General features: G+C 42.7%; 2 protein-coding genes across 6 annotated transcripts in view; one reads left to right on the forward strand and one right to left on the reverse strand.

The window, feature by feature from the left end:
- Positions 1–11,387: 11,387 nt before the first annotated feature.
- On the reverse strand, positions 11,388–57,493 carry eIF2Balpha (eukaryotic translation initiation factor 2B subunit alpha). Of its 3 annotated transcripts, none has more exons than XM_068380456.1 (7): positions 56,714–56,798; positions 51,044–51,169; positions 50,530–50,654; positions 50,037–50,266; positions 20,386–20,530; positions 12,067–12,192; positions 11,388–11,901 (listed from the first exon to the last, which is right to left on the reverse strand). In XM_068380456.1, exons 1-7 carry the CDS (start codon positions 56,781–56,783, stop codon positions 11,746–11,748), a joined length of 978 nt encoding a protein of 325 aa, XP_068236557.1. In that variant the 5' UTR covers positions 56,784–56,798; the 3' UTR covers positions 11,388–11,745. The 3 variants fall into 3 exon arrangements, with proteins under 3 accessions (XP_068236557.1, XP_068236576.1, XP_068236566.1); XM_068380475.1 differs by lacking the exon at positions 56,714–56,798 and adding an exon at positions 57,298–57,351 and having other exon boundaries at positions 11,389–11,901; XM_068380465.1 differs by lacking the exon at positions 56,714–56,798 and adding an exon at positions 57,360–57,493 and having other exon boundaries at positions 11,390–11,901.
- A 5,457-nt stretch (positions 57,494–62,950) lies between these two features.
- Positions 62,951–72,089, forward strand: part of Rab30 (RAS oncogene family member Rab30) — a 58,016-nt gene continuing 48,877 nt past the window's right edge. For 2 of the 3 annotated variants that reach the window (XM_068380491.1, XM_068380511.1), the window contains exon 1: positions 62,951–63,066. The gene's annotated coding sequence lies outside the window, so the exon portion shown is untranslated. The remainder of the gene's footprint in view (positions 63,067–72,089) is intronic. The other variant, XM_068380502.1, reaches the window with a different exon arrangement.

Raw genomic sequence — 72,089 nt, forward strand, 5'->3', positions numbered from 1 at the left:
TAGACTGTTTTGTTGATGAATTTGATAGCCGGCATGATAATCGTAGAATTAAGCTGCACTAAATATACGTACTATAATCTACTTCACCTCAGGAAAGGGAAACTCGCCCTGTTGGCAACACTGCATTACTTCATGCATGCTTGCATGGGGTTTTAATATCAACATAATATTTACATTACATTCATAACTCATGATTCATTTTTGTTTTGAAGATATTTTTGCCATATTTTGCGATTTTGTTAAAAATATATTGCAAGGAATACATATATATTTTTTTATATAAGTAATACGAATAACCTCCATTATCATAATGTTTGTGTAGGCATACATGTATATGATTACAAATGCAAGTTATGAAAGTAATGAGGTGTTATTATTGTCATTTGTTATTTCAAAGTTGAATGGGAAGAGGCTCAAGTTGAGGAGAAAGTGGCAGATGCATGCGTTGAGGTGGCTGACTCATAGCATGAGGTTCCTGCCTCAAGAGTTGCGCTTGCCTCAAGGGTTGAGGTGGCTGCGCAGAGAGAGGCTCTTGACTCACGAGTTGAGGTTCTTGAGGTGTGAGCTGCGAGAGTTGAGGTAGCGGCTGCGCAGAACGCAGTTCCTGTCTCACGAGTTGAGGTTCCTGAGGAGCTAGCCTCAAGAGTTGAGGCTCTCGCCTTGAGGAAAGTTGAGGTAGCAGCTGCGAGAGCTGAGGTGGCTGCCTCAAGGATGGTAGAGGTTGTCGTACCTCAAAAGGTTTAACTGCAAGAAAATCTTGCCTCAAGGCATAAGACTCCTGCTCCCATTGTTGAGGTTGCCTTAAGGAAGGTTGCACAACGCTGGTAACTGGCAACTCCGAACGCGGTAAGGTAGCTTGAGGAACCTCAACTTCGTACGCCTGGCAGACCGGACTGCGGTGAGGCGGAGCGCTCGCAGGAGGAGGTGTAACCTTCTCAGCCTGAAACTCACGCATTAAGACCGCAAGCTGCGACTGCATGGACTGCAGCAAAGTCATCTTGGGATCAACAGACGCTAAGGTCTGTTGAGGCAAAGCCTTAACAGAAGATGAGGTCTGTTGAGGCATCGCCTTACCTCTCTTAGGAGGTGTGCAGTCACCTGATGACTGCGGAGAGTCAGAGCTAACCCTGCATCCGGGTTGTTGAACTCTAGAGGTCTGGACTTTACGTTTAAGAGGTCTTGAGACCTGAGTCCAGCGTTTTCTCCCCGAAATTTCTTCTGCAGACGAGCAAAATAAGGGCTCAATCGTCTGCGGGTGGGAGTGACGGTCTCTGTAAGACACGCCCGCAACCACCGAGGATACTTCTGTGCGCCGATCAAGGCCTGCCGAACCCTTTTGCCCTTCGACATTGCTTCTCCCCTGGGCTTGGGAGCTTGCAAGAGGTCCCGGACTGGGAGGACGACTGGCACGCACAGAAGTACCCTCACGCACAACACTGACACACTTTGCGCTAATCACTTATCACTTTTGATTTTCTGTTTGCACTTATTTCACTGAACTCGAAACTTTAAGTGGTTTGTACCTGAAACACGCAATTCTATCCTTCCTTAAAAGTTAGTAATTGCGAAAACAGAATTACAATGTAACAGAAAAATCTAATGAAAGATAAATAATTCAGTGGCTGGAAAGAGACTAAACACTAGATCAAATAAACTACGTTTAAAATCTCTCACCGCATAAGGCTTGAGAACAAGAATAAAACTCTAGAAACGTTTATCTTCTTCCCCTAAAGAGACTAGGGAGAAGAGCAAAAACGATAACAACGTTACTCGCTTGAACGAAACGTTTATCCAGCTCTCTCTCCCTCCGTCTCTATCTCTCTCTCTCTCTCTCTCTTGACTTAGAACCTGAGAGAAGAGCCCAATCATATATATCGTTAAAACATATTATTGTTAAAGGAAAAAAACTGAAATATTTCCCAAATAAAAAGTTCCTTTATTAGAATTAAAACCATTAAGCTAAGAAAGAATGAACAAAACGCTAGAAACGGTTACTCTTACTGCAACGTGACACCGTGAAAATTCTCTCTCTATCGTAACGATAGAGCGCAAGTTGAACGTTCTGAACGTCAACAACTGCAGAGACAAAACAAAACGTTAGTTCAACTTTGAAAACAGTACGAGACTATCAAAGAAATTCTTTCAAAAACATTAAAATAGCATAATATGTTAACAGGAAAAACCGAAATGACGGGCTCAATGTTAATTAACTTCGGTACCAAGAAAAGACCGCCTACTATTAGGAAAGGTCGAATATAAACAAATATAAAAATTAATTTTAATAAGTTTATAATAAAAGGAAGTTAATCGAAGAGGCCTATAAAAGGCGGAGAGATATAAAATAAATCTATAACTTTTGTTAAGCAAAATTAAGAAAGAAAGTCTATACTCTCTTAGACACCAACACTTCCGTCTAAGGGAAGGGTCGGCCATTTAAAAGTGAAAGAGAGTTCATACTCTCTTCGTCACCATAATTAATCAAATTAATTCCAAAAGCTAGCTAAGCTAATGATAAAACTTCCTGAATAGCGAAAGCTAAACTCTAGAGCAAATACATCACCAAATCGTGAGCAAAAAACTCCAGAATCAACAGCGTATCCATGTAGGTCTAGCCGGAGGCACGACAGAGGAAAAATTGAGGTGGTGTCAACAAGAAGTACTGCAGTACCTGGCCACAGGTGGCGCTTGTGAGTACACCCCCCTCTTGTATAGCGATCGCTGGCGTATCCCTTCCGTAGAATTCTGTCGGGCAACGGAGTTGACAGCTACATGATTATCGGGTAAGATTAATATTGAAAAAATTATAATTCAAGTAAATGCCTCCTTAATTCTCCTGGATTCAAAGATTTTCTTTTGTTTACACACACAGATGGCAATGAAATTTAACTTTTCATCAACACTGTTAGACCATTGATTGTTCTATACAGCAGTTTTTATTAAAAGAGCTTTTCTTGCACGATGAAAAACCTAGTAATTACCTCTGCCTACGAAGTTGGAAGGAGGTTATGTTTTCGCCTCTATTTGTGTGTTTGTTTGTTTGTGAACAGCTTCCTGGACATAATTATTATCATACTGAAATTTTCAGGGATTAACTGTTATGTAAAAAGTTGGAAATTATTAAATTTTGGAAGGTCAAGGTAAAAGGTCAAGGTCACGGTCAAGCAAAATGTCCAATTCACGTAATCAGCCATAAGTTTGGACATCGTTGTCACAGAGACTTCAAACTTGGTTCATATTTGACTGTGTGAAATTCCATGCCAATTACTACATGTTAAGGTTGAAGGTCTAGGTTGAGTTCAAGGTCAAGGTATAGTAAAAGGTAAAATTCCAGTCATCAACCATACGGCCACAATCTTAATTGTAAAGCAATGAAACTTGCAGGGATTTTAAACTGTTTTGTAAAGTGCTGGAAATGATTAAATTTTGGAAGCTCAGAAGTCAAGGTCACGGACGAGCAAACCGTCCATATCACGTAATCAGCCATAAGTTTCAACATCCTTGTCACAGAGACTTCAAACTTGGTTTATATTTGAATGTATAAAAATCAACGCTAACGAAAAACATGCTGCTGTGGTGGAGGTCTTCACTCTACTGAGTGTCCCTCTAGTTTGTCTATAAAATCAAGGAAACTGTGAAAATAAGTCTTAGTGAACATCTAGAAATGACTTGGAACAAAATGAAGTAAAATTTACCTAAATTGGATAACCTACCGAAAAATGTTTCAGAATACTTTACGCCTCTCTATGCAAGGTACAGTATTTACTTGAATGACTTACGTTAACACATCTAGTGGCCGAAAAAAATACACAAGGTAAAATTCTAATTGGCCAAGGGTCACTGCTAATCAAAACATGAACCTTTAGCTTCCTGAAGTTATACAATATTAAAAATAATCTTTATTAAAAATTCACATCATAATAAAGGTATAAAAAGGTATACACGATCACCTACTAACACGGAACTCAGTGGTACAAAAGGTACAAAGGTTTCAGAATTCGTGAAGAAAACTGCTAGGAGAATATGAGCAGTTACACTAGTATCTCTGGATTACAAAATACACAAAAAGATAAAGTTGTTACTAAACATTAAATTACTTCACATTCTTATTAATAATCAAAGCAGTCAACGAACACCTGACAAAACTCAAAGAAGAGGGAATTTGCGAGAACATTCCTCCAAACACAAAAACACAATACTGTAGCCACTGGCCAGTACATGTTTATGTTGCACAAAGCAAGGATTAGAAACATTGTGATTTATTAGTTCAAAATGAGCTACTCAAATCTTATTTGTATCGAGAGGCAAAATAAAGACCTCTTATCTAGACACCAGTAACAAGAAAACTGAAAAGGAGTTAATGTGCTGTATCATCAAATAGTTATTTCCCATCAACCGCCAGATGACAGAGTAGTTCACAGAGTGGGTGAGGCATTTTACAGGAAATTGTTGTATTGGGTAGACATCGACACAGCTTCAAGTAGAAGCTATTTGAACATCAAGGAAGTTTCATAAAATTAATAAAGATTGGGTTTTGTTTTATTTCTTAAAATTATGTACCCTCCACATGCTGCCATCCCCTGATACCTTGCTTTAATGCATTATCTATATTATCTTGCATTTGCTTTTCCCACGTGCAGTTATTTATTCATAATCTGTGTGAGTAATTTCTCTAAATAATTTGACCCTTGATGCAAATCTAATATTCACAGAATTTATTTCTTTCTCCTTTTCTTGAATTTGCTTTCTGGGTCATTTAGCATGCTGTAAAATTTTGGGAGGTACAAAAAACTTGATAAATATGATATTTTAATTATAAAATAAATTTTTGAATATACTTACCCGGTGAATATATAATAGCTGCAACTCTGCGGCTCGACAGAAAACACACTCAAAAAACTCGCGAGCGATCGCTATGAAGGTTGCGGGTGTGCCCACCAGCGCCAACTGTCGGCCAGATACCACTCTTGCATGTAAACAAACCCTTCAATTCTTCTCGTCCCGCTGCGTCTCTATTGGGGAGGAAGGGAGGGTCATTTAATTTATATATTCACCGGGTAAGTATATTCAAAAATTTATTTTATAATTAAAATATCATTTTTAAATATTTAACTTAGCCGGTGAATATATAATAGCTGATTCACACCCAAGGCGGTGGGTAGAGACCAGAGTTAATTAAGTTTACAGCGTATAAGCTAAGAGTTTTTTCATTTTGACAGTTATCAATATAACAAAACCAAAATATATAGGTACCTGGTAAGCAAGTTGACTTAGACGATTACTCTGCCTTGTAAGTCTGTCTTCCTCACGGAGCCCAGCGATCCTCTTAGGATGCTGAAAGACTCCCAGGAGCTGAAGTATCAAGGGCTGCAACCCATACAACAGGACCTCATCAAACCCCTAATCTGGGCGCTCTCAAGAAATGACTTTGACCACCCGCCAAATCAACCAGGATGCGAAAGGCTTCTTAGCCTTCCGAACAACCCATAAAACAATATTAAAAACATTTCAAGAGACAGATTAAAAGGATATTGGAATTAGGGAAGTGTAGTGGTAGAACCCTCACCCACTACTGTACTGCACTCGCTGCTACGAATGGACCCAGTGTGTAGCAGTCCTCGTAAAGAGTCTGGACATCTTTCAAGTAAAATGACGCGAACACTGACTTGCTTCTCCAAAAGGTCGCGTTCATGATACTTTGCAGAGATCTATTTTGCTTGAAGGCCACGGAAGTTGCTATAGCTCTAATCTCGTGCGTCTTAACCTTAAGCAAAGATCGGTCTTCCTCACTCAAGTGGGAATGGGCTTCTCGTATTAAAAATCTGATAAAATATGACAAAGCATTCTTTGACATAGGTAAGGATGGTTTCTTAACCGAACACCATAACGCTTCAGATTTACCTCGTAAAGGCTTAGTACGAGCTAAATAGAACTTAAGAGCTCTAACGGGACATAATACTCTCTCTAGCTCGTTGCCTACGATCTCTGATAAGCTAGGAATATCAAAAGATTTAAGCCAAGGACGAGAAGGCAGTTCATTCTTGGCCAGGAAACCAAGTTGAAGAGAACAAGTGGCTTTTTCTGTCGAAAAACCGATGTTCTTGCTGAAGGCATGAAGCTCACTGCCTCTTTTAGCCGAGGCCAAGCACACCAGGAAAAGTGTCTTAAGAGTGAGATCCTTCAGGGAGGCTGAATGTAAAGGCTCAAACCTGTCTGACATGAGGAACCTTAGGACCACGTCTAAGTTCCATCCAGGAGTTGCCAAACGACGTTCCTTAGAGGTCTCAAAAGACTTAAGGAGATCTTGTAGATCTTTATTGTTGGAAAGATCTAAGCCTCTATGCCGGAAGACCGAAGCCAACATGCTCCTGTAGCCCTTGATCGTGGGAGCTGAAAGGGAGCGAACCCTTCTCAGGTATAAGAGAAAATCAGCGATTTGGGCTACAGAGGTACTGGACGAGGATACAGATACTGACTTGCACCAGTCTCGGAAGATTTCCCACTTCGATTGGTAAACTCTAATGGTAGAAGCTCTCCTCGCTCTTGCAATCGCACTGGCTGCCTCCTTCGAAAAGCCTCTAGCTCTAGAGAGTCTTTCGATAGTCTGAAGGCAGTCAGACGAAGAGCGTGGAGGCCTTGGTGTACCTTCTTTACGTGGGGCTGACGTAACAGGTCTACTCTTAGAGGAAGACTTCTTGGAAAGTCTACCAGCCATCGAAGTACCTCGGTGAACCATTCTCTCGCGGGCCAGAGGGGAGCAACTAACGTCAACCTTGTCCCTTCGTGAGAGGCGAATTTCTGCAGTACCTTGTTGACAATCTTGAATGGTGGGAATGCATATAGGTCTAGGTGAGACCAATCTAGGAGAAAGGCGTCTATATGTATTGCTGCTGGGTCTGGGACTGGAGAGCAATAGATTGGAAGCCTCTTGGTCATCGAGGTTGCAAAGAGGTCTATGGTGGGTTGACCCCAAGTCGCCCAAAGCCTCTTGCACACGTCCTTGTGGAGGGTCCATTCTGTAGGAATCACCTGACCCCTCCGACTGAGGCAATCTGCTAAGACGTTCAAGTCGCCCTGGATAAACCTCGTTACCAGGGAGATGCCTCGATCTCTTGACCAAATGAGCAGGTCCCTTGCGATCTCGTACAGTGTCAGGGAGTGGGTGCCTCCTTACTTGGAAATGTAAGCCAAGGCTGTGGTATTGTCCGAGTTGATCTCCACCACTTTGTTTCGAAGGAGACTCTCGAAGCTCATCAAGGCCAGGTGGACTGCCAAAAGCTCCTTGCCGTTGATGTGCATGCTCCTCTGACTTGAGGTCCACAGACCTGAGCATTCCCGACCGTCCAGTGTCGCACCCTAACCCAAATCCGATGCGTCTGAGAATAGAACGTGGTTTGGTTTCTGAACTTCTAGGGGAAGTCCCTCTCTTAGACTGATATTGTCTTTCCACCAAATCAGGCATGCCTTTACTGTTTCGGAAATCGGGATTGAGACCGCCTCTAGCGTCTTGTCCTTTTTCCAGTGAAAAGCTAGATGGAACTGGAGAGGTCGGAGGTGTAGCCTTCCTAGCGAGACAAACTGCTCCAGGGATGATAGAGTTCCTACTAGACTCATCCAATTCCTGACTGAGCAACTTTCTCTCTTCAACATCCTTTGGATTACGAGCAGGGCTTGATCTATTCGGGGGGCAGACGGAAAAGCCCGAAAAACTGGACTGCGAATCTCCATCCCTAAATACAGTATAGTTTGGGATGGAATCAGCTGTGACTTTTCCATGTTGACCAAAAGTCCCAGTTCCTTGGTCAGATCCAATGTCCAATTGAGATCCTTCAGACAGCGATGACTGGACGAGGCTCTGAGAAGCCAGTCGTCCAAGTAAAGGGAGGCTCGGATTCCCGATAAATGGAGGAATTTTGCCACATTCCTCATAAGCCTCGTAAACACGAGAGGAGCAGGACTTAGGCCAAAGCACAGGGCCCGAAACTGGTACACCACATTGTCAAAAACAAACCTCAGAAAAGGTTGGGAATCTGAGTGAATGGGGATGTGGAAGTATGCGTCTCTTAGGTCGAGAAAGACCATCCAGTCTCCCTTTCTGACCGCTGCTAAGACTGATTTCGTGGTCTCCATGGTGAACTTTGTCTTCGTGACAAAGACGTTCAGAGCACTGACGTCTAGCACCGGTCTCCAACCTCCTGTCTTCTTCGGTACTAGGAAGAGACGGTTGTAAAACCCCGGTGATTGAAGGTCCGAGACTTTGACCACCGCTCCCTTCTCTAGCAAAAGAGACACTTCTAGTTTCAGGGCTTGTCTCTTTGCTTCCTCTCGGTAATTGGGAGAGAGATCGATGGGGGAAGTCGCTAGAGGAGGTTTGTGTACAAATGGAATTTTGTACCCCTCTCTGAGCAACCTCACAGACTGTTGGTCTGCGCCTCTCTTCTCCCAGGCTCGCCAGAAGTTCTTGAGTCTGGCACCTACTGCTGTCTGAAGCTGCGGGCAGTCAGACTCTGCCACGTGAGGACTTGGATCCTTTCCTCTTTCCTCTCTTTCCTTCGGCACGAGTACTTCCCCTGCTGGGAGCTCTGCCACGAAAGGGCGGAATAAACCTGGACGCTGGAGTGTCTATCCTTGGTCTAGCAGAAAAGGAAGTCACAGGAGTCCCTTTGCGAGCAGAGGACGCTACCAAGTCATGGGTGTCCTTCTGCACGAGTGACAAAGCTATGTCCTTAACCAAAAGTTCAGGGAACAAAAACTTCGATAAGGGGGCAAAGAGTAGCTCAGATCGTTGACAGGGAGTAACTCCTGCCGACAGAAAAGAGCATGAAGTAAACGAGGAGGAGAGCTCATTGGATCCATCGCGGATGGCTTTATCCATGCAGGACATAATGAGTAAGGAGACATCTCTATCAGCCGATGAGATTTTCCTACTCAAGGCTCCCAAACACCAGTCAAGGAAGTTGAAAAAAAGCTCTAAAAATGCCCTTCAGTAGATGGTCAAGGTCCGAGGATGACCAACTAATCTTCGAGCGTCTCATGGCTAGGCGGCGGGGAGAGTCTACAAGGCTTGAGAAGTCGCCCTGGGCAGAGGCAGGGACTCCCAAGCCGAGAACTTCTCCCGTGGCATACCAGACGCTCGATCTAGACGAGAGTTTAGATGGGGGGAAGGCAAAAGCCGTCTTCCCTAAACTCCTCTTGGTTTCCAACCAATCGCCTAACAGCCGTAAAGCTCTCTTGGACGAGCGAGAGAGAACAAGTTTTGTAAAGGCTGGCATGTCAGCAGGTACGCCTAAAACAAACTCAGACGGCGGCGAACGAGGGGCCACAGAGACAAAGTGTTCGGGAAACAACTCTTTAAAAATGAGCATGACTTTTTTAAAGTCCATAGATGGCGGAACCGCTCTTGGTTCATCAATATCTGAAGGATGATCCTCAGGCTGAGGGTCAGCAACGTCCTCATCCGAAAGTTCCTCATCTGACAACTGATGAGAAACAAGCAAAGGGGTTGGCAATGCTTGACACGCAGCGTCCACCCGCACTGGTGCATAAGTGGCGGACCAGGACGCAGCGTCCTGTAACTGCTTGACAGTCTGGGAACTGTCAACAACAACAGGTGCGTGAGGACGCACAGCGTCCACCCGAGACTGTTTAGACCGCCTAGTCTGAGCAGTCAAAACAACTCTAGGTTGCGGAAGTTGACGCTCAGCGTCAAAACAAGTCAACTCCGATGGTTGGCGAACGTCCTGAACGTCACCAGGCGCATCAGCAAGTTGCCTAACGTCCAAATGCGGCTGAAAATCCACACGAGAACGCATCGAGTGTGGTTCTACCCCAACTGCTTGACGTGACTTGGCTACACCAGCGTCAACAGGACGCACAAATGAACGTTTGGGTGGCTGAAGGCCAGGATCTCGATGAGATAAACGGCTAGGCTCAACGGAAACCTTATCGGCATTGTAGTCTTCCATAAGGGACGCAAGCTTAAACTGCATGTCCTGCAGTATAACCCATTTAGGGTCCACGGGAATGGGTGCGGTAACCGACGGGGTTAGCGTCTGAGACGGCACAACTTTGCCTTGCTTAGGCGGCGAGCAGTCATCCGATGACTGCAACGGGTCCGAACTGTCCCAATGACTACATCCAGGACGTTGGACCTGTCCTGAAGGGACCGACTTCCGTTTAAGAGGCCTAGAAACCTTGCTCCACGGTTTCTTGCGTGAAAAGCCTTCGGAAGACGAGGAAAAAATGGGTTCTTTCGTCTTATGGTAGGGGCGATCTTGGTGAGATACGCCTGATACCATAGAGGGAACGTCTGTTCGCTGATCAAGGCCTCTCGAACCCATAAGTCGTACGACATTACTTCTCCCCTGGGCTTGGGAGCTTGCAAGAGGTCCCGGACTAGGTGAACAACAGGCACGAACAGACGAACCCTCGGTCGCAACACTGTTCACAACACTTTGCGCACTAATCACTTTCCCACTTTCCGCCGTGGCACTATGACACTTAAGTTCCTTCACGTCAGCCATGAGTTGATTACGATCAGTTGCTAACGCTTCAACTCTTTCCCCCAAGGCATGAATAGCACGTAACATGTCTTGCATAGACGGTTCCTGAGTGCTAGAAGGGGGGTTAGGAACAACCACTACAGGGGAAGGATTAGGTTCAGGGGCATGTGGAGAGGAAAAATCTACAGACCTAGATGAACTCCTCCTTACCCTATCTCTCTCTAGTCTACGTGCATATTTATCGTATTCGAGCCAATCGAATTCCGAAAGGCCCACGCATTCCTCACACCGATCTCCCAATTGACAGGTTTTACCCCGACAATTGGAACAAACAGTATGTGGGTCGAGAGAAGCCTTTGGAAGACGCCTATTACAGTCCCTAGCATTACACTTTCGAAATCTAGGTACTTGAGAAGGGTCAGCCATTTTGAACTAGTCAAAGAAAATTCCAAAAACAATACAAGTCATCAACAAATAATCTGATTCAATAAAGAGTTCAAGAGTTTATGTTGAGGAAAAAACACCTGCACTGCGAAAGCTCAAACCAAAATAAAGTACTTCACCAAATATGATGAGAAAACTCCAGGTTCTACAGCGAGTATGAATACGTCTTGTCGTCAACGTCGACAGAGAAGAATTGAAGGGTTTGTTTACATGCAAGAGTGGTATCTGGCCGACAGTTGGCGCTGGTGGGCACACCCGCAACCTTCATAGCGATCGCTCGCGAGTTTTTTGAGTGTGTTTTCTGTCGAGCCGCAGAGTTGCAGCTATTATATATTCACCGGCTAAGTTTAATATTTAAAACTTACTTAATATAAGACAATAAACTTCATCAACTCATGTTACACAGAAAAACTGTTTGGATAATAAAATCCATATCTTTTAATAAAAACAAAAATTTATTTTTGAAACAATTAAAAACCTACAGAACAATGTAAACAAACTTAATAAGATACTGCCAAAAGAAAAAAAAAAAGTCATGGGAGAGCAAATATGATACAGTACTGAAATCATCTGTGACTCTCCCTAGTTTCTTATACTTTGCACGAGACCTTTCTTAACAGTGTGTGTGTGTTAAACTGCGTAGAGGATCTGTCTCATTAAATATCCCTAAAAGTCAAAACTTTTCTATTTTCTATTTTAAGTAACAATGTTCACTCTAAAAAATGTATTCCTGTATACCCTGATTTTAAGTTTGGCAACACCAAAAGCTTGTAATACATGTTCTCTCCTAAAGTCTTTTTGCCTATGTATACAGCTTGATCAGATACTCGGTGACTGCAGATGTAGGAAGGACACCTAGATCTGTATACAGTAACGTAATATTTTCTGGATGTGTGTAATCCACAAGCGGATGTTCACTGAAGGTGTCTTCACCAGAGTTCAGAACAGATGCTTTGTGCTGATGAAAAGAGAAAAGAAATATAAATGAAAAATTTCAATGTTATTCTTATCACAATCAACAATCTTCTAAATATCATATGGTTTTATACAATAAATATTCTACCTTTCAATTAACTTTTACTCAAAATAACAAACCTTCCATTACAATAAAATGAGTTCTCACCAAATATGTTTTAGGAAGAGAAGAATTGTTGAGTGGAATGATGCGAAGGAACTTGAAGCTCTCCACCAAGACATACACAGGCTTATTCTTCAAGTGTGCTAAAGTGGCTATGGTACAACTTCCAATCTAAAAAATAAAACATAGTACTGTATACAATGGTTAGCACCATTTTTGCATTTGAACGTGAAGTAAACAAAGTAAATACAATATGTAGTACTTAGGTATACAAGTTCAATCCATTCCAGGAGCAAGCTTGTAAACCCAAAATTCTTGTAAACCAATGGAATTCACTCAATGCGTTCCACACATCCATAAAAACGCATATACTAAATGTTAAAGGTTTTAGATGTTATATAAAGAAAAAATTTTAATTAAAAAAAATTAATACAAATTAATAAATCACAATAAAAATAGAAATTCTGGCAAAATAACTCGCACTTCACCTTTGATGATAGCTGTAGCTGGGGTATGGTGGGAGGAGGAGGAGGAGATAAATTAATTTGCATTTTAGCTTCAAGGACAGTCATAGCTGGGGTATGGATGACAAAAGAGTAGGAGGAGGAGGAGGAGACAAACTAACTTGCACTTTACATTTGAGGAGAGTCATACCTGGGGTATAGGAGACAAGAGAAGGAGGAGGAGGGGGTTACTGCTTGGAAGGCTAATTTCACTTCATGATAACCTTGCATAAAACACCAGATCTCTCTCATGAACAGCATTAACTTTCACTAACTGCAATACTTAATTTATCCTTTCTAGGCACTTGGTCACCTTTTAATACTCTCTTATGTTCAGTTTTGATACAGAACCTATCTAGAGTCAACTGCTTTGTTCTTCTCTTTAAAATTTCATGTTCATGAGACATTGCATTATCAGTGTTATTAATAGCTTCAGTACTCGCCCTGAGGAAACAGCATCTTGCAAGCTTCTTCACATTTTCAACATTTCCTCCTTTGATGAAATCTCTGCAATTTCTTGATACAGACCTTTATTCAGCTCCAAAACCATTGCTTTTCATAAAATGTTATTTTCCTTAGTAAAATAAATTTTTGAATATACTTACCCGATGATCATATAGCTGTCAGCTCTGCTGCCCGACAGAAAAAACCTACGGGCGGAATACGCCAGCGATCGCTATACTGTACAGGTGGGGGTGTACATCAACAGCGCCATCTGTCAAGAAGGTACTCAAGTACTCGATGTCAACAAAGAACCAATTTTCTCCTCTGTCCACTGGGTCTCTATTGGGGAGGAAGGGTGGGTCCTTTAATTTATGATCATCGGGTAAGTATATTCAAAAATTTATTTTACTAAGGAAAATAACATTTTTCAATATTAAACTTACCCGATGATCATATAGCTGATTCACACCCAGGGGGGTGGGTAGAGACCAGCATTACATGTTGACATTATTATGAGCTAAGTATTCCGTATTTCATTTTAGCAGTTATTCAAAATAACAAGCATAAAATAAATAAGTACCTGGTAAGGAAGACGACTTGAACAATTACTCTGCCTTTTTAAGTACGTCTTCCTTACTGAGCCTCGCGATCCTCATAGGATGCTGAGCGACTCCTAGGAGCTGAAGTATGAAGGGTTGCAACCCATACTAAAGGTCCTCATCAAAACCTCTAATCTAGGCGCTTCTCAAGAAATGATTTTGACCACCCGCCAAATCAAGTAGGATGCGAAAGGCTTCTTAGCCTTCCGGACAACCCAAAAATATTTCAAGAGAAAGATTAAAAAGGTTCTGGAATTAGGGAATTGTAGTGGTGGAGCCCCCACCACTACTGCACTCGTTGCTACGAATGGTCCCAGAGTGTAGCAGTTCTCGTAAAGAGACTGGACATTCTTAAGATAAAAGACGCGAACACTGATTTGCTTTTCCAATAGGTTGCGTCGAATATACTTTGCAGAGATCTATTTTGTTTAAAGGCCACGGAAGTTGTGACAGCTCTAACTTCGTGTGTCCTTACCTTCAGCCAAGCTTGGTCTTCCTCATTCAGAAGGGAATGAGCTTCTCGTATTAACAGTCTGATAAAATGGGATAAAGAATTCTCTGACATAGGCAAAGATGGATTCTTAACTGAACACCATAAAGCTTCAGACGGGCCTCGTAAAGGTTTTTAAAATAGAACTTAAGAGCTCTTACAGGACATAATACTCTTTCTAGTTCATTTCCAACCATACGATAAGTTTGGAATATCGAACGATATTGGTCAAGGCCGAGAAGGCAGCTCGTGTTTGGCTAGAAAACCAAGTTGTAGAACATGTAGCCGTTTCGGATGAGAATCCGATGTTCTTGCTGAAGGCATGAATCTCACTGACTCTTTTAGCTGTGGTTAAGCATATCAGGAAAAGAGTCTTAAAGGTGAGATCTTTCAGGGAGGCTGATTGAAGTGGTTCGAACCTGTCTGACATAAGGAATCTTAGAACCACGTCTAAATTCCAACCAGGTGTAACCAAACGACGCTCCTTCGTGGTCTCAAAAGACTTAAGGAGGTCCTGTAGATCTTTATTGTTAGAAAGATCTAAGCCTCTGTGACGGAAGACTGATGCCAACATGCTTCTGTAACCCTTGATAGTGGGAGCTGAAAGAGATCGTTCTTTCCTCAGATATAAGAGGAAGTCAGCTATTTGAGTTACAGAGGTACTGGTCGAGGATACGGATACTGACTTGCACCAGTTTCGGAAGATTTCCCACTTCGATTGGTAGACTCTAAGGGTGGATGTTCTCCTTGCTCTAGCAATCGCTCTGGTTGCCTCCTTCAAAAAACCTCTAGTTCTCGAGAGTCTTTCGATATTCTGAAGGCAGTCAGACGAAGAGCGTGGAGGCCTTGGAGTACCTTCTTTACGCGTGGCAGACGTAGCAGGTCCACCCTTAGGGGAAGTGTTCTGGGAACGTCTACTAGCCATCGAAGTACCTCGGTGAGTTATTCTCTCGCGGGCCAGAGGGAAGCAACTAGCGTCAACTTTGTCCCTTCGTGAGAGGCGAACTTCTGCAGTACCTTGTTGACAATCTAGAACGGAGGGAATGCATATAGATCTAGATGTGACCAATCTAGTAGAAAGGCATCTATATGAACTACTGCTGGGTCCGGGATAGGTGAGCAAAGTATTGGGAGCCTCTTGGTCATCGAGGTTGCGAAGAGATCTATGGTTGGCTGGCCCCAGGTGGCCCAAAGTCTCTTGCATACATCCTTGTGGAGGGTCCAATATGTTGGAATTATTTGTCCCTTCCTAATGAGACAATCTGCTATGACATTCAAGTTGCCTTGGATGAACCTCGTTACTAGTGAAAAGTCTAGACCTGTTGAACAGGAGAGGAGGTCTCTTGCGAACTCGTACCATGTCAGAGAGTAGGTCCCTCCTTGCTTGGAGATGTACGTCAAAGCAGGGTGTTGACCGTGTTCACCTCCACCACTTTGCCTTGAAGGAGAGACCTGAAGCTTTTCCAGGTCAGACGTACTGCCAGAAGCTTCTTGCAGTTGAAATGCATTGTCCTTTGACTCGAGTTCCATAATCCCGAGCATTCCCTACCGCCTAATGTCGCACCCCAGCCTACGTCCGATGCGTCCGAGAAGAGAACGTGGTTGGGAGTCTGAACAGTCAGGGGAAGACCCTTTCAAAGGTTGATAAAGTCCTTTCACCAAGTCAGACCAGACTTTATCTTTCCGGAAACCGGGATCGAGACCGCTTCTAGCGTCTTGTCCTTTTCCAGTGAAAAGCTAGATGATACAGAAGAGGACGGAGGTATAGTCTTCCAAGTGACACAAATTGAACCACGGATGACAGTGTCCTAACCAGACTCATCCACAGCCTGACAGGGCAGTGTTCCTTCTTCAGCATCTTCTGGATGGATAGCAGGGCTGGGGGTTGATCGTCTTGTTCAGCAATGTCCTCATCAGAGGGTTCCTCATCCGAAACTGATGAGGAAACGGCAACCGAGTGGGCAACGTCTGACTCGCTGAATCCGGTCGCACTGGTGGATGCGTGACGGAGCCGGACACAAGATCATGGTACTGCTGCACAGTCTGTGAACTGTCAACCATGGGGACGCGAGGAAGTACAGCGTCAACCCGAAACTGTCTAGACTGTCTGGGTTGTGCAGTCAACCCCCTACAGGGTTGCTGAGGTTGCCGCACTGCGTCACAACAAGTCACCTCTGCTGGTTGTTGAACGTCTTCCTAGTGACACACTGAACGTCCACAACCACCTCCGAGAGTCGCTTAACGTCAACGTGCGACTGGCAACCCACACTGGGTCGCACCGGTGGAGGAACCATCTCAACTGGCGGACGTGAGTAGGATACCTCAGCGTCAACAGGGCGTACAACCAACCGGTAGGAAGGTTGTTGGCTAGAAGGTTCTTCTCCGTAAAAAATCCTCTAACAAGGACACAAGCTTGGACTGCATGTCTTGCAACAAAGCCCATTAGGGTCTATGGGAGCAGGTGTGGCAACAGACGGGGTTAGCGACTGAAGCGGAACCATTTACCATCCCTGGAAGCCTTGTTATGCTTTAATTAAAGTCCATAGGAGGCTAAGCAGCTTAAGGCTCCTCTCCAAATGACAGAGTCCTCAAAGGAATATCAGAAGGAGGGAGAACAGCACTTTCTCATCTACAGGAACCATGTCCGAGAAAAGCTAGGTTATTTCAGTGAGGGTCTCACTGGTGCAAAAGCAGCAGACCAGAAGGCAACGTTATGTAACTGCTTGACAGTCTGTGAACTGTCAAAAACTGAACTGTCAACCACAACAGGTGCGTGAGGACATACAGCACTGGTGCATTAGTAGCAGACCAGAAGGCAACGTCATGTAACTGCTTGACAGTCTGTGAGCTGGCAACAACCAAAGCTGTGTGGGGAAGCCTCAACTCCTGACTGACTAGTCTGCTGCGGGCGAGTGGCGGTAACCACAGTGGGTTGCGGAGGCTGACACACCGTGTCAAAACACGGCAGCTTGTGGTAGCTCACGCACGGCAACGGAGTGCTCCGTGTGTCTGTGGGAGTCAGCATGCGTCTGGCAGGGTCGACTGCGCATGGGTGGAGGAGCTCTCACAACAAGAGTGTGGGAGCAGGCAGCCATGCTGGGTGCACAACCGTGGCAGGTTGTAAGCAAACGGGTGCATCGTCAACCTTCTCCGCAGTCGGAGAGTGGGAGCAGGCAACAACCAAAGCGGAGTGGTGGTGCGTGGTGGGGACTGCCGTGGGTTGCGGAAACTAACGCATCGCGTCAAAACACGGCAGCTTGACTCCACCTTCCCACTGCTGATGCGGTAGCTCACGCATGTTAACGGAGGGAGCCGCACGTCGGCTAACGTTAACATGCGTCTGGCAGGGTCGATTGCGCATCGGAGGTGGAGCTCTCCGCAGCCGGAGTGTGGGAGCAGGCAGCCTCAGCGTGAGCTGGGCGCACAACAGTGGCAGGTTGTAGGCTAACGAGAGCAGTGTCAACCTTCTCCACACGAAACTCCTGCATAACCGCAGCTAACTGAGTCTGCATAGACTGCAGTAAAGACCACTTAGGGTCTACAAAAAACGGCAACAGACGGAGCTACTGTCCGTTGTGACTGAGGGTCTAAAACAGCTGGTGCGGCAACAGACGGAGTTACTGCCTGTTGCGGTACCACCTTGCCTCTCTTGGGAGGTGTGCAGTCGTCGGATGACTGCAGCGAGTCCGAACTGACCCAGTGGCTACACCTAGGCCGTTGGACTTGCGCGGAAGGGACCGACTTGCACTTAAAAGCTGCAAGATTTGGTCCATGGTTTCTTACGAGAAACCTCTTCCGCAGACGAGGAATAAATGGGCTCTCCGTCTTTGTGTGGGTGGGGTGATCTCACGTCGGCAAACGTGTGTAGATACGCCCGAAACCACGGAGGGAAAAACGTCTGTTCGTCGATCAAGGCCTGTTGAACCCATAAGTCGTTCGACATTACTTCTCCCCTGGGCTTGGGAGCTTGTAAGAGGTCCCGGACTAGGTGAACAACTGGCACGAACAGACGAACCCTCGGACGCAACACTGTAACACTTTGCGCATATCACTTCATCACTTTTGATTTTCTGTTTGCACTTATTTCACTGAAATCGAAACTTTAACTGATTTCTACCTGAAACACGCAATCCTATCCTTCATTAAAAGGTAGTAATTGCGAAAACAGTTTTACAATGCAACAGAAAAACATAAATAAAGATAAAGAATTCAGTGGCTGGAAAAGACTAAACACTAGATCAAATAAACTACGTTTACAATCTCTCACCGCATAAAGCCTGGGAACAAGAATAAAACCCTAGAAACGTTTTACCTTCTTCCCCTACAGCGACTAGGGAGAAGAGTAAAAAAAAAAAAAAAAAACGAGAACAACGTTACCCGCTTGAACGAAACGTTTATTCTCCTCTCTCTCCCTCCGCTCTATCTCTCTCTCTCTTCTCTCTTGATTTAGCACCTGAGAGAAGAGCCCAATTATATATCGTTAAAACATGTTATTTGCTAAAGGAAAAAACTGAAAGGTTTCCCAAATAAAAAGTTCCTTTATTTAGAATTTAAACCATTTAAGCTAAGAAAGAATGAACGAAACGCTAGAATCGGTTTACTCTTACTGCAAAGTGAAACCGTGATACACTCTCTCTCTATCGTAACGATAAAGCGCAAGTTGAACGTTCTGAACGTCAACAACTGCGGAGACTAAAAACTAAACGTTAGTTCATCTTTGAAAACAGTACGAGACTATCAAAGAAATTCTTCCATAAAACATTAAAATTAAAAAAGTATTAAATTCTTTAAAGGTTAAATACGATATAACGGGCTCAATGTTAATTAACTTCGGTTCCAAGTTAGGACCGCCTACTATTAGGAAATGACGCATATAAACAAACATAAAAATTTATTTTTATAAGTTTATAATAATTGGAAAGTTAACCGAAGAGGCCTAAAAAGGCGGAGAGATATAAAATAAATGGATCTATAACGTGTTAAGCAAAATTACCAAAAACCTAAACACACTTCCGTCTAAGGGAAGGGTCGGCCATTTAAAAGTGAAAGAGAGTCCATACTCTCTTCGTCACCATAATTAAATCTATCCAAAACGAGCTCAAGTTTTGAAATGAAGAAAAAACCCCTGCATAGCGAAAGCTCAAAACTGGAATAGTGTACTTCACCAAATCGCTGCGAAAACAAATCCAGCCAGGGACGGCGTATTTAGTAGGTCTTGCCAGTGGCACGACAGAGGGAAAATTGATTCTTTGTTGACATCGAGTACTTGAGTACCTTCTTGACAGATGGCGCTGTTGATGTACACCCCCACCTGTATAGCGATCGCTGGCGTATTCCGCCCGTAGGTTTTTTCTGTCGGGCAGCAGAGCTGACAGCTATATGATCATCGGGTAAGTTTAATATTGAAAATAGTGTTTTTGGTAACCATACCTACAAAATTTTAACTGCTTCCCATCAATCCAGATGAACATATAACTTTCAATGTCAAGATTAAGATGCCATTGATTCATCAATAACAGCATCTGTTTGTTCCACTTCATCTATTTTCAAATGCTTTAATATCCTCTTTATTGTTCAGAATTGTAACTGTCCCAATGATAAACGTTGCAGTACAAATGCAGAGTTTATGCAGGTCGGTCACATGCCTCTTCTTTCTACCAGCTTTTTTAATCAAGCAAAGGGCCATTGTCACGATACCGTTAACTTTACAGCACAGCTCAAAAGGTATTTAAGAAGAACAATAACGATCACAATTTGACAAAGAACATGCAGTTACAACAGTAAAAAAAAAAAGAAAAAAAAAATCCCAAGACAAACGTGAAAGATGATTCTTCTACTAGTACTGCTGGGAGAGTGAAAGATTTATGCTCTGACTAATGGGGGTTGCAAGCTAATAAGAAAACAAAATGCAAAAAACCCTGTGAGCACTACATGGGGAGTATAATGGTACACATGCTAATCTTGTTAGTACCTGTCCATAAAAAAGTGCATATGGAGGGAAATTTTTGCCAGCAGAACGAAACAATGCTCGTATACCGATTTGAAATTTCATGTTCATATACAGAATTTCTTATATTCTGAGTTACTCGTAAACCCAAGCATTACTGTACATTACTGTACTTAAGACACGTCAGTGCTCTTATAAATTATCACATAGACTTCAATACAGTAATACAGCAACTGACTGGAAGGCCTTATAAGAAGTAGGTGAAGTGAAAATACCTGGTAACATCAGTCATATGAAACAAAACATTTAAAGATTAGCTTTGGCTCTACAGTAAACAGTATGTAATGGATTTTTCCAACAAAAAGATTCACAAAAACTCACCTTGTTGATAATGCCACCATTCTCACAAACTCCTTCTGCTCCAAGCATAACTGCATCTACTTTCTCCATAACATAAGCTACAGCAGCATCTAAAATTACAGTGCAAGAAATGCCTGCTCCTTTGAGATCTTCTGCCATTCTGCGACTGAAAGGCAAAGTTCCTTTGAGACTTTACACATACTGTACACTTGTAAAAAAAAAATTATTCTAATAATAAAATTTATATCTATACTGTACTTACCACCTAATGCTTATATCTCTTTGTCCCAAAAGCTAGCTCAATATCAACTTACCCCAGAAAACTACGGTAAATAATTCCCATTTTCTTCACTTCAATTGCCACAAAGGTGACATTTGGTGGTTAATGTCAACTGACTTCAATCTCGATGTCAAAAATAATATCCTATCCTCTTGGCCTTATTAGTCAGTGGAGAGGAGGGTGGGCATGAATATGAAAATAAGGTGAGTATATAAATAAAAAAAATTATCATTAAATAAGGTGAGTATATAAATAAAAAAAAATTATCATTAAAATTCAGTTTATTTCTATGAACCTCCCTGTTCCTCACCTTGCTGACTCAAACACTTTGATGAAGGTGGGTCTTGAAAGAAAGACCGGACACTTAACGTACTAAAAGAAATTACTCATTTATACACTACACTCATCTCTTGGTGTAGTGCCTCGGTAATAAACTGTTACAACTAGGGTTATTCTAAATACCTCAAGGCTAATCAATTTCATCCACTGATAAAACTAAAAGAAAACCAACTTATATTAAAACATCCCCAGAAGCTAATGTGGTCACTAAAGGTCAGTAATCTTGATAAGAGAACCAGTATTCCTCAAGATGTTAGCAAATAATGATTGGATAAGCATTGACCTATATCTAAAACTCTTTCAAAAGATAGATTCCTAAAAAAATTTGTTATGTAGCTTCACTTCTAATATCACACACTTAACTTACAAATCTTTTTCTTTGAATTGGAAGCAACGCATTGTGAGCCTCTGTTTCTAGAATTTTAACCAGAAAAGATGAGCATTTGGTGCAGTCAAAACTTCCTTTTCCAAAGCATTTGAAAAAATTAAGATAAATCTTGTGTTTAAACATAATTCTTAAAGCCGAAAGCAAGCAAAAGCAATAGGATCCTCTTATGTTCTCCACAACCTACTTAATAGGAAAGAGCTTTTGCTGTAGTTCACTAATGTGTTTAGCCTATAATAACGACAAAGAAAAAGTTTTAGCCATGAGATCTTTAATAGAAAGACTTACAAGGCATTCCAAATCAGAACCTGTTTGAGGACAGTGTGCCGAATGGACATAAAACCCTTAATAGCTGAAATGGACCACTTCTTTCAAGAAAGGAGTTTAGTCGCATATAGTTAAGCCTCATTAAAGGATTTCTTTTACAACGTTACTGATTTTAGAAGACAAGGAATTATTGGATGATCGAATATCATCAGAAGCTGTGTTCCTAATTATCATCTTTGATACTCAAACTATGTCCAAGAAACTTCTTAAAAATTTGGTGCTGAGGCTTATAAATCTCAGGCCTGTATTATTTCAGTCATTTGTGTAAATTATTTATTTAAAAGTGAACTGTGAGTGTTTTATCAATCTTATAAAATATTCTAAATATTATCTTTTATCTTACATATAGTGTTTGTTATATGTTTACTGGCTATTATTTTCTTTCCCTGTTACTGGTTTTCTATTTTTTATGCTAAAGGAAATAAAAAAATAGAAGTAGATTTTACACAATCTACTTTTCGATATAGCTGATCGTAACAGCACAGGCCCCGATTCTGTCAGGGTCCCCTACTGTATATCAAAATATTGATTAGGTAATGTCTAATTTATTATTTTATTCCCTTATTAATTAATCAAGCATAAAAAAAGTAGAATAACAGTAACAGAAAAAGAAAATAATAGTCAGTAAACATAAAACAAACACTATATTTAAAATAAATGATAATACTGTATTTACAATATTTCATGAGAGAGAGAGAGAGAGAGAGAGAGAGAGAGAGAGAGAGAGAGAGAGAGAGAGAGAGAGAGAGAGAGAGAGAGAGAGAGAGAGAGAGAGAGAGAGAGATATGTACTTAAAAACTGTGATTTTCAAATAACTCAGTACACTAGAATTAAAACTATAAGAAAAAAAAAAAACAGAATTAACTAAAAGTTAAAAGGTTAAGATTTAGATGTCAACACCCTCCCAGACAAAAAGTATTATTCTGAAACTCTAAATTAGTTAATTTATAGGTATTAAGCAGTTCAGATTGTTCATCCATATCTTCACTTGTCACATGTTCTTTAAAAGATGTTCAGTAATTTCAAATGTGACAAAATAAATATCAGTAGTCGTGGGATTTGGAAAACTTAATTTCAAACGAAGCAGCTTCACTAGCACAGTGATTTGAAGTGAATATAAGTTACGAGTTTTTCAAAGGGAGTGCGGATCTACATCAGGCTTCGATAAGAAAGCCCCACACGATTTTCCGGCCCTAGGCCCAGGACAACGGCGAGTATGCTCCATCGCACACAAACACAATACCGCTAGACACAGGCACGAAGCGGAAAAAGAATGAGAACACTAATAAGCACAAGCGAAAGCACAAAGAAATTAAAAAGCCAAAGCACAAAGTTAAAGCACTAGGCACGAGGGAGAGCACAACGGACCATGCGGTAACCACGTGGCCACGAGACACAAAGGGTCGCACTGAGATCAGAGGAGCGTCGAGATGATATCACGACGCGACCAGAGAACTTACTGGAGATCACAACCCAAGCACACATGTGGCCTACCTCGGGTTTGCCCTCAGGGCACGTATCCTTCCGCTAGGCCTACCATTACAGAAAATGGGAGTAGGGTAAACTACATAAAACTCTGGTCGTTTGAGAGGAGGTTCCAGGTAACTCCTAAGAAAGTGTTTCGAGGTAAGTCTCTGTGTTGGAACAATCAAGTTTTTCAATTAGGTATGGTTACACTAAGAACCCACTCCGAGTTAAGAGGGGAGGAAAAGGCACTTTGGGATTTTAATGTCTTGTAAGAATCATTGCAAAATATTTGCAGACACAAAAAGCACCAAATTGGGACGTGATGTAATGTCCAACTAAGGTATGATGACAAAAAAAATTTTATGTCAACATGATGCATTGAGATGAAACCTTCTCTCACGTGTCACTTTTGTTTAGAGTGTCTTTACTAGGAGTTTCATATAGAAGTAAGAAAAATTCTGAAGAGTATAACACAACGGTAGAGACTAAATTAGGTTGACAACCAACAGATGTTACCTTGGTGGGCAAGAGGCATGACCTCTTGAAGGGAAGAAAATGGGAAAATTTAGATTTTTCGGACAACGTCAATATTAGTTAGCTTCAGGGACAAAGCAATATGACCATAAAGGGAGGTTTACAGAAATAAATTACATTTATACTCTTTAAAAAATTACCCAGTAATGCTGTTAGTGGTCTGGTTAAACTATCTAATGATAACAGTGTATGCTGAAACAAGCAGGGGTTAAAATCTATGGCATACTTTGTACAGAAAATTATGGATAGTACTATAGATTCTTTCCTTTAAATTGTATTGCTTTCTGTCTTTTATTTTTATATGGTCCCTTTAGTTCCTTTTCATCTAGATGTACTGTACGTTTTTAATGTTACCTAGTTTCAGTCTTTAATAATAATTTGCTTGAAAATTAAAAACCAGTATCTACTCTTTTTCATTCTATAAATTTCAAGGTACAAGTGTCCTGTACCTAGAATATACCTACTTCTAAAAGAGGATATACAATAATGAATTTGGGTAATAAGAATCACAGGAAAAAAGAAATGGAAACCCAATAAGGATAAAGGAACTATGAAAAAAAAGGAAACATAGTGGTCCTCATGTGTCAGTTGTGTTAAAAAAAATGCAAATGACTTCCATTTTCTAGTTATAATCACGGCTAACTGTTAACCTCTATCCAGCGTTAAGATGTATGAACTAAAAAGTTCCTGTTATTCTACTATAGCAAAATCAAAGTATCTGTACAATGAAGACTAAAGATTGGAATGGAAATTGAACCATAAAACATAATTCAGAATTCAGCTTGTCCCCATCAGCGCAGGTCACATGGTGCATTATGGGCATTACTAAAGGATTTTTGCATTCACTTTGGCCTCTGGCTGCAGGCCCTTCTTAGGCTTCTACTATACAGCACCAAGGCTTCTACAATACAGTACCCATATTCCCGCTTAGCCTAGTTCTACCTTAGTGCTGGTGGGCCTCCCTAGCACAGGGCCATATGGCTCAAATTCAATAAATTACAATTAATTGATTTTTCTGTTCAGTTAAAAAAGAACTAGTATATTGGATGTAGCAGGATAAAGATTGTTAGAAAGGCTTGGAAACTGTGGATAGAGGTCACTGATGATGACATATACTAAACAGGAACTCGGGCAGATATTTCTGTTTTTGTCAAATTTTCTTTGTACCTCCTCTCTCTTCTCTCACATGTGATTTTACCTGGATTATCATCAGGAATGAATCCTTATACTGTATATAATATGCCATTTCCCAATTTTTTCCTGGCATTCCAACTAGTCTTTGTTCTGCTACTTCCAGGTCTTCTACTTTCCTAACTAACTGATTTTCAACCCTCGTAAAAAATGTATTAAAATTATAATTTCTCAAATCTTAATCTACTTTCCAAGTGCTTAACACTAAATCTCTCCACAAAAACCTCTCTTATAATATGATATTCCCTCTGCAATCCATCCATTCTTTGGTCACACATTTTCAGACTCTCTTCTATTATCTTTGTAAGGGGCCATGTGTCTTTTGCACAGAAAGTAGTACTGTATATGACATTTTCATGGTTACATTCACATTCATTTTCAAATACAATAGAAGCTCGCTAACAAAAGCTACCCACTTCTAAAGATGGAAGCTGGATGGTTTCATGAAATTTCTTTTTAATCTACTTAACCATTCTGATTTGTTACTTTTTTTAAGCAGACAGCTGGTATCACCAGATACTATGTATACAGTAGTACAGTGCACCTTTAAATATTGTCATATTTCAGTTGTTAAGGAGACAACATCAAATTAAAACATCCATGATTTACAGGTACAGTATGTTCATATGACCAAATATGTTATTTTCCTTAGTAAAATAAATTTTTGAATATACTTACCCGATGATCATATAGCTGTCAGCTCTGCTGCCCGACAGAAAAAACCTACGGGTGGAATACGCCAGCGATCGCTATACAGGTGGGGGTGTACATCAACAGCGCCATCTGTCAAGAAGGTACTCAAGTACTCGATGTCAACAAAGAACCAATTTTCTCCTCTGTCCACTGGGTCTCTATTGGGGAGGAAGGGTGGGTCCTTTAATTTATGATCATCGGGTAAGTATATTCAAAAATTTATTTTACTAAGGAAAATAACATTTTTCAATATTAAACTTACCCGATGATCATATAGCTAATTCACACCCAGGGGGGTGGGTAGAGACCAGCATTACATGTTGACATTATTATGAGCTAAGTATTCCGTATTTCATTTTAGCAGTTATTCAAAATAACAAGCATAAAATAAATAAGTACCTGGTAAGGAAGACGACTTGAACAATTACTCTGCCTTTTTAAGTACGTCTTCCTTACTGAGCCTCGCGATCCTCATAGGATGCTGAGCGACTCCTAGGAGCTGAAGTATGAAGGGTTGCAACCCATACTAAAGGTCCTCATCAAAACCTCTAATCTAGGCGCTTCTCAAGAAATGATTTTGACCACCCGCCAAATCAAGTAGGATGCGAAAGGCTTCTTAGCCTTCCGGACAACCCAAAAATATTTCAAGAGAAAGATTAAAAAGGTTCTGGAATTAGGGAATTGTAGTGGTGGAGCCCCCACCACTACTGCACTCGTTGCTACGAATGGTCCCAGAGTGTAGCAGTTCTCGTAAAGAGACTGGACATTCTTAAGATAAAAGACGCGAACACTGATTTGCTTTTCCAATAGGTTGCGTCGAATATACTTTGCAGAGATCTATTTTGTTTAAAGGCCACGGAAGTTGTGACAGCTCTAACTTCGTGTGTCCTTACCTTCAGCCAAGCTTGGTCTTCCTCATTCAGAAGGGAATGAGCTTCTCGTATTAACAGTCTGATAAAATGGGATAAAGAATTCTCTGACATAGGCAAAGATGGATTCTTAACTGAACACCATAAAGCTTCAGACGGGCCTCGTAAAGGTTTTTAAAATAGAACTTAAGAGCTCTTACAGGACATAATACTCTTTCTAGTTCATTTCCAACCATACGATAAGTTTGGAATATCGAACGATATTGGTCAAGGCCGAGAAGGCAGCTCGTGTTTGGCTAGAAAACCAAGTTGTAGAACATGTAGCCGTTTCGGATGAGAATCCGATGTTCTTGCTGAAGGCATGAATCTCACTGACTCTTTTAGCTGTGGTTAAGCATATCAGGAAAAGAGTCTTAAAGGTGAGATCTTTCAGGGAGGCTGATTGAAGTGGTTCGAACCTGTCTGACATAAGGAATCTTAGTACCACGTCTAAATTCCAACCAGGTGTAACCAAACGACGCTCCTTCGTGGTCTCAAAAGACTTAAGGAGGTCCTGTAGATCTTTATTGTTGGAAAGATCTAAGCCTCTGTGACGGAAGACTGATGCCAACATGCTTCTGTAACCCTTGATAGTGGGAGCTGAAAGAGATCGTTCTTTCCTCAGATATAAGAGGAAGTCAGCTATTTGAGTTACAGAGGTACTGGTCGAGGATACGGATACTGACTTGCACCAGTTTCGGAAGATTTCCCACTTCGATTGGTAGACTCTAAGGGTGGATGTTCTCCTTGCTCTAGCAATCGCTCTGGTTGCCTCCTTCGAAAAACCTCTAGTTCTCGAGAGTCTTTCGATATTCTGAAGGCAGTCAGACGAAGAGCGTGGAGGCCTTGGAGTACCTTCTTTACGCGTGGCAGACGTAGCAGGTCCACCCTTAGGGGAAGTGTTCTGGGAACGTCTACTAGCCATCGAAGTACCTCGGTGAGTTATTCTCTCGCGGGCCAGAGGGAAGCAACTAGCGTCAACTTTGTCCCTTCATGAGAGGCGAACTTCTGCAGTACCTTGTTGACAATCTAGAACGGAGGGAATGCATATAGATCTAGATGTGACCAATCTAGTAGAAAGGCATCTATATGAACTACTGCTGGGTCCGGGATAGGTGAGCAAAGTATTGGGAGCCTCTTGGTCATCGAGGTTGCGAAGAGATCTATGGTTGGCTGGCCCCAGGTGGCCCAAAGTCTCTTGCATACATCCTTGTGGAGGGTCCAATATGTTGGAATTATTTGTCCCTTCCTAATGAGACAATCTGCTATGACATTCAAGTTGCCTTGGATGAACCTCGTTACTAGTGAAAAGTCTAGACCTGTTGAACAGGAGAGGAGGTCTCTTGCGAACTCGTACCATGTCAGAGAGTAGGTCCCTCCTTGCTTGGAGATGTACGTCAAAGCAGGGTGTTGACCGTGTTCACCTCCACCACTTTGCCTTGAAGGAGAGACCTGAAGCTTTTCCAGGTCAGACGTACTGCCAGAAGCTTCTTGCAGTCGAAATGCATTGTCCTTTGACTCGAGTTCCATAATCCCGAGCATTCCCTACCGCCTAATGTCGCACCCCAGCCTACGTCCGATGCGTCCGAGAAGAGAACGTGGTTGGGAGTCTGAACAGTCAGGGGAAGACCCTTTCAAAGGTTGATAAAGTCCTTTCACCAAGTCAGACCAGACTTTATCTTTCCGGAAACCGGGATCGAGACCGCTTCTAGCGTCTTGACCTTTTCCAGTGAAAAGCTAGATGATACAGAAGAGGACGGAGGTATAGTCTTCCAAGTGACACAAATTGAACCACGGATGACAGTGTCCTAACCAGACTCATCCACAGCCTGACAGGGCAGTGTTCCTTCTTCATCCTCTTCTGGATGGATAGCAGGGCTGGGGGTTGATCGTCTTGTTCAGCAATGTCCTCATCAGAGGGTTCCTCATCCGAAACTGATGAGGAAACGGCAACCGAGTGGGCAACGTCTGACTCGCTGAATCCGGTCGCACTGGTGGATGCGTGACGGAGCCGGACACAAGATCATGGTATTGCTGCACAGTCTGTGAACTGTCAACCATGGGGACGCGAGGAAGTACAGCGTCAACCCGAAACTGTCTAGACTGTCTGGGTTGTGCAGTCAACCCCCTACAGGGTTGCTGAGGTTGCCGCACTGCGTCACAACAAGTCACCTCTGCTGGTTGTTGAACGTCTTCCTAGTGACACACTGAACGTCCACAACCACCTCCGAGAGTCGCTTAACGTCAACGTGCGACTGGCAACCCACACTGGGTCGCACCGGTGGAGGAACCATCTCAACTGGCGGACGTGAGTAGGATACCTCAGCGTCAACAGGGCGTACAACCAACCGGTAGGAAGGTTGTTGGCTAGAAGGTTCTTCTCCGTAAAAAATCCTCTAACAAGGACACAAGCTTGGACTGCATGTCTTGCAACAAAGCCCATTAGGGTCTATGGGAGCAGGTGTGGCAACAGACGGGGTTAGCGACTGAAGCGGAACCATTTACCATCCCTGGAAGCCTTGTTATGCTTTAATTAAAGTCCATAGGAGGCTAAGCAGCTTAAGGCTCCTCTCCAAATGACAGAGTCCTCAAAGGAATATCAGGAGGGAGAACAGCACTTTCTCATCTACAGGAACCATGTCCGAGAAAAGCTAGGTTATCTCAGTGAGGGTCTCACTGGTGCAAAAGCAGCAGACCAGAAGGCAACGTTATGTAACTGCTTGACAGTCTGTGAACTGTCAAAAACTGAACTGTCAACCACAACAGGTGCGTGAGGACATACAGCACTGGTGCATTAGTAGCAGACCAGAAGGCAACGTCATGTAACTGCTTGACAGTCTGTGAGCTGGCAACAACCAAAGCTGTGTGGGGAAGCCTCAACTCCTGACTGACTAGTCTGCTGCGGGCGAGTGGCGGTAACCACAGTGGGTTGCGGAGGCTGACACACCGTGTCAAAACACGGCAGCTTGTGGTAGCTCACGCACGGCAACGGAGTGCTCCGTGTGTCTGTGGGAGTCAGCATGCGTCTGGCAGGGTCGACTGCGCATGGGTGGAGGAGCTCTCACAACAAGAGTGTGGGAGCAGGCAGCCATGCTGGGCGCACAACCGTGGCAGGTTGTAAGCAAACGGGTGCATCGTCAACCTTCTCCGCAGTCGGAGAGTGGGAGCAGGCAACAACCAAAGCGGAGTGGTGGTGCGTGGTGGGGACAGCCGTGGGTTGCGGAAACTAACGCATCGCGTCAAAACACGGCAGCTTGACTCCACCTTCCCACTGCTGATGCGGTAGCTCACGCGTGTTAACGGAGGGAGCCGCACGTCGGCTAACGTTAACATGCGTCTGGCAGGGTCGATTGCGCATCGGAGGTGGAGCTCTCCGCAGCCGGAGTGTGGGAGCAGGCAGCCTCAGCATGAGCTGGGCGCACAACAGTGGCAGGTTGTAGGCTAACGAGAGCAGTGTCAACCTTCTCCGCACGAAACTCCTGCATAACCGCAGCTAACTGAGTCTGCATAGACTGCAGTAAAGACCACTTAGGGTCTACAAAAAACGGCAACAGACGGAGCTACTGTCCGTTGTGACTGAGGGTCTAAAACAGCTGGTGCGGCAACAGACGGAGTTACTGCCTGTTGCGGTACCACCTTGCCTCTCTTGGGAGGTGTGCAGTCGTCGGATGACTGCAGCGAGTCCGAACTGACCCAGTGGCTACACCTAGGCCGTTGGACTTGCGCGGAAGGGACCGACTTGCACTTAAAAGCTGCAAGATTTGGTCCATGGTTTCTTACGAGAAACCTCTTCCGCAGACGAGAAATAAATGGGCTCTCTCGTCTTTGTGTGGGTGGGGCGATCTCACGTCGGCAAACGTGTGTAGATACGCCCGAAACCACGGAGGGAAAAACGTCTGTTCGTCTATCAAGGCCTGTTGAACCCATAAGTCGTTCGACATTACTTCTCCCCTGGGCTTGGGAGCTTGTAAGAGGTCCCGGACTAGGTGAACAACTGGCACGAACAGACGAACCCTCGGACGCAACACTGTAACACTTTGCGCATATCACTTTATCACTTTTGATTTTCTGTTTGCACTTATTTCACTGAAATCGAAACTTTAACTGATTTCTACCTGAAACACGCAATCCTATCCTTCATTAAAAGGTAGTAATTGCGAAAACAGTTTTACAATGCAACAGAAAAACATAAATAAAGATAAAGAATTCAGTGGCTGGAAAAGAGACTAAACACTAGATCAAATAAACTACGTTTACAATCTCTCACCGCATAAAGCCTGGGAACAAGAATAAAACCCTAGAAACGTTTTACCTTCTTCCCCTACAGCGACTAGGGAGAAGAGTAAAAAAAAAAAAAAAAAAAAAAAAACGAGAACAACGTTACCCGCTTGAACGAAACGTTTATTCTCCTCTCTCTCCCTCCGCTCTATCTCTCTCTCTCTTCTCTCTTGATTTAGCACCTGAGAGAAGAGCCCAATTATATATCGTTAAAACATGTTATTTGCTAAAGGAAAAAACTGAAAGGTTTCCCAAATAAAAAGTTCCTTTATTTAGAATTTAAACCATTTAAGCTAAGAAAGAATGAACGAAACGCTAGAATCGGTTTACTCTTACTGCAAAGTGAAACCGTGATACACTCTCTCTCTATCGTAACGATAGAGCGCAAGTTGAACGTTCTGAACATCAACAACTGTGGAGACTAAAAACTAAACGTTAGTTCATCTTTGAAAACAGTACGAGACTATCAAAGAAATTCTTCCATAAAACATTAAAATTAAAAAAGTATTAAATTCTTTAAAGGTTAAATACGATATAACGGGCTCAATGTTAATTAACTTCGGTTCCAAGTTAGGACCGCCTACTATTAGGAAAGGTCGCATATAAACAAACATAAAAATTTATTTTTATAAGTTTATAATAATTGGAAAGTTAACCGAAGAGGCCTAAAAAGGCGGAGAGATATAAAATAAATGGATCTATAACGTGTTAAGCAAAATTACCAAAAACCTAAACACACTTCCGTCTAAGGGAAGGGTCGGCCATTTAAAAGTGAAAGAGAGTCCATACTCTCTTCGTCACCATAATTAAATCTATCCAAAACGAGCTCAAGTTTTGAAATGAAGAAAAAACCCCTGCATAGCGAAAGCTCAAAACTGGAAGTGTACTTCACCAAATCGCTGCGAAAACAAATCCAGCCAGGAACGGCGTATTTAGTAGGTCTTGCCAGTGGCACGACAGAGGGAAAATTGGTTCTTTGTTGACATCGAGTACTTGAGTACCTTCTTGACAGATGGCGCTGTTGATGTACACCCCCACCTGTATAGCGATCGCTGGCGTATTCCGCCCGTAGGTTTTTTCTGTCGGGCAGCAGAGCTGACAGCTATATGATCATCGGGTAAGTTTAATATTGAAAAATGACAAATTCGTAGATAATTTGTTTTTTTTCTAACTATACAAACCTTAGCTATTTAATAGGGGTTATTACTTTCGGCGTAGCTGAAATGACGAGCCATTAGATTTTAACGAGGGTTTACTACCCCACCGCTAGTTAGCGGAGAGTAGGGAGGGTAGCTTGCTACCCCCCCCCCCCCCCCCTCACACACACACCTAGGCTTGGGCTCCCTTTGCTTAGAGGTAGGACTTCAAGGGGGATAGGGCTGGTGGGCAAGTTTGATTAAATAGCTAAGGTTTGTATAGTTAGGAAAAATACAAATTATCTACGAATTTGTCATTTGTTCCGTAACTGACATACAAACCACGCTATTTAATAGGGGTGACTCACCCATTAGGAAGGGTGGAAAGTCCCAGCCAGTACTGGCTTTTGGCTTTGCCCGGGGACTCAATATCTGAGTGTGTCCGCACTCAACAATAAGGAGTCCCTGCACCTCGCTAGAACCTTGCTACGCAAGGACTGCGGCCTACGTAAGCTGTGTGTGAAGGTATAATAAAGTGTGACTCGTCCTAGGAAGTTGACCTGTAGTCCTTTAGATGGAAACTTTAGGCTAGGACTCTCCCAATACCACCTCGTCAGGGTATGGGGACGTGACAGTATTAGCTTAATACTAGGAACACAAGGAAACATGGTTTACCTGCAGTGGTTTGAGGTCAGCTGTGCAGAGAACCCAGGATGCTGCTTTCCCCAAGAGAGGGGAAGAAGAAGAAAATAATAAGGGCCAGACAAACCTTTTCATTCATGTAGACTAAGACAGGGTAACAATGCCCTTAACCTTCTGCTACTTGTCCACTAAGGAGCCTGAGGTTTTAAACCAGCTGTTGTGCAGCCACCACAGGGCCGATAGAAAACGTATCGAGCCTCCTGTGGGTCACGTCTTGCAGGTAGTGGGCTGTGAAGGTCGTCTGACGCTTCCACACCCCAGCTTGAAGAACCTGCGTCACCGAGAAATTTCTCTTGAAGGCCAGGGACGTAGCTACGCTCCTGACATCATGTGCTCTAGGGCGACGTGACGGAGGAGGGTCTGGATTCAGGGACAGATGAATCACCCTACGAATCCATGCCAAGATGGTGTTCTTGGTGACCCTCCTCTTAGTCCTCCCAGTGCTCACAAACAATGCCTGCACCTGGGGACGGACTGCAGCCGTTCTTTTGAGATATAACCTCAGACTCCTTACTGGGCACAGTAGGAGATGGTCTGGGTCATCTGTTACAGAACGAAGACTCAAAATCTGGAAGGAGTCGAACCGAGGGTCCGGAACCCCCAGATTTTGAGTCTTAGTAATAAACTCAGGGACCAATTTGAACGTTACCTCCCCCCATCCCCTTGGATGGGCGATGTCATATGAGAGACCATGAAGTTCACCGACTCGCTTGGCCGAGGCCAAAGCTAGTAGGAACACCGTCTTCCAAGTTAGGTGGCGATCTGAAGCCTGGCGTAATGGTTCATAGGGAGGTCTCTTAAGAGACCTGAGAACTCGAACCACGTTCCATGGAGGAGGTCTCACTTCCGACTGAGGACAGGTAAGTTCATAACTTCATATGAGTAGGGAAAGCTCCAGCGAGGAAGAAATGTCCATTCCTTTGAGCCTGAAGGCTAGACTTAAGGCTGAGCGATAACCTTTCACCGCCGAGACTGAAAGGCGCATTTCTTCCCGCAAATACACGAGGAACTCCGCTATTGCTGGAATAGTGGCATCGAGTGGAGAGATACCCCTTCCACGACACCAACCACAGAAGACTTTCCACTCTGCCTGGTAGACAGATGTGGATGACTTTCGCAGATGTTCAGACATCCTGATCGCAACTTGTTGCAAAAATCCTCTCTCAGCGAGGAGATGCTGGATAGTTTCCAGGCGTGAAGTCATAGCGAAGCTACGGCTTCGTGGAAGATGTTGGCATGTGGTTGTCTGAGTAGCTCGTGTCGTGGAGGGAGTTCTCTTGGGAGTTCCGTTAGGAGTTGCAGAAGGTCCGGAAACCATTCCGCGTGATGCCATAGCAGAGCTATGAGGGTCATTGAAAGATTGACCGATATTCTGGTCTTGTTGAGCACCCTCCTCTTCGGACAGAACGGGGGAAAGGCGTACACGTCGATGTTGTCCCACCGTTGTTGGAAGGCATCTTGCCAGAGTGCCTTGGGATCTGGGACTGGGGAGCAGTACAGCGGAAGCTTGAAGTTCAACGCTGTCGCGAACAGATCCACGGTCGGGGAACCCCACAAAGTCAGGACTTTGTTGGCTACTAGATGATCCAAAGACCACTCGGTACTCACTATCTGAGACGCTATGCCCAGATTGTCGGCGAGCACATTCCTCTTGCCTGGAATGAAACGTGCCGATAGTGAAATCGAGTGGACTTCGGTCCATCTCAGTATCTCAACTGCGAGATGGGATAGCTGCTTCGAAAAGGTACCTCCTTGCTTGTTGATGTAAGCCACTACTGTGGTATTGCCGCTCATCACCACCACAGAGTTACCCGCCAGGTATTGTTGGAACTGTTGAAGGGCCAGGAAGACGGCCTTCATCTCTAGCAGATTTATATGGAGGCACTTTTCTGATTCTGACTACAGGCCTGGGGTCCTGTGGTGCAGAACGTGGGCCCCCCACCATTTCTTTGAGGCGTCTGAAATAAGCATCAAATCCGGGGGAAGGACGAGAAGATCCACTCCTCTTCGTAGGTTCTCGTCTGTCACCCTCCACTGGAGGTCTGTCCGTTCCGCAGGTCCCATAGGAATCATGACATCTGGGGAATCGTAACCTTGATTCCACCGGGACTTGAGTCGCCACTGGAGGGATCTCATCCTGAGGCGACCGTTGGGAACTAGACGAGCCAAAGATGAGAGGTGACCGAGGAGACGTAACCACGATTGGGCTGGAAGTTCTTCTCGTCTGAGGAAAGGGCTTGTGACCCTCCTCAGCCTTGCTATCCTGTTGTCTGATGGGAAGGCTTTGTGGAGATTGGTGTCTATGATCAGGCCTAGGTATACCAGTCTTTGAGTGGGAAGCAGAGAGGACTTCTCGAGATTTACCATGATCGGTATCAGGACAACTGCCCCCGGGACAACTGCCCCCAGGACAGTTGCCCCCTGACAACTGCCCCCAGGACAATTGCCCCCGTAGGACTACTGCCCCCCGGAAAATTGCCCCCGGGACAATTGCCCTCGTAAAACCCCTGGACAATGGTGTAAAAAAATAAAAATACATAACTAATAAAACCAATGTTTTATTATTGTTAATAAAAAATACATGATTTAAAAATACGTTTTAAAAAGATAACATTATATACTAAAATTTGTACATAGATGGGTTGCAAAAATATTGAAAAGGGATTTAAATACTAGGATTTTAAATTGTGGGCTATGCACAATGTTTGCTATTCGTATGCTAGAATCCTGATAGCGTTTCCGCTTAGGAGGTACTGGATGCCCAGCAAGTATTTGATTAATTATGACGCTGGATAGTGCCTGTTCTCTCTTCAACACCCCCAGAAATTTCCATATATTTGGATGAAATGACGTAACGCTTGCTTGCATATGGTTATGCCAGCCTTCTACGGCGTTGTTTGTTCGAGGTAAATCTTCAACAACACGAGTATACATACTCCACATGCTTATAGGGAAACGTGGCTGTCTCCTTGTATTTCGACGTCTTCTGCCGATGTATGTATCTTCAAAATAATCTATTATTGCATCAGCCTCAGGTGGCAACATCTCTTGTAGTTTCTCAAACGCTTCAATAACTTTTTCTGCGGGAACAAACGCTAATGCAGGAATCATACGTATTTGCAAGGAAAAATAGGCGTCAGTTTGGTATTTAGTTGGGAGACCTTCATTTTGCACCTTACGGTATATGCTTTGAGATAAGTGGTAAAAACATCCTTTACCATCCTTTGCAGTCTCTTTGGGAGCAATAGATTTAGCCTTTATTTCCTGTTGTACTAACAAGACTTCACGGCGGGGTTGGTCAACAGCATGGGTGTGATCATTTACATAGCCCTTCATTTTCACAAACTTTTACTTTCGCTTTACAGTTATTATGGCGGCGTTTTTCACATTCATAAGATGTAACATTATTTGCCAATTCCTTCTGCTTCACATAGATGTATCCTTCATAAATAAGCTTCATTTTTCCACGTTCACTTTTGACGAACTCCATGATGGGTTATGTTACTTCTTGTATTTCTTTCGAAAATAAACTATAACTCGTACGACCGATTAGACACTGGACCCTTCTTACTTTTTTTTTTTTTTGTAAACATTTGTTTTCTATACAGAATTAGCCAATTGGAGATAGCTTTCGAAAATAAACTATAACTCTAACGACCGATTACCTAATCAGGAAATAACTACATAAATGGTAATAAATTTAGGAAATAGATACAATTATTTCTTCAATGACCTATTATGTAATTAGGAAGAATATCTTCATAAATTGTTACTAAAAAGTAATTACGTAAATGGAAATATGGGGGGCAATTTTCCGGGGGGCAGTAGTCCTACGGGGGCAGTTGTCCTGGGGGCAGTTGTCCTGGGGGCAGTTGTCGGGGGGCAACTGTCCTGGGGGCAGTTGTCTCGGGGGCGGTTGTCCTAGATCCACCATGATCCCCAGATCCTGCCAAAGTACCAGAAGTTTGTCTCGGTGTTGAAGAAGGGATGACTCCGAGTCTGCTAGGATCAGCCAGTCGTCCAGATAATGGAGGAGACGGATGTCAATCCTGTGTGCCCACGACGATATTAGGGTGAACACTCTGGTGAAAACCTGTGGTGCTGTGGAGAAACCAAAACACAGCACCTTGACTTGGTAAACCTTGTTGTCTAGGCTGAATCTCAAGTACTTCCTTGAAGACGGATGGACTGGGATCTGGAAGTACGCATCCTTCAGATCCAGTGTACACATGAAGTCTTGCGGTCTCACTGCAAGTCTGACCGTGTCTGCGGTCTCCATGCTGAACGGAGTTTGCTTGACAAACTTGTTCAGAGCCAAGAGGTCGATGACTGGTCTCCAGCCTCCAGACGCCTTCTTTACAAGAAAGAGTCAGCTGAAGAAGCCTGGAGACCCATCGAGGATCTCTTGGAGAGCGCCCTTCTTCAACATGGTCTCAACTTCTGCTCGAAGGGCTTGCCCCCTTGCTGATCCCATAGAAAGGGAGCTCAACGACACTGGATTCGTCGTCAGGGGAGGTAGAGATGTTGTGAACGGGACGCGATAACCCTGACTGATTACGGAAATCGTCCTGGAATCGGCCCAGAGTTGCTGCCACCTGTCTGCGCAACTTTGTAGGCATCCCCCCACTGGTGGACATGCAGGGGGACTGCCAATCCTAGCGCTTGCAGCCTCGGCCACTTCCTCTAGGATTCTTCCCACCACTAAAGGACTTCTTGCCTTTCTTGTCCTTGACAGGAAAGGGCTTAGACACCACTGTCTTCGCTGCCGCTGCGGGTTTCGTGGTCTTGGTAGGGCGTGGCTGCTGGGGTGCTGGAGGTTTATAGGGCTTAGATGTCAAAGCCCTATGTAGGAGGGAGTCTTGGTGGGACTTCCTCCACCTCTCAGCGGCCTGCTCCACGTCCCTAGGCTCAAACAAGTTCATTCCCATCACGGAAGAATGTCTGAGCCTGCTGATCTCGGTGTTGGGGACCTTTTGATGGAACCTCTCAGACACTGCATCCCGACGTTTCAAGATGGTGTTAGCCCACAAGTTCGAGACTTGGTGGGCCAGAAACTCGATCGTGCAAGCGCCCGAGAGTAAGAAGGTCTCCATAGCTTTCCTGGTACGTTCTTTGGATAAATCCTCCAAACGTATCAGGATACCTAAGGTCCCTAGCCAGATATCCTGGCTAAGGATCTCAGTCGCCGAGAATGAGACCTGCCGGTTGGAGAGTCTCTCAAGAGGGACTCCCCTGGTAAGCTCTTCCAACGAATGGTGAAGGGGAAGAACTAAACAAGGCTCCTCTACGATCTCGAAGTACCTCCTCTGCTGTACATGAGGAGGTGGGAGGAGCTTGTTGCCGGCACTGGTTTGGCTGGAGGAGGCAAGCTCGGAGAGCTGGACTTCGATCTTGTCCCTGGCACTCTTAACCCCTTGAGACCAGGGCAAAGCGGCACTGGCCTTAAAGGGTTTTTGAGTCCCAAACACTCGGTTCAAGACCGTGTCTTTGCCCTCTCAAGGAGGAATTTCTGGGTCAGCAAACCCATTGAGAGTCCTCATAAGGGTCAGAACCTGCGAGAACGCATGTTCTGACTCCTGCAGCTCGCCTCCTGAAGGACTAGCAGCGAAGTCTCCTGTCCCCAAAGGCTCTTCTTGGGAGGACTCGTGGACGTTCTCCGAGTGACTGGCTGGCTCCGGTCTAAGTCTTGATAAAGACTTTGGTACTGTCTTGGAGTCCTTCGACTCCCTCCTAGGAGGGATGCAAGACTCCAACAACGACGGGGGTAGGCTCTTCTCCACCCCACCCCGAGAAGACTTTCAGCGCGAGGTGGGGTTTCCCTCATTGGTGCGATGGGGGAACGCCTCACCTCACGTGACTCCCCTGAGGACGGGAAGTCTTCGTCCGAAGGGGAGGGAGAAAAAGTCTGGGCGGGTGAGGAGGCCTGCCTCAAAGCCTTATGAGGAGACAGCTTTGTCCTCGGAGAAGTTACCACGTCTGAAACTCCTCTTTTCCTCCTCAGGGGAGTAGAAGCTGCCAAGGATTTGTGGCCCAGCTCAGAGAGAACAGGCTTAAACGCCTGCGTGACCGCTCTGATCAGTGCCCCAAACCAAGGCTGCTGGCTGACGGTTGCGCTGTCAGACACTCCCTCTGGAGGGGAAGGGATGGACCGATCCCTTGGAGGAGTTTCCAAAGGTCCCTGGACCTTTCTGGAATCTTTCCCCCTGCCGGCGAGCGCGCTGTTCTGCGCTTGCGGGGGGGGGGGGGGGAGGGGGATGTGGCGATGGTGACCTTGCCGTGTGATGTCCTGCAGCCTCGCGCATGAGAGGGTATTGGCGATCGCGCTGGGGAGCGCGTTGGCACTCACGCGATGGGGAATACCCGGGGTCGCGCGCGGGAGACTGTTGTCCCGCGCGCGCGAATGTTGGTATGCGTGCGCGTGCGCGAGGGCGATGGCGAGGGTGCGCCGGCGAGCGATGGTACGCCGGCGAGTGATGGTGCGATGGTGCGCCGGCGAGCGATGGTGCGCCGGCGAGCGATGGTGCGCCGGCGAGCGATGGTGCGCCGGCGAGCGATGGCGCGTAGGAGCGCGTGCCGCAGATACCAGAGGGTGCGCAGAAGGTAGATTGCGCGCTCGCGCACGCGCGGGCGCGCAGGATCAGGATGAAGAGCCCGTGTGGGCGATGATACCGTTAAGCGCGCGCAGGAGAGACATTTCTTGCACGCGGGTGCGCACATCAGGCTGGGGAGATTGGCGTGGGCGCGCATCCTCGTGGGGGCGTGGGCGCGCATCCTCGTGGGGGCGTGGGCACACATTCCCGTGGGCGCGTGTGGGTGACTGCCCGCGAATGCATGCTGGCGAGGGATGGCGCGCAGGTGAAGATCGACGGCGTGTTGGTGAGTGCTGGCGCGTTGGCGAGCGCTGACGAGTAGGGGAAGCCTTCAACTTCTCTACTGCGCCCAGATCGGAAGATCGTGGGCGCGCAGGAGATCGTTGGCACGGAGAGCGCTGGCGCGCAGGCGAGCGCTGGCGCACAGGCGAGCGCTGGCGCACAGGCGAGCGCTGGCGCACAGGCGAGCGCTGGCGCGCAGGCGACCACTGGCGCGCAGAAATGCGCTTGCGCGTTGGTGAGCGCTGGCGCGCAGGAGACTGATGGCGCGCAGGAGACTGATGGCGCGCAGTGGCGCGCTGGCGATCAGGGGAGCGCTGACGCGCAGGTGAGCGCTGGCGCGCTTTAGCAGGAACATTTGCCAACGGTGAGCGCTGACGCGCTTTATCAGGATCGTCGGCAGCAGGTGCGCGCTGGCGCTCAGGTGAGCGCTGGCGCGTAAGGGACGTATGCGCTAATTTGCGTATACGCCCTTGTTGCCCCGAAGGGACCGTTGCCTGTTTCACAAAAACAGAACTGGTAGGCGCCCACAGCGCATCAGCAGCCAGGAACAGCGACGGCAGGTCAGCAGGTCTGACGGGTGGAAGGTCAGCGTGTCCTTTATAAGGACGACCTTCCACCGAAGGGGATCGCGAACAATCCGCAGAGAGGTCCAGGGTTGTAGCAGGAACAGTCGGAGATCGATGACGAGACTCCTCTGCGGCGGACTGCAACGGTGATGTTGAACCGAAGAGGCGCCTCCTCACACCCTTGTGAGGTGAAGGAAGTCCTCTCCGGCGAAGAGGAAGGCGAGCTTTATGACGTATGCGCGCTCTGTGGGCCGTTGGGTCAGCGAGCTGACCGTCAGCAGTCCTCCGAAGAGGAGTCTCTGTGAGTGAACTCCCCTGAGGGGGAGAATCACCGGCAGGAGAGACTGTTGGACTTAGTTCCTCCCTCGAAGGTTGAGCAGAGGGAGAAACTAAGCCTTCAGCTACAGCAGGTTGAGCAGTTGCAGAGGTCAAAGATACCGCATCGGAAGCCTCTGCCACCATAACGTCGACAATAGACAGAGGATCAACCTCTGCCAAAGTTGGCGATTGCTTGACAGCGGCACCCAACCGGATCATGTCAAACAAGGCTTCCTTGGAGGGCGAACCTTCGAGCCCCAAGGAAGACCAAAGCTGGAATAAATCATTAGTACTCACATTAATATTTAATTCCTCCCACGGGGGAGGAGGTGGAGCTGCCTCGCTAGGGGAGGAAACGCCATCTCCCGAACCCCGAGGTCGGGAAACAGAACCATGGCCTACGCTACTACTCGACGGTCTCCCGGAGGAAACCGATCGAGCGGGAGCTTCGGAGGAGGTTTGGGCAACGGAAGAAGAGTCCTAGGGATTTTCTCTTTTCAAAGAAACCTTTGAAGAAGAAATATCCCGCCTGGACTTCTTCTTCCGTCGCCGAGAAAACCTTTCCCACTGGGAGGTAGACCACTCCCTACACTCACCACACTTATTAGTTCTATCACACCGTTGGCCCCTACGATAAGGACAAAGGGTGTGAGGGTCCGTCTCGACCGCCGACATAAACGTACCACAAGGGCGGTCAGGTAATCCAGGACACTTGCGCATGATAGCAGAGGCCAACTTCACAAACACACCTGTAGGAGAGAAAGCAAAAAGGCATTAATGGCTGTCAGAGAGGCGAGGGTGAAAGCGGACACGTCCGACTACCACCCGAGCCGAGAGCAAGGTGAGCTCAAGCACAGGTGTGTGTGAGGGGGGGGAGCAAGCTACCCTCCCTACCCCCCGCTAACTAGCGGTGGGGTAGTAAACCCTCGTTAAAATCTAATGGCTCGTCATTTCAGCTACGCCGCAAGTAATAACCCCTATTAAATAGCGTGGTTTGTATGTCAGTTACGGAACAAATGTAACTTATTGTGATGAATAACATACATTCCTAATATACATTCCAGAAAATTTAATAATATCTAAGACATGTACAACAACAGAATCAAAATATTTCATATATATATATATATATACATATGTATATATATATATATATATATATATATATATATATATATATATATATATATACATATGTATATATATATATATATATACATATATATATATATATATATATATATATATATATATATATATATATATATATATATATATATATATATATATATATATATATATATATACATATATATATATATATATATATATATATATATATATATATATATACATATATATATATATATATATATATATATATATATATATATATATATATATATATATATATTTCCCCATAAGAATGTTATAAAATCGAAATAATTAGTTCAACCCATCTACAAAAACCAATTTTCACAAATTTTTCCTTACACATACAGTACTCTACTGTACTCTACACAAAATTATTAAAATATTGCAGTCATTTAATGATGAAAATATGGATATGCATGCACAGTAAACCTGAACTTTACCTTAGAGGAGTGTCGCTGCTGGCTTGATGGAGACGAGAGGAGGGGAAGGAGGAGGAGGGGGTTACTGCTTGGAGGGAGAATCTCCCTCCATGAGAACTTCAGGAACGTTGACTGGAGTTCTCTTGCGAGAATGGCCTTCACTATCACTGGTTTTGCGTTTGCGAGACTCTTGGTCGTTGTCTTTCACAGTTCTTTTCTCCCCCTTCACAAGATATTTTTCAAGAGACACCTGCTTTTGTCTGTTCTTTAAAATTTTATAGAAGTGACCCACCCCATTATCGACTAATAAATTTATTGCACGGTCTGTTTCAGCCTTATTCGGGACATTTTCCTCAAGAAAACTTTTCACGTCTTCCCACTTCTTTAAAAAATCTTTTATCTCACTCGAAGACAGTGATTGTGCAGTGCCTCCCTCCTCGTAAATGGTTCTTGCCTTCTCGCAAATCATGTTCTCATTTACTGAATCTCCTGCGAGCTGCTTCTCATTTAACCACACCATTAATAAATTTTCTACGTCATCAAGAATAGGTGGCCGTTGTTTTGATAACGACGATACACCTTTAGCTACTTTAGCGGCTTTTATTTCTTCTTTTTTCTTTAATATTGTGCATATCGTCGACTGCGAGCGATTGAAAAAACTAGCAATGTCTTTCACACGCATGCCTTGGTCATGCTTCTCGATGATCTCCTTCTTCATCTCGATCGTTATCATCAGCTTCTTCTTACTGCTTTCCTTCTTCGACATCTTAGGAGCCATTGTCTATCACAATAATACAGTACAGTACTGTAATCACAAATGAGTGAAAATAAAACAAATCACAAACCAAGTGTAAAAATCACAAAGAAATCGTCCACGAATTCACTAAGTATGTATGCTATCGAGACGGCGGATACTGAGATAATGAACGAGTGAAGGGGGTAATAAAGGGGTTTAGGGGGTGGTAGGTATGCGTGGGAGGAGTCACGTGACTCCATTGTGAGATACTGTCGTTAAGTTATTTCCATGAAAAATGCGATCGGGAAGCGCAGCGTTAACACTTTTCCACAAAAAACGGCGCGTGGGAGGGAAATGTTATTTTTATTAGTAAAATAAATTTTTGAATATACTTACCCGATAATCATGTAGCTGTCAACTCCGTTGCCCGACAGAATTCTACGGAGGGATACGCCAGCTATCACAATACTAGAAGGGGGTGTACTCACCAGCGCCACCTGTGGCCAGGTACCACAGTACTTCTTGTTGACACCTCCTCAATTTTTCCTCGGTCCACTGGTTCTCTATGGGGAGGAAGGGAGGGTCAATTAAATCATGATTATCGGGTAAGTATATTCAAAAATTTATTTTACTAATAAAAATAACATTTTTCAATATCAAACTTACCCGATAATCATGTAGCTGATTCACACCCAGGGGGGTGGGTGAAAACCAGTGTACAAGATTAAAGGATAGCTAAGTATCCCATATTTCATATAACAGTTATCTCAAATAACAATGAAATAATAAGTACCTGGTAAGGAAGTCGACTTGAACCGTTACTCTGCCTCTTTTTTAAGTTCGTCTTCCTTACTGAGCGCAGCGTTCCTCTTGGAGGCTGAATCAACTCAAAGGTGCTAAAGTATATAGGGCTGCAACCCCTACTAAAGGACCTCTACACAACCTCTAACCCAGGCGCTTCTCAAGAATGAATTGACCACCCGCCAAATCAAAAGGATGCGGAAGGCTTCTTAGCCTACCGTAACAACCATAAAAACAACAATAAAAGTATTCAAGAGAAAGGTTAAAAAAGGTTATGGGATTAAGGGAATGTAGTGGCTGAGCCCTCACCTACTACTGCACTCGCTGCTACGAATGGTCCCAGGGTGTAGCAGTTCTCGTAAAGAGACTGGACATCTTTAAGATAAAATGATGCAAACACTGACTTGCTCCTCCAATAGGTTGCATCCATTATGCTCTGCAGAGAACGGTTTTTATTAAAGGCCATCGAAGTAGCTACGGCTCTTACTTCGTGGGTCCTTACCTTCAGCAAAGCAAGGTCTTCCTCCTTTAAGTGAGAATGGGCTTCTCTAATCAGAAGCCTTATATAATACGAAACCCCGTTCTTGGACATGGGCCTCGAAGGTTTCTTGATGGCACACCATAAGGCTTCTGACTGTCCTCGAATAGGTTTTGACCTATTAAGATAATATTTGAGAGCTCTGACAGGGCAAAGAACTCTTTCTAGCTCGTTACCTACCATGTTGGAGAGGCTAGGTATTTCAAACGATCTAGGCCAAGGACGCGAAGGAAGTTCATTCTTAGCTAAGAATCCGAGCTGTAAAGAACATGTTGCAGATTCGGTCGTGAAACCAATGTTCTTGCTGAAGGCATGAACCTCACTGACTCTTTTAGCTGTTGCAAGGCAGACGAGAAAAAGAGTCTTGAGGGTAAGGTCCTTGAAGGAAGCTGACTGGAGAGGTTCGAACCTAGGTGACATAAGGAACCTTAAGACTACGTCTAGGTTCCAGCCTGGAGTGGGTAGACGACGCTCTTTAGAAGTCTCAAAAGACTTAAGAATGTCTTGAAGGTCCTTGTTGGAAGAAAGGTCCAAACCTCTGTGGCGGAGAACTGAAGCCAACATACTCCTGTACCCTTTAATCGTAGGGGCTGAAAGGGATCTCTCATTCCTAAGATGTAAAAGGAAGTCAGCTATTTGGGTCACAGAGGTATTGGTAGAGGATACTGCATTGGCTCTACACCAGCTCCGGAAGACTTCCCACTTAGATTGGTAGACTCTACGAGTGGAAACCCTCCTTGCTCTGGCAATCGCACTGGCTGCCTCCTTCGAAAAGCCTCTAGCTCTAGCGAATCTTTCGACAGTCTGAAGGCAGTCAGCCGAAGAGCGTGGAGGTTTGGGTGCAACCTGTCTACGTGAGGTTGACGTAGAAGGTCCACTCTTAGAGGGAGAGTCCTGGGGACGTCGACCAGCCATTGAAGTACCTCTGTGAACCATTCTCTTGCAGGCCAAAGGGGAGCAACCAGCGTCAGCCGTGTCCCTTCGTGCGAGATGAACTTCTGAAGGACTTTGTTTATTATCTTGAACGGTGGAAATGCGTAAAGGTCGAGATGGGACCAGTTCAGCAGAAAAGCATCCACATGAACTGCTGCTGGGTCTGGAACTGGGGAACAGTACAACAGAAGTCTCTTGGTCATGGAGGTGGCAAACAGATCTATGGTAGGCTGACCCCACAAGGTCCAAAGTCTGTTGCACACGCTCTTGTGGAGGGTCCATTCCGTGGGAATGACCTGATCCCTTCTGCTTAGGCGATCTGCTGAGACGTTCATGTTGCCCTGAATGAACCTCGTGACTAAAGTGAGGTTTTGACTTCTTGACCAAATGAGGAGGTCCCTTGCGATCTCGTATAGGCTCCTCGAATGGGTCCCTCCTTGCTTGGAGATGTAAGCCAAGGCTGTGGTGTTGTCGGAGTTCACCTCCACCACCTTGCCTAGCAGGAGGGACTTGAAGTTCAACAGGGCTAAATGAACTGCTAGTAGCTCCTTGCAGTTGATGTGGAGCGTTCCCTGTTCCTCGTTCCACGTTCCCGAGCACTCCTGTCCGTTCAAGGTCGCGCCCCAGCCCGAGTCCGATGCATCCGAGAAGAGATGAAGATTGGGGGTCTGAATAGCCAACGATAGACCCTCCCTGAGAAGGAGATTGGTCTTCCACCACAAGAGAGTGGTCTTCATCTCTTTGGTGACTGGGATAGAGACTGCTTCGAGAGTCAAACCCTTGTCCCAATGAGCTGCAAGATGGAATTGAAGAGGGCGGAGGTGGAGTCTCCCTAGCTCGACGAACAGGGCCAGCGATGAAAGGGTCCCTGTGAGACTCATCCACTGTCTCACCGAGCAACTGCTCCTCTTCAGCATGCTCATGATGCAATCTAGGGCTTGGCTTATCCTTGGGGCCGATGGAAAAGCCCGAAAATCCTGACTCCGAATCTCCATTCCCAGGTACACAATGGATTGGGAGGGAATGAGCTGAGACTTTTCTAGGTTGACTAACAGACCCAGTTCTTTGATTAAGTCCAAAGTCCAGTTGAGACTCTCCAGACAGCGACGACTCGTGGAGGCTCTCAACAGCCAGTCGTCTAAGTAAAGGGAGGCTCTGATGTCCGATAAGTGGAGGAATTTTGCTATATTCCTCATCAGATGCGTAAACACCATAGGAGCTGTGCTTAGGCCAAAACACAGGGCTTGGAATTGGTAGACAACCTTTCCAAAAACGAATCTCAGGAAAGGTTGGGAGTCTGGATGAATAGGAACGTGAAAGTAAGCATCTTTCAGGTCCAACGAGACCATCCAGTCCTCCTGCCTGACCGCTGCTAGGACCGACTTCGTCGTCTCCATCGTGAACGTCTGCTTGGTGACATAAGCATTGAGCGCGCTGACGTCCAGCACCGGTCTCCAACCTCCTGTCTTCTTGGCCACCAGAAAGAGACGGTTGTAGAAGCCCGGGGATTGATGGTCCCGGACTATAACCACTGCCTTCTTCTGTAAAAGGAGCGACACCTCCTGGTGCAACGCTAGCCTCTTGTCCTTTTCTTTGTAGTTGGGAGAGAGGTTGATGGGAGATGTGGTCAGAGGGGGTTTGCGGCAGAATGGTATCCTGTAACCCTCCCTCAGCCAACTGACAGACTGGGCGTCTGCACCTCTCTTTTCCCAGGCTTGCCAGAAGATCTTGAGTCTGGCTCCTACTGCTGTCTGGAGATGAGGAGAGTCAGTTTTTTCCTTTAGAAGCCTTGGAACCTTTCCTAGACTTGCTCCTGGAAGAGTCTGGACGGGAGCTTCCTCGGCTGGGGGCTCTACCACGAAAGGGCGGAATAAACCTCGTAGCAGGAGTATCAGCCACTGGGGTGCGATAAGTCCTGGGGACTGAGGTAGCAACCTTAGTCTTACGAGCCGATGAGGCCACAAGATCATGGGTGTCCTTTTGTATCAGGGCCGCAGACAAGTCCTTAACAAGCTCTTCGGGAAAAAGGAATTTCGAGAGCGGAGCGAAAAGGAGTTGAGACCTTTGACAAGGTGTGATGCTGGAGGAAAGGAAGGTACAAAGCTGCTCCCTTTTCTTAAGAACCCCTGACACAAACATCGATGCAAGCTCGCCAGATCCATCCCTAATGGCCTTATCCATGCAGGACATCAAGAGCATGGCAGAGTCCTTGTCCGCAGGGGAGGTCTTCTTGCTAAGGGCCCCCAGGCACCAGTCTAGGAAATTGAACATCTCAAATGCTCTAAAAACACCCTTCAGGAAGTGATCAAGGTCTGAGAAGGTCCAGCAAACCTTAGAGCGCCTCATTGCTGTTCTACGAGGAGAGTCTACCAAACTTGAGAAGTCAGCCTGGGCAGAGGCAGGTACTCCCAAGCCCGGTTCCTCTCCTGTGGCATACCAAACGCCCGCTTTAGAAGTGAGCTTAGTCGGAGGAAACATAAAGGAAGTCTTACCAAGTTGTTGCTTAGACTGCAACCACTCCCCTAAAATCCTTAACGCTCTCTTAGAGGACCTTGCTAAGACGAGCTAAGTATACGTAGACTTAGCTGGCTGCATGCCCAGCGAAAACTCAGATGGCGGAGAGCGGGGGATAGCAGAGACAAAGTGGTCTGGGTATACCTCTCTGAAAAGAGCCAAGACCTTACGAAAGTCAATAGGAGGCGGAGAAGACTTGGATTCATCCACGTCTGATGAGGGATCCAGGTGTGCAGCCTCATCATCAGAAACCTCATCACCAGAGTGTAGCAAAGAGATAGGTAAGGTATGCTGAACAGCAGAATCAGCACGAGCTGGAACAAAAATACTTGTGGTTTCCTCCTCAAGTCTCTGTTGAGGGAACACCTGAGGCTCAGGCTGCAAAGGCTGATCAAAAGAAGTAGCAGAAGGTAGGCGCATGGGTGGAGGGGGCTGACTCCTGGCATGAGTGTCTGAACTCAAGAGTTGCGCTTGCTGTGTGGTTGGTGGATGCGCAGTAGCAGGTTCCTGAGGAACGAGTTGAGGTTCCTGAGGTGTGAGCTGTGAGCGATGAGGTAGTGGCTGCGCAGAACGCAGTAATTGTCTCGCGAGTTGAGGTTCCTGAGGCGCAAGGCTAAGGTGTTGAGGTGCTTGCCTTGAGGAGGGTTGAGGTCGCTGCAGCGAGAGCTGAGGAGTCTGACTCATGGATGGGAGAGGTTGTTGTACCTCAAGAGAGTGTTGCCTCACTGGTGGAACTGCAAGTGGAAGCGGAGGAAGTAAGGTATAAGCTTCCTGTTCCCATTGCTGAGGTTGCCTTAAGGAAGGCGGAGGGGGCTGCACACCACTGGAAACAGTCAACTCAGAACGTGGTAGGGTATCCTGAGGAGCCTCAACATCGTACGCCTGGCAGGCAGTACTGCGGTTAGGCGGAGCGATCGCAGGAGGAGGTGTAACCTTCTCAGCCTGACACTTACGCATCAAGACCGCAAGTTGTGACTGCATGGACTGCAGTAGAGTCAACTTGGGGTCGGCAGACACTAAGGTCTGCTGAGGTAAAGCCTTAACAGCAGAGATCTGTTGCGGCAGCACCTTACTCCTCTTAGGAGGAGTGCATTCAACTGATGACTGCGGCGAGTCAGAGCTGATCCAATGACTGCAGCCAGGTTGAGCTCTTGAGGTCTGGACTCTGCGTTTGAGTGGTCTTGAGACCTGAGTCCAACGTTTCTTCCCTGACAATTCTTCCGCAGACGAGTAAAAGACGGGCTCAATCGTCTGCAGGTGGGAGTGACGGTCTCTGGAAGACACGCCCGCAACCACCGAGGATACTTCTGTGCGCCGATCAAGGCCTGCCGAACCCTTTTGCCCTTCGACATTGCTTCTCCCCTGGGCTTGGGAGCTTGCAAGAGGTCCCGGACTGGGAGGACGACTGGCACGCACAGAAGTACCCTCACGCACCACACTGACACTGACACTAGCACTTGGCACTGCACTGACACTAGCACTCGTCACAGCACTGGCACTAATACCACCCACTGCACTCTTGACCTTAAGTTCCTTGACTTCGGCCATAAGAGACTTATGATCACTAACCACTGACTCTACTTTGTCACCTAAAGCCTGAATGGCACGCAAAACAACAGACATATCAGGTTGAGGGCAAATAGTAGGTTCGGGGGTAGCCACTACAGGGGGAGGAAAAGGTAGGGGATCATGAGGTGAGGAAAAAAGTGAAGAGCGAGAAGAACTCCTCCTAACTCTCTCTCTCTCTAACTTGGTTGAATACTTAAGAAATCGGACAAAATCAAGTTCCGAAAGTCCGGCGCATTCCTCACATCGATCTTCTAACTGACAGGGCCTTTCCCTACAGTCAGAACAAGCGGTGTGAGGATCTACCGAGGCCTTCGGAATACGCCTATTACAAGACCTACATCGTCTATGGGGTGGGGCTTGTGAAATGTCAGACATCTTGAATCAAAAGAGTTAGCCAAGTGGGGATTCCAAATCAAGCAAAAAGATCGTTAACCGTTAATCAGGACTAAATAATAGCTATCTAAGCTAATATAGAAGTTTTCCAGTAAAGCGACAGCCGAAATCTGAGAGAAATACTTCACCAAAAGCCGTGAAAATACTCCAAGATCATAAGCGTATCCCAGAACGTCTTGCCGGAAGCACGACAGAGGAAAAATTGAGGAGGTGTCAGCAAGAAGTACTGTGGTACCTGGCCACAGGTGGCGCTGGTGAGTACACCCCCTTCTAGTATTGTGATAGCTGGCGTATCCCTCCGTAGAATTCTGTCGGGCAACGGAGTTGACAGCTACATGATTATCGGGTAAGTTTAATATTGAAAAATTTAAATTCGTTAACCGATACAATATTCGTTAACCGAGACGAATTTTTCAGAGAAAGTCCCTTCGTAAACCGAAAAATTCGTAAGCGGAGTCGTTCGTAAACCGAGGTTCTACTGTATATATATATATATATATATATATATATATATATATATATATATATATATATATATATACATATATATATATATATGTACTGTATTTATGTATGTATGTATGTATACCAGTATAAACTTATAATTTTTGTACATACCCAGAACAATCCGGCTGAGACTCCGTAACAAACACCTTGAACTGACGGCCTTGCTTAGCAGCTTCAGCCATAACTGCTAAAACGTTTCTTGACTTTGAATGAGTAAGAATCACCATACCATCCTTAATTAGACTACTGCTGTTTTTCAGGATCTTTTTGCGACTGTCTTGCATACTTTTAACAAAACCCTCACCTCTCCGAAGTAAAATCTCACGACACGATGCAAAGTCCTGTAACATAAAATTAGACATGTCATTAAAGGCATAAAGACCATAGCCAATTACATAGCCTAAAATAAAACCACAAAATAGTCAAGAGTACATATTAATGTACAAGAAAAACAATAGAATGCATATCAAAGGTAAAAAATTGCATACAGTTCAGACTTTCATGTAACATTATTTAGAGTATCTTCATTGTTCTAATACTTCTAAACAAAGTTTACTGATGATATGAAGTTATGCCCATATAAAAGGAAAATCTATTCTCTTACCGTAGCCTGTTCTAGCTCTGAGTGAGCCAGGGTGATGAAACGCAAGAACAGTTCACACCCGGAGGAAACGGACACAACAGAAATGTCCATCTTACTCAATGTATTTCTTGCAAGTTTCATTTTTTCTGTAATGAAATATAATTTCTTAATTTAAATGACTTCAAATCAAATTCTAATATCTTTATAAATTCTACATAACTCAATACTAAAGATATTTAAGTATAATGCAGTAGCTTCTATATTGCTTCATAAGCAAATATGGGAAACTTATAAACAACTATGCTACTGTAATATAATACTGCACTGAATTGTACTGTACCATGATTCTATCTATGGGTATACAATATAGTGATAACTACAAAAGTTTTTTATGAACTGAATGATCTAATTCAGTAATAAGGTATTAGTTGTTTTTATACCAAATTTAAAAACCAAATTATTTTCAGTTGTAAATATACTGCCCTCTGTCTGCAAAATATCTAATTACAATATTTGAAAATACTAGTTTGCATACCAATAAATTCCTGTAGTGTTGTAGAATCATCCAGTCTTAGAGCTTCCATTAATGCCTTCATGGCTGCAATGGCTGGAGACATGTCACACTCATTTTCTATGAGATCCAGAAAGAATGTTGATATATCTGTAAATATTCAATGTGCATAAGCCATCATTCTAAGATTACTGATATGAAAACAATGGCATCATTATAAACATTAAATACAATAAATGACAATCAATAAACTGTAATAGAAATCTTTCTATAAGATAGACAGGGCGCAACCATTAGATATAAAACACAAATCGATATTATACCATAGAGAAATGTGATCTTAGATGCAACAAAAATTTCTGAGGTATAATTTGCCTCAAAATACGACAAAAATACCTCTGGGAATAACTAGCCTGTATAAGGACTGAAATCAACTAATGATTCATCAAGAGAAAGTGAGCTCTCCATAAAGTTCCAGAAATGTTCTCTAAAATCTTGGGGGTCTACATAAGATGTGGAATTTTCATAAAATTATTACTAACAATAATTACCTGTATAATTAGCTAGCCCTGAATCTCAAATACCAGTCATTTTTAAAACCAAATTAGCAACCCTGCTACATCCAATTCTGCCATATTAATAAACATTATCTTAGTCTTATTTATCTAGTCCGATTACCACACTGATAAGGAGGAGGAATGTGGAAGAATTCCCCCCTTTTAGAACAGAAAAGGAGGATCATAGAACAAAGCAAGAAAAATACAGAACTTAAACCTGATCAATTCTCACCTACCCAGCAACGGATCATGACAACGAAGGCCAAGAGAGAATTGAAAGTCAGTCCACTGGATGTTTGGCAGCAAAATCAATTTGGAAGGGGAGGACAAACTCAAGTCCAAACCCCACCACAGGTAAGCATATCAAATGCCCCTGACTAGAACGACAAATCGACACCGAGAAAAAAGGAGCTGAGACCAGAGATGATAATTCCTTTGGTACCGCACCGGAACCCATCCGAAGGGAACGCAATTGTGTCTTCCCATGGCGACAGAAGGAGGCGGCATGTCGCTGGGCTCCCCCTCTCTCAAGCAAGAACGATCCCCAGACACAGGAGACACGATAACTGGCAATGGAAACCAGAGCCGAACCCGTTTCAGCTAGTGTAACTGAGGCAAATGTAACATGTAGAAGCCCCTCAGATAAAAATCAGTTTTGTTTAGTAATAGAAAAGGAAGAGACAATATTCCTTTATAAACTCCTCAAAAAACTGAGTGCTATCAATTGTTACCCGTCTTATGAGCCTGGCGTCAAGAGCAAAGTCACTGTCATAGCTAGCCGTCCCTTTTGTGGAGAGAGAACTAAGATGTCTCTTAGGCAAACCACCCCAGACCAAGCTGGGCTCCAAGGGGATTGACAGCACATGTGTCTGGTTCAGCACTAGTTACCAAAGGTGCTGACCGAGAAATCAGAGCTACAAATGCCTACTGACTCTCAAAAATGGCCTCAAGAGAGGAGGGGCAAAGAATAGAAGACGACTTTTCTGAGCCTCTGCAAGACAAGTTATGAAATGCTCGCCATCATCTTATGATCCCACATATCACCAGACAAGCTCTCGTTGACCTTCCATCAGAGGTATTTCTGCAAGCTCATCTCCTGGATGATCCTCACCTCATCGCTTGCGTCACACATCCTCCAAATGCTCGTCTGCTCATGTTTTGTTGGACAAGACATGCGGTTCTATACGTCCACCTTCTTTTAAGCAGTTGCCCTACTCACACTCTTCATTCAAGCATTCCTACAAGCTTTCCTCTTTAGAGGATAACACACTCAACATCGGCTGATGATCTTCCAAGGCCATGGTATGAGCAAGTGGAACGTTGGCCTACAAGGTACCCTAGGCACCTGTCAGAGACTCAGCCTTCTTTTTCCATTAATTACCAACCATCTGCATGGTGTTCTTCAGGAGACTTCTCCTTCAGAGGAAGAGTTACAGCCACTCTCTCAAGCAAGTTTGAGAGCTCAAGGAGGGAGAATCCTGCTTCTTGCCTCTCTTCGCCAAACCTCGTGCGTATTTAGATCAACTCTAAGAAAGGCAACAGGGGTAGAGTTCCAGTTACCCCCACCTAAAAGAGATACTCGGGTCAGAACCCACAGAGGTTCACTTTCTCTAAGAGAGATTTCTCTGACAGAGAACTATCGGCTCTTGTCGATTGAGTTCTCTGAGAAACCTCCTTCTCCATTAAAGAGGGAAAACCAATGATCCTTGACCTACCAGCCACCCTCTAGATGATAAGGCACCAGTAGACCCAAAGACATCGACTAGTAAACCCTCTCCCTTTTCAGCAAGTACCCGTAGGAAGGAAGACTAAGACACAAAAATTGCTCTTAAGACAGCCCCTCAGGCTAAGAGACTTTCCCACTTGTAATTAGTGAGGATTCCAGAGCAAGAGACTACCTGTATGGCGGGATCATTGCATCGAACAGAAGACTATGTCCTCGTAGAAAAAGAAGACTTCAAGTCGGAGTTGGAAGGTTCTGAAGAAGGCCTTCCTCAAGAAGCAGTCCCTGATCCTTCGAAGGAAGAAGAGGGGAAGACAGACTCCACTTTCCTTAAAGTGCTCCGCTACATTAGGAAAGTAAACTGCCTCGAAGAGGCGACAACATCCGCTCCAAAAGGCATGACAGCTGTGATTGATCTTCTGTGCCCCGACCACAGCAACACTAGTCCCAGACTCAAACTTCCTTTGTCACTTTTAGCCAAGGAGACCTTAACTTAAAGAACCAGGTCTTTGGGCTCATGGAGTAGCTTGGGGTAGGAAGATCCTCCCGTTTGATTCCTTTGGCTTTCCCTTGACAGTGTAAATACAGTTCTATTGTACTCAAGAGGCCCTCAGTGGCCTCGCTGACTCCAGCCTGTTCTTCGGAACCATTGACAACAGTTCCAGTTTCTTTCTCAGCGGTGGAGGCATAGAGGATCTCAGCCATGGCAATGATTGACCACTGGTCCCACAGGGGCCAGGGCAGTGGAGATTTTCATGAAGCAGCCTGCCAACCAGTGGGCAAACTAGGTGCTGAAGCATCGATAGGCATGACCTCTCAGTTCCACAAATCCATCATTCATAGGGAGGGTCTTACCCTACGCAACTCGCCCTTTAGGCAGCCTTCGCATTTCCACCAGCAGAAATACATGCAGCGATCGAGAAGTGGCAAAAAAAACTCAGGACTCCATCCTTCAGAGAGTGGTGTCCTTTAGCCAGCTCCAACCTTCAAAGTCAGGTCAGGTTAAGGAAGCTGGCTTCTTAAGACTGACACCGAGAGGAACAGCTCATCCATCCTCCAAACCCCTTCTACACAGTCTTTACCCTATTGACAGAGCCAGAGTCTAGGTATAGGCCGAGGGAAAAGTAGAGGTAAACGCCTTTGCTAGGGAGAGCGTTCCCCGTATTCCACCACCAGTGGGAGGATGCCTGCAGGCCAATTAGGGGTGGTATTTCATCGGAGCCGAGAGATGGACAGTGGAGGTTTACAGGTCCCCTTGGGCGACCTCATCATCTTATCGCCGGGGGTACGAAGAAAATCTTGCCCTGCAAAAGGAAGTACAAAGTATGCTGCTGAAGGGTGCACTTCAAGAAGTCGACAAATGCTCCCCAAGCTTCTTCAGTCGACTCATTCCTATAATACAAGTACAATTAACAGGAATCACTGCCAGGCCAATTATTCAAAACAAAAAATTAAAACAGCCAAAGGCAGACGCTGAATACAGTACTGTACAAGTAGTTGTCAGTACTCTGACAGCCCAAATCAAAGTGGAGGTTGCTTTACCTGTATAACCATGGGGGTATGTTTAGGGCATAAGGATATTAAAAATTTGAAAAGTAATTTTTATTTTCCCCAACTAAACAATCTGAGTTTGGATTCTGAGTCATGATCTCTCGAAAAACTTTAAAATCCTGATCTCCCCAAAAACTTTAGAATCCTATCAGGTATACAAGAAGTTCTTTTAGCAGTAAGTCTTCTGATGAAGAGGGAGAGGGGTTAGTTGGAACCCTCCTATCCTCCAGGGTGTAAAGAGACTCAGAATCTAAATAGAATTTGTTTATACTTAGGTTGGTCAAAGATGTTTCCTTCTTCAATTCCAAGAGAAAAAGTGGGCATGAGGTTGAACGAAACTCTATCAGAAACAATTGATAATTGTTGGTGAAAGAAACTACTCTGGTTGATCTTGATCCATAATAGGATCGGGGGATGAGGATCACCCCTAGAGTAACTGGACGTCGACGGTCATGACTCCAGTAGTCGGGGAGGTCTACAGGCTAACCTACCAGCCATAATTATGGGTTTGGGCTGTAGAGCACATGCATTTGGGTATGCATTTCAGCTCTCACAGGGGTAATATCTCGTCAAAGAGAATTCAAACTTGTGCTCAATCTTGGAGACTATGAGGCGCTTATGAGTGTTACACGCAATGGTGAGGTATAGTAACCCACCTATTCTAAACACTTAACAGGCTAAACGCAGGCCAGAGATTTATTAAGATTACTGTAGTTCCCATACGTGATCGTGGCCATGCCAGAGCTAGCATGCCCAGGTGGGAGAGAGCTCTCAAGTAAGAGGGAGTGTTTAGGTAAGAGCAAATACTCAGGTTAGAGTCCTGCGATCACCTTGAGCGCACGCATCTGGGCGATAGGCATCTGGGTGAGGCGCGTCAGAGTGAGATTCATCTCCAGCCAATGGAAGAACGTCTGTCCCCACTACTGCTATCAAAGTGACTACTGTACTCAGTGAGCAAGCAGAGGGGCAGGGCTCTCCCGCTCCTAGCCAGGTAATTACTGGCCACCTGTTTAATCCTTGTTATAAAAGATTTAGCTACCCTATTCCAAAGCTTCGCTGTTATCTCTCCTTGATAAAGGACTATGGTTTGTATTTGTGCCAGAACAATTCCCTTTCTAATTCATACTTTACATCGTTCAAATAAATTTAGGAATGATTTCCACAACATCCTAAAAACCTTTAAATAGATGGTCATAGTATTGGACATCATCATTAAGTTCTACATAGAATTAGTGTACTGTACACAACCAGCTTTGTACACAATATTATAATATTATAGTTTTATAATAACAAAGTGAAGTATAGCACAATATTAGGTAGGGCATTTGAAATGAAAATAAAATAGATCTCTTCAAATACAATATTTTGAACTGCATAAGTGTCTAGCAATAACACAAATATTCACTGCCGTTAATAATTCATACTAACTCTTACTGTTTTACATTTGACTAAGATTTGTATTAATCTGAACCCCTGCCATGGGATGTTCCTGCACATAATTCATAAAATTCCTGATAGGTGGTGCTACCATCTCAACTTTGATTTGCTATTTCCTGTACTATTAGCACTGGTAACCACTTGCAAATCTCGGGGTGTATGTATGATAGTGGCAACCTGTATGAATTATCAAGTATCTTAGAATACGGCAGTGTAAGGGGGACGCCTCCCTATTAGGTAAGTAGGTAAGGACACGGCTTCTAGGTTAGGTTAGGGGGGGAAAGTTTAGGTTAGCTGATGTCCATTTTTAATTAACGCGGGAGGAACTGGCCGCTGATATAAAAAGGCTCCCAAATCTCCTACCTCCGCATCTACAGATGTTCGCTACTTCTCCAACGCTGACAAATTGAAAAAGGTTCTACTTACATAATTTAGTGGGGGTTTTATTGGCATCATTCCAAACATGTGGCCATATCCCTTTTAAAGAGAATGACATATGTAAACTGTGTAGTTATGGAGTTTTGAACAGCTTTGATGAAGTTAACAATAAAAAAAAGAAAAACTGCTTGTCAAGTTTCAAAGACGGGTTAAACTGAGGAATATGGCTAAAAAATTAACTTATTACAGAGATAGACACAAGGATGCGACCTCCACTAACGTAAGCTAAGGAAACATAGGCCTAGGTGGGTGTGTATGGGGTGTAACGCCCACTTTAGGTATGGCTACGAGTCCTAGGTTAGGTTAGATGGGTCGTTGCAAACTAAATAAAATGAGTATCCTCTACAAACTTGAAACACCTAAACTTCGAAAAATATGGGTTTGTGGTTTCTTTCAAATATTTTCTTCAGAATTATTCAAATAACCTACAGTATGAATACACCAGGAGCATTTTTTTCATTGCGGATATTGTACTATAGTATAATTTTCCAAAAATTGTAATATGAACTAGTGCATAAAACCAAATTATATAAATGGTCTGCACATAACACTTTCTATATATAATTTCATACTTATTGTCATCATTTAAAAACAATAAAGTGATTCATCAAAACACTCGACATATAATTATTACCAAAAGACTTCATGGTCGTATGTTTTCACTTGCAAAAGCAACTTGACGCAATTATTCAACATAACAGAATTACAACTACAGACAAGTAGTGTGTCTCCATTGCAATCATTGCAATGGGGTTTTTGTAATTATGACCCAAGGATTATTATTATTATTATTATTATTATCCAAGCTACAACCCTAATTGGAAAAGCAAGATGCTATAAGCCCAGGGGCTCCAATAGGGAAAAATAGCCCAGTGAGGAAAGGAAATAAGGAAATAAATAACTGAAGAGAACAAATTAACAATAAATCATTCTAAAAAAAAGTAACAACGTCATAACAGATATGTCATAAATAAACTATTAACAACGTCAAAAACAAATATGTCATATATAAACTATAAAAAGACTCATGTCCGCCTGGTCAACAAAAAAGACTTTATAGGGTGAATTAGCAAAATTAAAATAATTAAACATGGATGTTAGGGGAAAATTTTAAGAATTGTATATTGCTACAATAATTTCAGATTTTCACTCGGGAAGTAAATGAGGCACTGTGCTTAAGAACATGTTAATTGTTATTATTATTATTATTATTATTATTATTATTATTATTATTATTATTATTATTATTATTATTATTATTATTATTATTATTATTATTATCAAGAATATTTCTTGTCTACAGGCAAATATAATTTACATCGAATGCAAGAACTTTCAAAATTAGTGCAATGCCATTGATTAATCCGTAAAATTTGATAAAAAGAAATAGTATAGTTACATCGGTAGTAGATGAAAGACTGGATGGATTTGCACATTAGAGTAGTTAGAAAACACACGTGTAGAGAAGAAGCAATCCTCTGCTCTTGTTATTCATCAACGTGAGTCATACTCGCGTGCCATTTAGTTCATTATTTTCCCCATTGCATTTAAAACCAGCTTTAACAAATAATATAGGATCGCGCAACTCAGTGATCAATTTGCTCATGGATATGGAACAGGTCGAAACTGAAAAGTATAGAATCAGAAAAACAGCCCCTAAAGTAAGTAACTATTTGCTTTCTTGCGTCATACGCCAAATATCTTATAATTTCTGCTGTTATAAGTTACATCATTGTAGGTAAACGCAAATATAATTCCTACCTACAATTTTTATAACAAATATTTAATGTTGATATTATTATTTTCAGTTTCTCAAAATATAGTGTTCTCTTGAGTCCTCCCGAGGTTTCTTCTACTGCATTTCGTTATTTTTCAACCATTCTTTAAATATTATCCCTTCTTAGATTACGTGCCTGTTGATGTTCTCTTAAATTTTGTCAATGCCGTTCCTCTATTTTTTTCATCAGCTTTCTATACTTAATTTCTAAGCAACCGTAAGCTAAATCAATTCTTTTAAGCACTAAGGAATAAAACTATTTTTCGTTCACCAACTATAGATACCAATGAAACGTTCCATCCAACTATTAGTTACATACTAAGAAACACTTTCTTGTAAATCTCTCTCTCTCTCTCTCTCTCTCTCTCTCTCTCTCTCTCTCTCTCTCTCTCTCTCTCTCTCTCTCTCTCTCTCTCTCTGTATATATACAGTATATATATATATATATATATATATATATATATATATATATATATATATATATATATATATATATATACATATAGATATATATATATATATATATATATATATATATATATATATATATATATATATATATATATCGACATTGGAATTTGGGCCCATATTACTATATCTTTGTTTTATTATAAACATTATAATAACCTGTTTTATTTCATTTCATATTAAATCCAAATGTGTACAGTGTATGTAATATTTCACATTTTTATCTGAGTTGTCTTTTTTCATGCCTTGTCCAGAAATTTAGATACGTGATGCATATTTAATTTCACATTCAAACTTATACTTCAAGTATTTTCATTCATATTACTTTCTTATTCTTTCAATAGTTACAATGAATAGTGGCTTACTCATTATCATTATATTACTGACTAAACTGTAACCTCCCTTATAATAGTAATAAAAAAAATAATAATAATAATAATATGCTACAAGCCCAAATGGTTCAAATAGAGAAAGTATCCCAGGGAGAAAAGGAAATAACAAATAAACTATATATAAGAAGTAATAAATTAATAACGTAAAACATTTTAAGATCAATAACCTCGCCAAAATAGTTCAGTCATATGTAACTGGGAAAAGAGACTTATGTCAATATGTTCTACCTGAAACCATTTGCAACAAATTTGAACTTTTGAAATCCCACCGTTTCAACCGCAAGATTATAGGAAGATCATCCCACTACCTAGTGACAGCTGGAATAAAACGTCGAGAATACTGTGTGTAGCATTGAGCGTTATGACGGAGAAGACATGTCAGCATAACTGCATACATATAGTCAATTCTTTTTAGTGAAGCAGATTTGCACTGACTCGCAGGGGTGCCCTTTTAGCTGGGAAAAGTTTCCTGGTCGCTGATTGGTTGGACAAGATAATTCTAACCAATCAGATAGCAGGAAACTCTCCGAGCTAAAAGGGCACCGCTGTGAGTCAGTGCAAATGTGCCTCATTAAAAAGAATTGAGTATAGTATTACGAGCGGGGTGGTACTGTCAGCGAACATCTGAATGGGAAGGATGGTCAGAGTTATGAAAAATCTGATGCAACATGCACAAAGAGCTAAGTGAATGGTGGTGTCAGAGATTAACATCTAGATCAGGACTAATAATTTTAATAGATCGCAAGTTCTTGTCCAACAAATTAAGATGAGATTCACCAGCTGAAGATCAAGAGAACATATACCAAACTAAGGGAGAATGAAAGAATTAAAACACATCTTCAGAATAAACTGATTCCGAAAATCTTGAGATACTTTTTCATTAAGCAATTTTTTTTTTTGCGCAATTGAAGAAGAAATAGACAGAACGTTTATATATATATATATATATATATATATATATATATATATATATATATATATATATATATATATATATATATATATATATATATATATATATATATAAAATTAAATCTGTATTCAAGAATCACACCAAGAATCTTAAATGAATCGTACATAGTTAAGGAGATGTTATCAATACAAAGATCTGGATAATGAGCCTTTGTCCTCGCCCTACTTACAATCATACATTAAGTTTTTTATGAATCAACTTCATCCCCCAATTGCACCATACACAAATTTCAGCTAGAATCTCTATTAAGAGATTCGTCAACTATAGGTCTACATTCAGGAAATTATATTGGTGAACAGAGTAGCATCATTTTTATGATATAACCGGCTGGTTTTCTTGGGCAAACCACACGGGCGTATGTACTGTAGGATGGAAAGTAATTGGCACTGAATACTGGCCTTATGGTAATGCTGAATTTATAATACAATATGACACTATGGGATTCAACGTTATGTGCATGCAGGATCATCAATCAAATATACTATCAAAATTCTGCAGGCATTAATGTATATTATGGTAAACACTGTGATTTATTGCTAATATGTTTTCATGTTGAGTCTGGAGTGACACTCACACATACACTGTATATTAATGTTATAGATTGTGGTTTATCATTCACCACTTTAAAATCACTGTTACCAGCATAATCTACATATAAAAACTAGGTGTAGGGCTTGGGCATGACCACCGAAGTTTATATTTTATTCTTTTCTTGTTATTTTCATTCTTCAGACAAACGATTTGCTATATTTTTATACTTCACATTTCTCCATGATTTAGAGCTGATTCTTCCTCTCATTGATTATTAAGTCTATATTAATTCTTTTTCTTCTATATAGTAAGCAAGTCATGAAAATATCCCATAACTTTTTATACTAAGTCGCATTTAGCTATTTTTGTCGTCAAGTGGTCCTTTAACCAATTCATGGTTACGTTCTGATTTCTCGTTTCTGTTATCTTTCTATTTCTTTTTAGAGTTTCTCATATATTGATATCTATCGTTGGCAATTTTATACTACTTCGGCTTCGGCTTTGTGCCAGCACTGACCCTTTGACGATATGAAACGTTAAATACTCTGAACGAACAAGGTAAAATGACAGTGGAGGTCCTGTAGAGAGTGGGGTTCCCTTGCTATATGGGACCGAAAAAGCAGCCATCAAAGTAAAGTTAAAAGCTCTTTACTAAGGTGTTGAAGGGAATAAGAGGCCTGGTGGCCCTCTGGACTCTATAAACGAACAATAGGAGTTATATTATCTATACGTGAAAAAACAGAACTTACTTTTCTTTAAGAGCAGATTTTTCCGGTCCTGTAAAGCAGGGGAACCCTACTCTCTATAGGACCTCCACAGTCATTTTATCATGTTCGTTCGAAAGTATTCAAAATTTCACATCACGTATAGCTAATTTACTGTTAAATCGCCACTATCGAAGTACTCACAAAATAAAAAAAAGTCTTTATTTTCCTCATGGAAGCCTTAGTATCTTCAATTATTTGGATGTCTCGTGGGAGCATATTGTATACAATCGAGGCCGCATATTTAAAGGCTCTACAGCCTACAGTAGACATATACATAGGTTCCAATATTTTAGAACCATCTGTAACTATTCTCGTGTCAACACTATTTTTTGGCTGCACAATATGTAACAATTCTCTTAGATATTTTGGACGTCCGGTTCTGATAACTTGATGGGTTACTGTACATATTTCAAACCCAATTCTCGCTTTAATTGGCAGCCATCGTTAATCAATTAGTATAGGAATGATAATTTCTTATTTTATAACACTTCTTCGATTTTACTATAACACTTCCTATCATGCTAGCTCTTTATATGTCGTTCTCATCAGTTTTTCATGTTTTGGGAGGAACGATATTATTTTTGGTAGCCTACTCTATTTTACTGGGTCAAGTTGTTTTTACTAATCACTGACAAGGTGTGATTCAAATATCCCCCGTGTATAGGAACAAGTATCTCAAATGCAACTCTAATTGTTGACCACCACTGCTTCACATATTTTGCCTTTACATATCATCTTCTTATCGTTATTATCTATTGTAATCATTTCCCATAGCATGTACTCAATTTTTTATTTAAATTAATTATACACCTGCCCATGGAGCTATTCCTATTATGATCATACGTCATACATAGAACGTAATTTCATTCTTTCATTGTAGCAACATGATAAGTCATTATTGCGACAATCTAATAGAAACAGTATGTTAAGAGGAATACATTTTAAAAGGTAGAATATTTCGTGTGACAAATGTAAACACAAGGGTTGTTTTCTCCAAGTAAACCTATAATAAATATACATGTATGATAATTTTGATAATAACTTTTGAAGAAATTTACGTCAAATATTATTATTATGCTAATGATAAAAATTATAAAACTACTGAAATTGAATATAATATTATGGATATAGCTTTATATGTAAAGAATTATACCTTTCAAAATTGTATTTGTGCCGAAAATTGATTCTAAAGTGAGATAGAATGCTTTAAATGTACTAAAAACAGCTTTAAAATTTTATCTCATAACTTTAGTATTGATAAACAATATTTCAGAATAAGAACAAGCAATTTACTATTTGTCGAGATTATACATTCGGGATCGATCGAGTGCCATCAGCAGACGACGTTTTCTGACAGTGGTGGAGGATCAAAGTTACGACTCAAACGCCACGCCCGTACCTCCGCCCTTGTCCGCCCACGACAATCATGTGAGGTACTTTCAACAAAATAGATTTTCATGATATGTTATAAATATTATTCAGTAGTTTTACGGAATTTACTCGCTAGCTGTCATTAGACTACACCTTTTTAAAATTTTCTTTGCCTCCTCTCACTGAAGTTTACGGTGGGATAGTATACCCAGTTTCTTGGCATTGTGTGCATCAAAGTCTTAGGTAATTTAGATTGCGAAGTGTTCGAAAAGTTGCTGTTTTATCTTGATATTGTATACTGCAAGTATTTATGTGAAGTATTGCGATACTGAGAACAACGTAATATCGCTAGTGTGGACATGTTGGATAAGCTGGTAAATTTACTGTAAACTTATGCTTAATTCGGGACATCGAAACATTTAACTACATTGTGCATAGAAATAACTGACATTCACCTCTGTCGGAATTGAGTAGCACAGAAATACAGGACCTTTTTGTTTAATATCAATACCCGATTTCTCATGGTTTCCCCCCACCCTGAGATTTTTTTTTTCGGTTTGGAGAAACCCCTAGAGTTATTAAAAGAGATGCTTCTGAATACACATTACTCACTTTTTGATACTTCATATTCCCTAACCTAAACTGGGAGTCCATATCACTTGAAAATGAGATAGTTGTATGCAACAGTATAACCTATCCTAATCCCAAGCCTAACCTAGGGCACTGGTTCCCTACTTACAAGGGTACTATCCCCATTCCATAATATAATCTACAATGTTTTATCACCTTAAAACCTTCATTTAACAACCTATGTATGTTCTAGGCTAAGTCATATAATCTACAATGTTTTATCACCTTAAAACCTTCATTAAACAGTCTATGTATGTCCTAGGCTAAGCCTATTATCCTTATGTTATTGCGAGTAAGAAGTTGCATTTGGTACTCAGCTAATCTGTGTGAATTACTCTGCACATTTTGCATTACTGAGAATTAAGAAACCCTTAAGCTTATTCACTGGTATCTATCAATAGATATACTGATGTAGAAGTCAAAAGATCAAACTACAGAACTAAGAGTGGTTACTTGGTTATTGCCAAAAATTAAACTATTCATTGCTTCTTATAATTAAACTTTAATGTGAAATTTGCCTATACAGGAAGGTTAAACAAAGCTAACATGAAACTTCTCATTAATTAAATGATTATTATGAATTGAAACCGATTTTCTGGAATTATACCTAAATAAAAAAAGAGAACCAATCAAAGTTTAGCATTAGTCCTGTTTTCTCTAATCAGTATTAAAGAAAAATAATGTTCTGTCAATTTTATCTGAAGTGTATAGCTAAAAAACTGAATCTGATCAAGAGATCTATCCCAAAACGACTTCTTTCTTCTGGCTGTTTTGACATATTTCCTTAGGAGTTCAAAGTGGCTCGTGAATAATAACGAAGTATAAAAAAAAAATATGATACTGTGCTTTAATTTGTAACCAAAAAAAAGAACTTGCTATAAGAAATGTGCGAGTGTTTACCATTTTGGCAGGTTTCTCTGTAAAACTAATAGGGGTAGATATATGATAGTTTTATTTCTAGCCAAATACATGAACCATATAGTTTTTCCTTCTTGCTATCTTATGTCTTATCCATTTCTGACTGAATATTGAAGAAAACCACACTTTCATGAGTTTTCCCATCCCATCCTTATAAAAACAATTATGGGAGATCCCAGTGGGAAACTGGGGTTATAGCTGGGGAAATACCAAAAACAAATAATTCGCAATGATAATAATGGTAAGAAATACAAAATAAACACAAGATAACCAGTTGGAAAAATATATGGTTCTTGTAAATAGCTTAAAATCAAAGTTTCATAATTACCTTTAATTCATATCACGTCCCGCAAACGGTTTTTGATCTGCCATGGCTGGCTTCACTCGCAAATAAAAGATATTATTGCTCTTTTGTTTTGGGAAGTGGTACATGGATGTGCCTGGATCATAATTAAAGTATCAGCATTACCTATAATATATCACATTCTTTAAATGGTTTTTGCTTGGCCATGGTTGTCTTCATTCGCAAATAAACGTAATGTCACTGCTTCACTGTTCTGGCAAGTGGTACATGGCTGAGTTGTGCATGCCAATCATGTGAGTTGTTATTTCAGAGATATTTTTGACTTTCAGGTAAACAAAAATAGTTATATACTGAACAGACATCGTTTTCAACATACAGTACAAGATTACCAAATAAGTTGAATTTACAATAAAATTAGAATTATATTGAACTCCTCTATGGGAGATTTCTTCTTCTGACAATAGTCTTGCTAGAACTGAAGCGGTTGTGAAAAGAATGGCTCTTTTAAAACGACATCCAGGACCACACGTCCAAATATTTAGAAGGTCTTTATTGGTTATAAAAGTCAGGTAATGATTATATAATACATAAAACAGAACAGCTGGCAAAAGCGAATGCAAGCAACATATGTGCAGTAACCCACCATCAGTCTCCCAAAAGTAAATAGTGGACATAGGCAATGGAATGGTGTTCACATTTCAATCGATCAATACGTACGGTAAGTCATTATGCCACAGCCCCGTTAATCTTGAGAGAAATATGACAAAGTAGACAAGCAGTTGTCCAATTCTTATAGTGAATTCCAATTTTGCTGGATATTAATGTATCATACATTAACCTATGATACTTTCATTTCTATTCAAACACATGAACCATATATTTTTCCTACTTGTCTTGTGTTTTATCCATTTCTGACTGTGAATATCAGGGTAAACCACCCATTTATTTTTCCTATCACCCATAAGAACAGTTATGGGGATCCCAGTGGGAAACTGTGGCTTAGCATGGGGAAACACTAAAAATAGTGATTTGCACCAATATTAATGGTCAGAAATGCATAATAAAAACAAGATAACCAGTTGGGAAAATATATGGTTTGTGTAAGTGGCGTGAAATTGAAATATAATTACCTGTGATTCACATCTCGTTGCTTTCTTTGTTCACAAATAAACATTATCTCATTGCTGCTCTGTTCTGGCAAGTAATACACGGATGAGCTGCTCATGATAATTATTTGGGTAATTATTTTGGAGATATTTTTTACTTTCAAATTAGCAACAATAGCTATATACCTTAGAGAGAGTGTTTTAATCACTATTGCCAGTATAGATGGAATTATACTAAAACTTTAAATAGATTGAATTCCCCTGTGCGACGGTAGTCATGCTTGAACAGAAGTAAAAGGGGAAATTAGGCTCTTGTAAAACAACATCGCGGAACTTATGCATAAAAGCTCTTAATTGGTTAAAAAGCAAGCTAATAATTACATAAAACAAAAAAACAGAGCTGCGTAGTAACCCACAATCAGTCTCTCAAAAGTAAACAGTGAACTTAGAAAATGGAATGGTGTTCACATTTTAGTCGCTCGATAAGTAAGTTTTTATGCTCCAGTCCCCTTTAATCATACAGAGAAAAATGCCAAAATAGCCAGCACTTGTCCATTTTTTATAGTGAATTCCAGTTTTGTCAGAAATTAACGTACCATTTGTTTCTACACGTAATGCAAACTCTCGACCTTCAATAGGAGTACAGTATAACATCGACAAAGCTGAAATGGCTGTTAGACTTTGAACAAGGTAAATACAGTATAGTTGGTCAACCCTTGCTTTGACTGTGGCTGCTGCTCTTGCTGACTTGGTTGTTGGAACTACACTAGTAATTACTTTCCCTTTTCATTTTAGCGTCATTTGTTTGCGATGTTTGCCCCTAGGGCAGACAAGCGGCTTTGCACTGGCAAAGAAGGCTGCACGTGTGGCTGCTATACAGTGTGAGTAAGCTAGAGGTGGACCTCCATGTGTTTTATGGTTTTTGCAGGGGAATACCTGTTCTCAAGTCATCCCCCTATGAGGAGTTTAGGTGTGTCGTCTTGTGCTGGGGCAGAATTCTCAGAGAAGAAAAAGAAGTCTAACAGGGATTTATCAGCATAAAAGGCCATGCCCAAGCTGATGTGGAAGGAGCTCTTTAGCTCCTTTTTTCTCGTCTTCAGGAATAATGCTGGCCGTTTCCCCTTCAGTTTCTTCCGAGGCTCAGTCCTCTGGAGGAACCCGTTGTGGGAAGGGAGAGTGCCTCCCAACCTCCGGGAGTGTTTCTTAGAAGGTGGTATGTCTCCCTGCTGTGATTACTGTTGATGACCCTGGCAAGACTTTGAATTTCTCTAGTTTGTTGCCTTCGCTTGGGATTGATGGCGCCTCTTCTGCAGAGAAACGTCAACAGGCACTTAAATTTACCAGAGCCCAGAAGTCTTGTGCTGCTTCTCTTCTGCCGTTACTCCCTAGTAGTAGGTGCCTGATGAGGTCCGAGTTGACGACTCTTGTTCAAGTTAACGTATCCCCTGCAACGGCGCTGTCTCCAGTGGTGAAATCCTCAACTGCTGGGGAGAAGAAAGTTGTGAAATGTCCCTGAACCCCTATGTCTTTATCTTTTCCTGCTGAATCTTAGTTTCCTTCTTTTGAGGTGCTGCCACATGATAGATCTTTGCGCACATGATCATCGCGTGCCGCTTCGAAGAAGAAGAGGTCACCAAAGCAAAGGATGACTGGTCATTTGGAGTCTCACAAGATAATGTATGATACCTCTGAAGGGTTTTGTGGGGTGAGTAATGCTACACTGAGCCCCAAGCTCCAGAAAGGAAGCTTAGTTTCTGTTTTTAGCCCTCACATGCAGGTTGCAAAGGATTGGAATCATAAGAGACCAATCAAAAACATTACTAGTCAGGACTCCTGTCCCTCACCTGCCTCAGGATAATTCCGAGATGCGTTGCTACTAGGAAGAAGGGAAGGACAGTAGACGTTTCCGACTCTTCCGATTGGCCTGTCCAGTGGAAGGAGGAGAAGCACTCCCCCCGCCGTTCTTGTACTCCTCATGAGAAGTGATCGCCACAAGCACGGTCACCACGAGAACTAAAAACGCGATTGGTCAGCATGTGACTGATCCACTTGGTCTGGGTATCCATGAGCACGATTGTCATTATCTTGTTGTCCACGATCAAGGAGATCTCGAGCGTTTCCCTCTTCCTCTAGGGACAAGAACTCTTGTAATTGTACTTCTTGTTCACATTGAATTAGGAAGTTGCAGGCAGCTCGGTCATGCTCCCCACAAGACAGGAAGGCTCATGCTTCCAAGTCTCGTTCAGAGTGTTGATCGCGGACTCCACAATCATGACATGAGTTCTGTGATCTGCACTCCTCCCAGATGCATTCCCTGAGAACACATTCATGATCGCCATGATCAAGATCACCCCGATCTGGCGATAAGCTTGCTTGAGACCCGTGGCCACGAGCATGTTCTAACAGGAAATCTCCTAGGTCTTTCTGCCTGTATTCCAGGAAACGTAGGGTTGAAACAGTAGCGTCTTTCTCATGACCTCTGTCGACGAAGACCAGTATGGACTGTTCTCCCCGACCATTCTTCTCCCTCTAAGAAGCTTGTCTCCTAGTGACCAAACTTTGTTGGAGAGGATATCCAGCCTTCAGGCCCCTTGATTCAAAACATTGAAGGCAACGGAGAATACTCCTGAGTCTTTCAACAGAAGAGGGAAGTCTCCTCTCCTAAGGCCTCGGGTAGGAAACAGCATGACCTAGGAAGTCCTCCGAGAAAAAATGTACTGTACAGTTCCTTGTGGCTCCGCCTAGGTTCAGATCAGTTTGTTCCTGGCTACCGATCTGAGCGCAAAGATGCTAGGTCCAGGCGCAAGACTGCTTCCAAAGAGGACAAAACCATAAAAAGTTTGGCTCCTGAAAGGTCATTCTCCGAGGAGGTAGATAGATCGTCTCTATTGTCTGCAGTGCGACTCCATCAAAGGGAAGAGTCGCACTTTGGCTGCTTGGTCTGAGGCCTACTGACCTACAGTAAGTTAGATGTTGGGACCCGATCAGTCCTACGCTGTGCTGGCAGAGATCATTTCCTCCTGTGCAGAATCCTCTGCTGGCAGGATTTCTCAAGATCCATCAGACTGCAACACTCCAGATCAGGTTCCTCTGCCTGCAAAGACAGACAACCCTGAGATGGTGTTGACCTTCTTGGGACTGATTCAGGAACTTAATGAGGGTGGTGAGGCATCATCCAAGCCCATAGAAGGAGGGTTTACATTGCTAGACCTGCGTTATGGTGCTTTGCAAGGTTCCCGTCCAAACCTCGACCTACCTTGGTCCATACTAACTAGGGCAGATCTAAATAAGGTAGACCAGCAGATTGCGGGATCAAAGAAATCTCTGCCGTTTAGCCTGTCTGGTAAGGTTCTTCCTCCAACACTGTGTAGACACTGAAGATTCTACATACAAGAAGATGCTCAACATACCCCTTTGCCAATCGATGACATGATAAAGGAGCTAACAAAAAGGTCATTGGTGGAGAGGCTGAAATATGATGTCACCTCCTTCTTGGCCTCTGAATCCACATCAATGGGATCATCCTTATTGGTGAGCCTTCAAGCTACGTCATTGATAAACCAATGGTTAGGGGTGGTAGCCCACTTTGCAATGTCCTATCTTCCTTTAAATGATCTGAGGAAGAAATTCGTGGCCCTCCTTCTTTCCACAGCTAAAGCAGTCACCTTTTAAGGGAGCCAGTTGGTCAACCAGTGGGTGAACTGGGTTCTCAAATGGAGGTATGTGCTAGGAGGTTGCTTCTCTATCCATGTGGGATAGAAAGCTGCCCTTGCATTTCGGAACTCATCGGTACTGGATGCGACATTTCTGTTCCCATAACAGGATGCCGATGCGAAGGACGTAAAATGAAGTTGGAGACTTATAGGAATAAAGGTACATCTAAGCCCATGATGTTTGGAACTTCTTTATCTTCTGCCTCGAGACTGGCAGCAAAGAAGCAGACGACTGTGCTAAAATCCAAGCCCACTCCTGCCCCTGGGGAGTACCTTAACAATTTAAGATTTTTAGATAACATAGTTCTATTTGGTAAATCAGGGAAGGAGTTGCAAAAGATGATAGAAGATTTGAATAGAGAAAGCAGAAATGTAAGACTGAAAATGAATATTAGTTAAAGTAGGATAATGTCCAAGGAAAATACAGAGACGGAAAATAAACGTTATGGACAAACCCCTCGAGATTGATAATGAATATTTGCACCTAAGAGAGACAGTAAGTGTTTCCCCAGGAAACGATACCGAAATTAAAAGAACAATAAGCATAGGATGGAGAGCTTTTGGTAAACAAAATGAGATTATGAAAAGTAAATTGCCACTTTAACTAAAAAGGAAAGCATTTAATCAGATGGTCTTACTATTATTAACTTATGCATCAGAAATTTGGAGCTTTACTAGAGCCTTAGAAAATAAGCTAGCTACAAATCAGAGCTATGGAAAAAGTAATGATGGAAATAACACTGAGTAAAAAAAGAGCAACATGGATAAGAGGGCAAACGAAAGTAGAGGATGTTTTAACAATATATACAAAAAGAGAAATGGACAATATGAAGAATGACAGATAAAAGCTGGACTTTAAGAATTACAGAATGCACCCCCAGAGAATGCAAAGGAAGCAGGGGAAGGAAGTGAAGACGATGGATGAACAAGCTAAGGAAATAAACAGACGGGAGTGGAAGGACATGTTTGAGGCCTTTGTCTTATAATATATATATATATATATATATATATATATACACAGTATATATATATATATATATATATATATATATATATATATATATATATATATATATATCACCATCATCATCATCATCATCTGTTACTAGTCCACTGCAGAACAAAGGCCTCAGACATGTCCTCCCGCTTGCGTATGTTTATGGTCTTTCCCTTCCAGTCCACTCCTGCAAACTTTCTTAGTTCGTCACTCCATCATCTTTTCTTCCTTCCCTGCTTTTTTTGCAATTTATAGGGACCCATTCTGTTATTCTTAATATTATATACTATCTGTCATTCTCATTAGCCTATATGTCCTGCCCATGTCCATTTCTTTTTCTTACATATTGTTAGAATATCATCTACTTTAGTGTGCTTTCCTATCCATGTTGCTCTTTTTCTGTCGCTTAGTGTTATTCCCATCACTATTCTTTCCATAGCTCTTTTAGTAGTAACTAGTTCATGTTCTAAGGATTTTGTAAGGCTCCAATTTTCTGATGCATTAGTTAGAACTGGTAGGACCATCTGATTAAATTCTTTTATTTTTGGAGAAAGAAGCCTTTTACTTCTCATAATCTCATTTTGTTTACCAAAAGCTTTACATCCCCTGCCTATCCTTCTTTTAATTTCGGTCTCCTGTCCTGGGGAAAATCTTATTGTCTCTTATTATTATTATTATTATTATTATTATTACTACTACTACTACTACTACTACTACTACTACTACTACTACTACTACTACTACTACTACTACTACTACTAGCCAAGCTACAACCCTAGTTGGAAAAGAAAGATGCTATAAGCCCAAGGGCTCCAGTAGGAAAAAATAGCCCAGTGAGGAAAGGAAATAAGGAAATAAATAAATGATGAAAACAAACTAATAATAAATCATTCTAAAAACCGTAACAACGTCAAAATAGATATGTCATATATAAACTATTAACAACGTCAAAATCAGATATGTCATATATAAACTATAAAAGGACTCATGTCAGCCTGGTCAACATAAAAATATTTGCTCCAACTTTGAACTTTTGAAGCTCTACTGATTCAACTACCCTATTAGGAAGATCATTCCACAACTTGGTAACAGCTGGAATAAAACTTCTAGAATACTGTGTAGTATTGATCCTCATGATGGAGAAGGCCTAGCTATTAGAATTAACTGCCTGCCTAGTATTACGAACAGGATAAGATTGTCCTGGAAGATCTTAATGTAAAGGATGATCAGAGTTATGAAAAATCTTATGCAACATGCATAATGAACTAATTGAACGACGGTGTCAAAGATTAATATCTAGATCAGGAATAAGAAATTTAATAGACCGTAAGTTTCTGTCCAACAAATTAAGGTGAGAATCAGCAGCTGAACACCAGATAGGAGAACAATACTCAAAACAAGGTAGAATGAACGAATT

The sequence above is a fragment of the Palaemon carinicauda genome, chromosome 1 (assembly GCF_036898095.1).
Source record: "Palaemon carinicauda isolate YSFRI2023 chromosome 1, ASM3689809v2, whole genome shotgun sequence".
NCBI classification, from domain to species: Eukaryota; Metazoa; Arthropoda; class Malacostraca; order Decapoda; family Palaemonidae; genus Palaemon; species Palaemon carinicauda.

Excerpts from the sequence above, each read along its gene's own strand:
- eIF2Balpha (XM_068380456.1), bottom strand. The coding sequence starts at position 56,783 with ATGTCATTCTCTTTAAAAGGGATATGGCCACATGTTTGGAATGATGCC. Across the intron at positions 51,170-56,713 it reads TAAAACCCCCACTAAATTAT|ATATATCAACATTCTTTCTG; the intron begins GTAAGTAGAACC and ends GAATATTTACAG. Across the intron at positions 50,267-50,529 it reads CAGAGCTAGAACAGGCTACG|GACTTTGCATCGTGTCGTGA; the intron begins GTAAGAGAATAG and ends TTTATGTTACAG.